Below are 72,089 nucleotides of genomic sequence, written 5' to 3' on the forward strand. Positions count from 1 at the left end.
AAGTAGGATAGAAAACCGAACTTAGGTGAACGATGCATGACAACATTAGGCTCGAGTCTCAGCTCCCTAGTGTCGTGTTTTCCCCTCGGTTTCTGGTTAGCAATTTAGTCCCTTTCAGGGGAACTACATCGCCCTGATCCTCGTGCCAGACGAGGTATGTAGGCAGGTGGTCGTGCGAGACCACTCCGGGCAACCTTTTTCTTTTTTGCGTGTGTTTACCTGTTATCTGATTGTGTTTGGGTTTAGATGCTGACGTAAGCCCATTGATTGGCAGTCGGGCTCCATGTTTGCCACCCTTGCTTGTTTGTATGTTTTGTGTTGTTTGGCGTGCGTAAGCCGAACTACAGTGGCTCTGATTCTTGTTCCAGACAAGATATGTAGGCATAAGGTGCGATGCCTTATCGAGCCCGTTTCTCTTAACCCCACCTGCGTTCCCCGTGTGTGTGTGTGATGTTTAGCAACCTTTTCTTTATTCTAGGACGTGGATCCCGTCGAGTACGACGGACGTGAGGGGTGCTAATACCTTCCCCTTGCGTAACCGACTCCCGAACCTTTTCTCTCTGGTCGCGAGACCATGTCTTTCCAGGTTTCTCTGAGCGTTTCCTTTCCCTATCTTGGGATAAATAACGTTTAGTGGCGGCTCTGTGTGTTTTTTATTTGAGTCTCGCCGGTTGATTTTTCGCAGGATGCGACACTAATCCAAGAGAAAATAATCATGTGAATGCGGTGACCACAAGGAATGGTAAGTCGAAAGAAGTACCTGAAAAGAGTTCTGAAGAAGAAGACTTATTGCTTGAAGTTGATCTAGAGATAAAAGAAAATGAGGTCGCGAATGAAGAGGTCACTAGTGATGAAAGAGTGGTCAAAGACAAAGTTATTGATCCAAAACCGACCGTCAAACTACCATACCCAACAAGAAATAAGAAGAAAGGGCAGCATGAGAAAAACTTTGAGAAGTTCCTGGAGATGTTTAAAAAGCTTGAGCTAAACATTCCGTTCTTGGAGGCGCTTGAGCAAATGCCTACCTACGCTAAGTTCATGAAAGACATCATCTCGAAGAAGCGGACCATAGAGACTAACCCGATCATTCTAACAGAAACTTGTAGTGCCATTTTGCAGGGTATGAAGGTTCCGGTGAAGAAGAAGGATTGAGGTTCTGTAACTATTCCTTGTACCATTGGAGATAGATCCTTCAAGAAAGCTCTAATTGATTTGGGAGCGAGTGTAAGCCTTATGCCGCTGTCCATTTATAAGAGGTTGGGGATAGGAAAAATTCAAGATACAAGAATGACACTCCAGTTTGCTGACCACTCTATGAAGAGACCTTATGGGATAGTAGAAGATGTGCTAGTAAAGATCGACAAGTTTGTGTTTCCGGTGGATTTTGTCATTTTGGAGATGCCGGAAGATGAAGAGATACCAATCATTTTGGGGAGACCATTTTTAGAGACCGGGAGATGTTTGATCGACATAGAAGAAGGAACAATGACTTTGAAAGTGTATGATGAAGAGATAAAAATTGATGTGCGAAACACCATGAAGTACAAGGATGATATTGCCACTAGTCAACATATTGAGATAATTGATCAAATATGTGAGAAGAAAAATTACTTGACAACACAAAAATTACCTTTGGAAAGAGTGTTGAGTTTATCAATTTTTAACGAAGAGGAAATAGTTGACGAGAAAGATATGGAAGTAGTAGCCATGATGGAAGCATCACCACCTTTCAAAGGTTATCGACACAACCGGTGGGAAGATTTAAGGCAGCCCTTAGTGGAAGAAAAGAAAGATGAACAAAAGAAGGGGACCGAATTGAAACAACTCCCGGAAAGCCTCAAATATGTATTCTTAGACACAGAGAGTAAGTGCCCGGCCATCATAAGTTCACATCTAGAAGTTCTTCAGGAAAATAAGCTTGTCAAAGTTTTAAAAAAACATAAGAGTGCTATTGGCTGGTCTATTGAGGATTTGAAGGGAATAAACCCTACAATATGCATGCACAAAATTCTCATGGAAGATGATCACAAGCCGGTTGTCCAACCTCAACGACGACTTAACCCAGCAATGAAGGAAGTGGTCAGAAAAGAGGTGGTTAAACTGTTAGATGCAGGGATGATTTATCCCATATCTGATAGTTCGTGGGTAAGTCCTGTTCATGTGGTGCCAAAGAAAGGTGGAACTACAGTGATAAAAAATGAGAAGAACGAGTTGATACCAACAAGGACAGTCACTGGTTGGCGGGTATGCATCGACTATAGAAGACTGAATCTTGCCACCAGGAAGGACCATTTTCCCTTACCATTCATTGATCAGATGTTGGAAAGGTTAGTCGGTCATGACTATTATTGCTTCCTCGATGGCTACTCGGGATACAATCAGATAGCTGTTGCACCAGAGGATCAGGAGAAGACCGCATTTACATGCCCTTTTGGTATTTTTGCCTACAGAAGAATGCCATTCGGGTTATGTAATGTACCAGCAACGTTTCAGAGATGCATGCAATCAATCTTTGCAGATATGCTTGAGAAGCATATGGAAGTCTTCATGGACGATTTCTCAGTTTTTGGTAAGTCTTTCGATAATTGCTTGACTAACCTTGCTCTGGTGTTAGAAAGGTGCCAACAAACAAATCTTATCCTGAACTGGGAGAAGTGTCACTTCATGGTACGTGAAGGGATAGTCTTGGGTCACAAAATTTCCTACAAAGGAATAGAAGTGGACAAAGCAAAGATTGAAGTCATCTCAAAGCTTCCCCCACCGATGAATGAAAAAGGTATTAGAAGTTTCTTAGGGCATGCGGGTTTTTACCATAGGTTCATAAGAGATTTCTCTAAAATAGCAAAACCCTTAACGACTCTTTTAGTTAAGGATAATACCTTTGTTTTTGATAAAGAGTGTGCTGTGGCGTTTGAAACACTAAAGCAAAAATTAGTATCAGCACCTATTGTTGTAGCCCCGGACTGGTCTCTTCCTTTTGAGATAATGTGTGATGCAAGTGATATTGCAGTGGGGGCAGTTCTTGGGCAGCGTCGAGAAAAATTGTTACATGTCATTTATTATGCTAGTCATGTGTTGAACCCCGCACAGATGAATTATGCGACAACTGAAAAGGAGTTGTTAGCCGTAGTGTACGCCTTTGATAAATTCAGGCAATATCTGCTGGGTTCTAGAGTCATTGTGTATACTGACCATGCTGCTTTGAAGTATCTTTTTTCTAAACAGGACTCTAAGCCAAGACTTCTTAGGTGGATCTTACTCCTTCAAGAGTTTGATGTGGAGATTCGTGACAAGAAAGGATGTGAAAACACTGTTGTCGATCACCTCTCCCGTATATCACCTATCGAAGAGACAGAAGACAAGCGTCCAATAAAGGACGAGTTCGTCGATGAACATATCCTCGCTTTCAACGGAGTGCCTTGGTTTGCCGATTATGCAAACTATCTGGTCGGTGGGATAATCCCCGATGATTTTGATGCTAACAAGAAGAAAAAGTTTGTGCATGATTGCAGGTTCTACTTGTGGGACGATCCTTTCTTGTATAAGAGAGGAGTGGATGGACTTATCAGGAGATGTGTTCTGTAACACCCCGAATTAAATAAGAGGATTATTTAATTAAGTTAATAGTATATTTAATAATTTAATTAAATAAATTGAATTACTGGATTATTATTGTTATTATTATTTGGAATAATAATTATAGTGGAAAATATATAAGTTGGAATATGGAAAAAAGGGTTCATTGTTGGTAAAGAGTTTTCACGTGAAACAGAGAAAGCGGCTGAAAGGTGAAAAGTGGAAAAAGAGCAAAGGTTGAAGAACGGAAAAGCTTGACGCTTAGAGATTGCCGAATTATCTCAGGTAAGGGGGGTTTATCGTCGCTTAATGGGTATTATAGATTAACATGTCATGGGTAGTGAGAAACCGTGGAATTGACCCTAATTGGGGTTGTTGAATGCTGAACAATTGTGATGAATAAACTGGGTTTAAGCTGTAATTGAGTCCGTAATTGTGTGAGTCGTGTTTCCCCGAACGAGTAGCTTTTTACGGAATTGGAATCGGAGGTCCGGAAGTCCTCCAACGGCGGAAAATGCGGAGAACTCTGCATTCTGCCTTGTGTTAGCGCAGGAACTGCTGTTTTGTCTGCGTTAACCGGTTAACCCAGGACGTTAACCGGTTAACACTGTTATATTTTGTGGAAATGTGCTGTTTTGCCTGCGTTAATCGGTTAACCCAGGGCGTTAACCGGTTAACACTGTTGCATTTTGCCAGAAAGTGTATTTTGCCTGCGTTAACCGGTTAACCCAGGGCGTTAACCGGTTAACACTGTTGGAAATTAGAAAAATTGGTATTTTAATGTTGTGAACATAATTGGTGATTGGCCTATTTTAGTTGATTGTGAGGAATAAGTTTGTTGGGTTTATGTTATGAAATGTTGATCCAATTATGTTGATCAGTTGTGTTAAAGTTGTTGAAAATACTGAGTTGTAGGCTTGATGAGCCAAAGTTGATTATAAGTTGATTTTTGTTGAATACGTTGTTGTGTTGATATTATTATTATGTTGTTGACAGTTTAAAGTCGTGTATGCCATGTACATTCATATGCATTAAGCCGGAGCTTTGCTCACACCACGTTGGCCTGGATTGGCAAATTTTAAGTTGAAAGTTGAAGGCTTATGCCTTGATGCCCACTAAAATGGCAATGATTTTAAGTTGGGAGTTTTACTCCGAATGGTACCACATGCATGACGAGTCGAGTCTCAGTTGAGTTGCATTTTATGTTATTCTTGAGTATGATATTGAGTTGATAACTGCCGTTGCTGTATGTGTAATCTGATTTGGGTGACGAAACGTGTTAAATTACTTAGCATTACATGATGAATTATAATGCTTATTATATTGATTGAGAGACTCACCCTTACAGTTATTTTTCAGGTAACGAGCAATGAGTTGAGTAGAAGCTAATGCTTGGAGTCTAGTGTAGTCGCTTTAGTGGGTCATGCTCTGATAGATGTAACATCGGGACAGGATGTTTTAATTATTTTGTTGTCGGTTGTTGAACCATTTTTCATGTAATACGTTATATGTTTTTGGAATGGTTGAGTTGATTTATATCCGCTGCGAATTGTGCAAAAAATGTTATTTTGATTAAATAATGAGCATGACAGTTATTATGGTGTGAAGTGTTGTGTGACACCCTTGGTGCATAATTACTCTGATATTTGTTGTTGTTATTTTAATTAAATATTTGGGGTATTTTAGAAGGGTGTTACATTAGTGGTATCAGAGCAGGTCGGTCTGTCCGGCCAATTGTCGTGTCGTTACTGTCTAACAATTGTGTATTGTTACCAATCTAACTTTTAAGTTGTGTTGTATTGATAAGTTGAAATGGCTGGAAGGAATGACGCTGCAATGGCTGCCGCAATGCAAGCGATGGCACAAGCTGTGCAGAACTTGCCAAATGCTGGTGGAGATGCTGGATCACGTAGCTTGGCGACTTTTCAGAGAGAGAATCCGCCGGTGTTTAAAGGGAAGCATGATCCAGATGCAGCCTTGGGATGGTTGAAAGAGATTGAGAGAATCTTCCGTGTTATGGATTGCACTCCAGCTCAGAAGGTTCGGTATGGTACTCACATGCTAGCAGTCGAAGCTGATGACTGGTGGCTAGAGACTCACGAGAGGTTGGCCGTGGCAGGTGAAGTCATTACTTGGGATGTATTCCGCAGGGAGTTCATGAGAAAGTATTATCCGGAAGATGTCCGTGGGAAGAAGGAAATCGAGTTCCTTGAGCTGAAGCAAGGAAACATGTCTGTCACTGATTATGCTGCGAAATTTGTGGAGCTGTCCAAATTTTATCCTCATTACACTGGTGCTGGTGCTGAATTTTCAAAGTGCATCAAGTTTGAAAATGGACTGCGCTCTGAAATTAAGAAGGCTGTTGGGTATCAGAAGATACGCATTTTTACTGAATTGGTTGATAGCTGCAGGATATTTGAAGAAGACAATAATGCTCATTACAAGATTGTCAGTGACCGCAGGGGCAAGCAACATCAAAATCGTGGCAAGCCGTATGATGCCCCTGTGGGAAAAGGGAAACAAGGAGCTGCTCCGGCTCAGAGGACTAGTAGGGGAGGTGCTCCTGCTGGTATAGTTTGCTTCAAATGTGGTCAGGCTGGTCACAAGAGTAATGTATGCACTGCTGAAGTAAAGAGGTGTTTTCGCTGTGGTAAGACTGGTCATGCAATAGCTGATTGCAAGCACAAGGAAATGATTTGTTTTAATTGTGGCGAAGAAGGGCATATTGGAAGTCAGTGTCAGAAGCCAAAGAAATCTCAGACTGGGAAGGTGTTCGCATTGACCGGAACTCAAACCTCCTGTGAGGACAGACTTATCCGAGGTACATGTCTTATAAATGGTACTCCTTTAATTACTATTATTGATACCGGTGCTACCCACTGTTTTATTTCTGCTAACTGTGCTCGAAGACTGGGTTTAAAATTGTCCGCTTTGGATGGTGAATTGATTGTTGAGACCCCAGCTAAGGGATCAGTAACTACTTCTTTGGTATGTTTAAAATGTCCTTTGTCGATCTTCGATAAAGATTTCTGTGTTGATTTAGTATGTTTGCAGTTGGATGGGATGGATGTAATTCTTGGTATGAACTGGTTAGAGTATAATTATGTTCATATAAATTGTCATCATAAGTCGGTGAGGTTTTCCACTCCTGAAGAGGAAGGAGTTGACTTATTACCTTTCAGAGAATTGCGAAAATTGATGAAAGAAGGAGCTCAGATGTTTTCCTTGATGGCGACGTTGTCGGTTGAAAGTAAAGCTAAGATAGAGGAACTGTTAGTGGTGAAAGAATTCCCTGAAGTTTTTCCTGATGAAATTCCTAGTGTGCCGCCAGAGAGGGAAGTTGAATTTACTATTGATCTGGTACCTGGTACTAGGCCTGTTTCGATGGCACCGTATAGAATGTTGGCATCTGAATTGTATGAATTAAAGAAGCAATTGGAAGACTTACTTGAGAAGAAGTTTATAAGGCCAAGTGTGTCGCCGTGGGGAGCTCCAGTGTTGCTAGTAAAGAAGAAAGAGGGTAGTATGAGGCTTTGTATTGATTATAGACAATTGAATAAAGTAACGATCAAGAATAAGTATCCACTACCGAGAATAGATGATTTGATGGATCAATTAGTGGGTGCTTGTGTGTTCAGTAAAATTGATTTGAGATCGGGCTATCATCAGATCAAAGTGAAAGATGAAGACATCCAGAAAACAGCGTTCAGAACTCGGTATGGACATTATGAGTATTCTGTGATGCCTTTCGGTGTGACTAATACGCCGGGAGTATTTATGGAATACATGAATCGTATTTTCCATACTTATCTGGATCATTTTGTGGTAGTATTTATTGATGATATTTTGATTTACTCTAAGTCCGAAGGAGAGCACAAGGAACATTTGAGATTAGTATTGGAGGTTTTGAAAGATAAGAAATTGTATGCGAAGTTGTCCAAGTGTGAGTTTTGGTTAAGAGAAGTCAGTTTTCTCGGCCATGTAATTTCAGGAAAAGGTATTGCTGTAGATCCTTCCAAGGTAGAAGCGGTATTGCAATGGGAAACTCCTAAGTCGGTTACCGAGATTAGAAGCTTTTTGGGATTAGCTGGATATTATAGAAGATTTATTGAAGGATTTTCTAAGTTAGCACTTCCGTTGACTAAATTAACTTGCAAAGGTAAAGCTTTCGTGTGGGATGTTCAGTGCAAAGAGAGTTTTAATGAATTAAAGAGGAGATTGACGTCGGCGCCGGTTTTGACTTTGCCAAATCCGGAGGAACCGTTTATAATTTACTGTGATGCTTCATTGATGGGTTTGGGAGGTGTGCTCATGCAGAATAATAAAGTAATTGCTTATGCGTCGCGACAGTTGAGAATTCATGAAAAGAACTACCCTACGCATGATCTTGAACTTGCTGCTGTAGTGTTTGCGCTAAAACTTTGGAGGCATTACCTTTATGGTTCCAGATTCGAAGTTTTTAGCGATCATAAAAGTTTAAAGTATCTATTTGATCAGAAAGAGCTGAACATGAGACAACGTAGGTGGTTCGAATTGCTTAAGGATTATGATTTCGGTTTGAATTATCATCCAGGAAAAGCAAATGTTGTGGCCGATGCTTTAAGTAGAAAGACCTTGCATGTGTCAGCAATGATGATTAAGGAGTTGGAATTAATTGAGCAATTTCGGGATATGAGTTTGGTTTGCGAAGTAACACCGCAGAGTGTGATGCTAGGAATGCTAAAGATTAATAATGATTTTATGGATAGTATCCGAGCGGCACAGAAATTGGATGTGAAATTAGTAGATATCCTTAATCGTTGTGGTCAATCAGAGAAAAGTGACTTTAAGGTTGATGCGAGAGGTGTGTTGAAATTAGGGGAAAGAATTTGTATTCCTGATGATGCGATTTTGAAGAGAAGTATTTTAGAGGAGGGTCATAGAAGCAGTTTGAGTATTCATCCAGGAGCTACTAAAATGTATCAGGATTTAAAGAAATTATTTTGGTGGCCCGGAATGAAAGAAGATGTGGCTCGTTTTGTGTATGCGTGCTTAACTTGTCAGAAGTCGAAGATTGAGCATCAGAAGCCTGCTGGGTTGATGCAACCGTTGGAAGTTCCAGAATGGAAATGGGATAGCATTTCTATGGACTTTGTAACGGGGCTGCCTGATACCTTGCGAGGGCATGATTCGATTTGGGTGATCGTTGATAGGCTCACGAAGTCAGCTCACTTCATACCTATTAACATCACTTACCCAATTGCGAAGTTGGCAGAGATTTACATCCGAGTAGTTGTAAAGTTGCATGGTGTTCCTCTGTGTATTGTGTCGGACAGAGATCCGAGGTTTACATCGGGATTTTGGAAAAGTTTGCAAGATTCGTTGGGATCTAAGTTGAGGTTGAGTTCGGCATATCATCCTCAAACTGATGGCCAAACTGAGAGAACTATTCAGTCATTGGAAGATTTACTGAGAGCTTGTGTTCTTGAACAAGGAGGTTCGTGGGACACTTATCTTCCATTGATCGAGTTCACATACAATAATAGTTACCATTCTAGTATCGGAATGGCGCCTTTTGAAGCATTATATGGTCGTAGATGTAGAACTCCGTTGTGTTGGCACGAATCTGGTGAGGGTGTAGTACTTGGACCAGAGTTAGTTCGAGAAACTACCGAGAAAGTGAAGTTTATCCGGGAGAAGATGAAAGCTTCTCAGAGTAGGCAGAAGAGTTACCATGACAAGCGGAAGAAGGATTTAGAATTTCAAGCTGGTGACCATGTGTTTTTGAGAGTCACGCCTGTGACCGGTGTTGGGAGGGCTTTGAAGTCTAAAAAGCTCACTCCTCGCTTCATTGGTCCGTATCAAATCTTAGAACGAGTTGGAAAAGTTGCTTATCGGATGGCATTACCACCTAATCTTTCAAATTTGCATGATGTATTCCATGTGTCGCAGCTACCAGAGGATCAGGAGAAGACCGCATTTACATGCCCTTTTGGTATTTTTGCCTACAGAAGAATGTCATTCGGGTTATGTAATGCACCAGCAACGTTTCAGAGATGCATGCAATCAATCTTTGCAGATATGCTTGAGAAGCATATGGAAGTCTTCATGGACGATTTCTCAGTTTTTGGTAAGTCTTTCGATAATTGCTTGACTAACCTTGCTCTGGTGTTAGAAAGGTGCCAACAAACAAATCTTATCCTGAACTGGGAGAAGTGTCACTTCATGGTACGTGAAGGGATAGTCTTGGGTCACAAAATTTCCTACAAAGGAATAGAAGTGGACAAAGCAAAGATTGAAGTCATCTCAAAGCTTCCCCCACCGATGAATGAAAAAGGTATTAGAAGTTTCTTAGGGCATGCGGGTTTTTACCGTAGGTTCATAAGAGATTTCTCTAAAATAGCAAAACCCTTAACGACTCTTTTAGTTAAGGATAATACCTTTGTTTTTGATAAAGAGTGTGCTGTGGCGTTTGAAACACTAAAGCAAAAATTAGTATCAGCACCTATTGTTGTAGCCCCGGACTGGTCTCTTCCTTTTGAGATAATGTGTGATGCAAGTGATATTGCAGTGGGGGCAGTTCTTGGGCAGCGTCGAGAAAAATTGTTACATGTCATTTATTATGCTAGTCATGTGTTGAACCCCGCACAGATGAATTATGCGACAACTGAAAAGGAGTTGTTAGCCGTAGTGTACGCCTTTGATAAATTCAGGCAATATCAGCTGGGTTCTAGAGTCATTGTGTATACTGACCATGCTGCTTTGAAGTATCTTTTTTCTAAACAGGACTCTAAGCCAAGACTTCTTAGATGGATCTTACTCCTTCAAGAGTTTGATGTGGAGATTCGTGACAAGAAAGGATGTGAAAACACTGTTGCCGATCACCTCTCCCGTATATCACCTATCGAAGAGACAGAAGACAAGCGTCCAATAAAGGACGAGTTCGTCGATGAACATATCCTCGCTTTCAACGGAGTGCCTTGGTTTGCCGATTATGCAAACTATCTGGTCGGTGGGATAATCCCCGATGATTTTGATGCTAACAAGAAGAAAAAGTTTGTGCATGATTGCAGGTTCTACTTGTGGGACGATCCTTTCTTGTATAAGAGAGGAGTGGATGGACTTATCAGGAGATGTGTTCTGTAACACCCCGAATTAAATAAGAGGATTATTTAATTAAGTTAATAGTATATTTAATAATTTAATTAAATAAATTGAATTACTGGATTATTATTGTTATTATTATTTGGAATAATAATTATAGTGGAAAATATATAAGTTGGAATATGGAAAAAAGGGTTCATTGTTGGTAAAGAGTTTTCACGTGAAACAGAGAAAGCGGCTGAAAGGTGAAAAGTGGAAAAAGAGCAAAGGTTGAAGAACGGAAAAGCTTGACGCTTAGAGATTGCCGAATTATCTCAGGTAAGGGGGGTTTATCGTCGCTTAATGGGTATTATAGATTAACATGTCATGGGTAGTGAGAAACCGTGGAATTGACCCTAATTGGGGTTGTTGAATGCTGAACAATTGTGATGAATAAACTGGGTTTAAGCTGTAATTGAGTCCGTAATTGTGTGAGTCGTGTTTCCCCGAACGAGTAGCTTTTTACGGAATTGGAATCGGAGGTCCGGAAGTCCTCCAACGGCGGAAAATGCGGAGAACTCTGCATTCTGCCTTGTGTTAGCGCAGGAACTGCTGTTTTGTCTGCGTTAACCGGTTAACCCAGGACGTTAACCGGTTAACACTGTTATATTTTGTGGAAATGTGCTGTTTTGCCTGCGTTAATCGGTTAACCCAGGGCGTTAACCGGTTAACACTGTTGCGTTTTGCCAGAAAGTGTATTTTGCCTGCGTTAACCGGTTAACCCAGGGCGTTAACCGGTTAACACTGTTGGAAATTAGAAAAATTGGTATTTTAATGTTGTGAACATAATTGGTGATTGGCCTATTTTAGTTGATTGTGAGGAATAAGTTTGTTGGGTTTATGTTATGAAATGTTGATCCAATTATGTTGATCAGTTGTGTTAAAGTTGTTGAAAATACTGAGTTGTAGGCTTGATGAGCCAAAGTTGATTATAAGTTGATTTTTGTTGAATACGTTGTTGTGTTGATATTATTATTATGTTGTTGACAGTTTAAAGTCGTGTATGCCATGTACATTCATATGCATTAAGCCGGAGCTTTGCTCACACCACGTTGGCCTGGATTGGCAAATTTTAAGTTGAAAGTTGAAGGCTTATGCCTTGATGCCCACTAAAATGGCAATGATTTTAAGTTGGGAGTTTTACTCCGAATGGTACCACATGCATGACGAGTCGAGTCTCAGTTGAGTTGCATTTTATGTTATTCTTGAGTATGATATTGAGTTGATAACTGCCGTTGCTGTATGTGTAATCTGATTTGGGTGACGAAACGTGTTAAATTACTTAGCATTACATGATGAATTATAATGCTTATTATATTGATTGAGAGACTCACCCTTACAGTTATTTTTCAGGTAACGAGCAATGAGTTGAGTAGAAGCTAATGCTTGGAGTCTAGTGTAGTCGCTTTAGTGGGTCATGCTCTGATAGATGTAACATCGGGACGGGATGTTTTAATTATTTTGTTGTCGGTTGTTGAACCATTTTTCATGTAATACGTTATATGTTTTTGGAATGGTTGAGTTGATTTATATCCGCTGCGAATTGTGCAAAAAATGTTATTTTGATTAAATAATGAGCATGACAGTTATTATGGTGTGAAGTGTTGTGTGACACCCTTGGTGCATAATTACTCTGATATTTGTTGTTGTTATTTTAATTAAATATTTGGGGTATTTTAGAAGGGTGTTACATGTTCCAGAGGAGGAACAAAGAGATGTGTTGAAAGCATGCCACGACTCCGACTATGGAGGACACTTTAGTGGTGACAGAACCGCCGCCAAAGTTCTCCAATCTGGGTTATACTGGCCAACTTTATTCAAAGATGCTCAACAAATAATTAAAGAGTGCGACAAATGCCAGAGAACGGGCAACATCTCAAAAAGAAATCAGATGCCCCAAAATGCCATGTTAGAAGTTGAACTCTTTGATGTGTGGGGTATCGATTTCATGGGTCCCTTCCCACCATCTTTTGGGAAGCAGTACATCTTAGTGGCGGTGGATTATGTCTCAAAGTGGGTGGAGGCCGTGGCCCTACCAACTAATGATGCTCGAGTGGTGATTAGGTTTCTAAAGGAGACTATCTTTGCTAGGTTCGGAGTACCAAGAGCTTTAATAAGTGATGAAGGAACACACTTTCTGAATCATCTAATGGAGAAGCTCCTCTTGAAGTATAATGTGAAGCATCAAATTACGACTCCGTACCACCCTCAAACTAGTGGGCAGGTGGAAGTGTCAAACAGGCAACTCAAACAAATCCTTGAAAAGACCGTAAACTCATCCCGCAAGGATTGGGCAAGCAAGTTGGATGATGCACTTTGGGCTTACCGAACGGCTTTCAAAACGCCAATTGGTATGTCACCGCACCAGTTAGTTTACGGCAAGGCATGCCATCTACCGCTTGAATTAGAACACAAGGCATTTTGGGCTTCAAAATTTTTGAATATGGATTTATCCAAGGCAGGAAGTTCTCGGATCCTTCAGCTCCATGAATTAGAAGAATTTCGGAATCGTGCTTATGAGAATGTTAAGGTCTATAAAGACCAAACTAAGAAATGGCATGATAAAAGGATAGTGAAAAAAGAGTTTTATGAAGGACAACTGGTCCTTTTGTATAATTCTCGATTAAAGTTATTCCCTGGGAAGTTGAAATCCAAATGGTCAGGCCCGTTTGTTGTTCACAAAGTTTTCCCTCATGGAGCGATTGAATTAAAGAATCAAGCAAACGGGGATACATTCAAAGTCAACGGTCAGAGGTTAAATCCGTATTACCAAGGACAAGAAATTGGTCAAATACATGTTGCTCGTCTCACAGGATGAGAGGAACAACCGTCGAGCCATGCGACGTTAAACGAAGCGCTTCGTGGGAGGCAACCCACGAGTTTTCAATTTTTCTCTCTAACGGTTTTTTGTGTGTTTTTAATTTTTGTTTGAATTTGAATGTTTGTAGGTAAGAGCAGTGTGCTACTGGTAAAGGTGAAAAAAAATTCTAATGGGGTAACAACTAAGGTGTTCAACTGTGGACGTGTAAAGAGAAAAATGCAAGACAAAACAAGGCAACACGGCCGACCGTGTGGGCTAGCACGGGCCGTGTTGCATGCTTACCTCTTGCCCATACATTTTCCAGAGGAGCAACACGGGCAGCCGTGTGTGCCAACACGGGCCGTGTTGCTTGGTTATTTTTTCCCCATACATTTTCCAGGGAGGCAACACGGTCGGCCGTGTGGTCCAGCACAGGCCGTGTTGCAGTGCGTAACTTAGAATTTTTTTTAAAATTCAGAGACGTTGGAGTGGGGCCCACACGTCTTTAAATACCTTCCACCTCTCCCCCACTCACTTTTCAGCCACTTCATCTCCTCCAACCCTATTTTTCCCTCATATCTCCTAAACTCCATAACTTCTTTCACCTTAAACCTCATATTTCTTCATCATCCAACCATTGTTTTTCAAAAGTTCCTTCACAAAAGCTGGGCCGTTTCTCGCACTCTACACCGTGACGGTATTATTTTTCTCTATCTCCACTATTTTTTTCTGCTAACTTTTTCAGGTGACCATTATGCCCCCGAAAAGAGCCGACCGAGGAAAGGCTGTGGTAGAGACCTCAAGACCGAGACAAAGGTCCCGGAGGATGCCAAATGCACACGGAATCATTTTTGAGGATGATGATCATGTTGAAAGGTACAAGACTCACCTTAAAAGGAAGCTTGTACCTACAAGGTATGTTTGTGATGATACTATGAGTGCTTTAGGAATTCTAGATGATGTATCCCAAATGTTCCACAATTTAGGTATTTTTGAATTTATGCATGCTGATGTGCCTACCTATGAGCGCATCACTCTAGAGTTCCTAAGCACTGTTAAATTTAAATTGGAAAAAAATTGGACTGGTCATGTCTATGAATATTTTGGTACTATGAGTTTCCGACTTTATAACGAAGATTACTCGATGTCGGTTATTCAGCTTGGGCAATGCCTCCGGTTACCATTGGTAGGATCCGGGGCAGTGCCAAATGACTTTTCTGCAGGTTCCTTTTGGTCCTCTATTACAGGTTTACCACAGTACGAACTCCGGAGTGCAAAGGCATCATGGATTCAAAACCCGTGCTTCCGATATGCTCAAAAGGGTTAGCATTCACCTTGTTTGGACGAGGAGATAGTACAGGTGTAGCGGCAAAGCGGGAGTTATATTTGATGCATGCCATGGTTAATGAGGAACCAGTGAATGTGGCGGCATTCGCCGCGGACCATTTAGGTACCATGGGGCGTGCCAGCTCAGGAGCCATTTCTGTGGGAGGTATGATAACACAAATTGCTGACTGGTGTGGGTGTAGGTCGGTGTTGGACGGAGAAACCCCGATGCAGGCGTTGGGTAAGCTTGACCTCAATGCCCTGTGCACGCAAGGCATGCTCGAACAAAGCCGTCATGGGTATGTGTTGGTAAGCCGAACACGCTGGCTGTTCCGCTTACCGAACACTGATAAAACTAATGTTGATAACAATGAGAATTGGTTGTATACCTCTGTTGACCCCGAAGAGGCGGGAGAAGATGATTTTCTTGCAGGTGATACGAGGGAGGAAGATGCACCGGCAAAGGAGAGGGGTGTTCCTCACCCTCACACCTCTCACCACAGAGGTATGGGAGCCTCCTCAGCTGAATGGACACCCATGGACATGGATCAGTTCCGTGTCGAGCAGGCTCGCCAGGGAGCGGAGATTGATCGGATCGTGACAGAGCAGCTCCGTCAAGGGGCTGCCATTGATGATATTCAAAGGATGATGCAACATATGATGTTGCAATTTCCATAGCACCCTCCTCCGCAGTAGGCACTGTAAGTCCCTCTTGCATTTGGGTTTAAACATTGGGGTCAATGTTTAGTTCAAGTGTGGGGGGGTTCCTTTCATTGTTTTAATTTATTTTCCGTTATGGTTTTTCATTTTTTTAAGTTAATGTTTCTTTGATTTCTTTTATTTTCAACTGTTTGGATGTTGGGTTACAGATTGATGGATAAAAACCAGAGGCGTGATGGAAGGATGGTTAGTGGATGAAAGACACAACCCGAACTTACGCTCCCGAGGCACCCTGGAAATTTATGCAGTCGAAGAAAAACTATTGTTGGACACAGTGGGATGAAAACTGGATTGAGATAGAAGTATGGTACACCTGAACCAAAAAGAAGCTACATTACACAGAGAGTGCTTTGGAACCTGCAAGTTTACCCACATGGTGAGATTACAAAAAAACCAAATACTAAGAGATCATCATGAGAGTTAATCCAGGTATGACTCTATCGCTCTGGTTTTGCGTACGTTCTACTGACATAGCACTGCATTATGACACACACTGAGGCACATTTTTGTTGTTTAACCTTGAGCCTTTCCAGCCACCCTTGTACGTTTTATCCGTTGCGAACCCCTTTGAGCCTTTTGAAGGAGAATTGCCATCCAAGGCGCAGCGGAATATAAAATTTTCTCCTTTAATGATCCTTACGAATGAGCATGATCAGTGATAGAATCGTTACCTCTTGTGGAGATTCAAACCTTTGGTGCAGATCTCTGACAATGATCAACCTTTGATACAGATCCACGGGGCGATCACGAACGTTGAACGATGATAACGTCTCTACTCAGTCCACACAAACGGATTCCTTCAATCGCAATGCTAGCTGTTTGTGAATGAAGGCTTTGAGTGAGAGAGAGAGAGATACGAAATTCCAACTCTTCAGTTGTGTTGTATTCCCTTACAAAGCTTCTGCACAAGAGCTCTATTTATAGAACCACTTGTGTGGGCTTCAAGCCAAAAAGCCCACTTAAGTGCATTTTGGCCTATATCTCATAATATGCCAAAATCACTTAAGTATTCAGCTTAAGTACACCGTACCTTACGATGTTCCTTAATTATTCTATCTCTCATCAATCCGTCCTTTGTGTGTGACCCTATAGGTTTTCGCGACGCTGGCAATTATATTAAATCACGCATTTAACATAATAAACAGTGAGCGGTATCTAGCAACACATCACTGCTACCCAAGTCACGAAAATGTCATGTGATCTGACAAAACCTCCTGTGATAATAATTATGTGTATAATTACCCCTTTGCCCTTATGTCTATATTGAACACAAGGTATAGACCGTGTCACCCTTGTCCAGTTCAATATTGGGCCCATAGACATTTATCCTGTTAAGCAGGATTGGCAAATTCCATCTAGGACACTCATGTCCCTCAGCATGCTTCGTGGAGTACCTATCAACTGCCTTTATGGTTATCCAGTTACGGACAACGTTGGATCAACAATAAAGCACTCGACTCTACATCTAGGATCCATAGTGGTTTCAGGTCGAAGAGTGGTATACACTATTATCACCATGAGAATAACTTATGACACTTTGCATAACTTTCTATATAGTATTCTCATAGCGGGTCAATCCAGTATGAATATTACTCTTAATATTCATACCTATGTTTAAGACTTGATAACTCTTTATCCATGATCCATGAGACGTGATCATCAGTCTACAAACATAATAGTCTCCATGCTTTAATGTTATCCCATTTCATAATAAAGCTTGACTACAGACACTTTAAGAATAGTGTCCTTATGTTTAATGTGATCTCATGATTAAGTCATACTTGATACATTAAATGGACTATCTATTCCAGGGACTTTATTAAACAAACATAATAAAGAAAAATGCCTTTTATTATTAATAAATAATTCGATACAAGTACCAAAAGTATTGGCCTCTAGGGCTTACACCAACACCTTTAACCATTTTGTTTGTTTGTAAACCGCTTATGTTACCCTATGGCCAGAAAAAGAAAAAATATATAATAATCTCTTCTACCCTTGCTCGGCATAAATGTTGTGGATTTTGGAAACTATGTGAATTCTAAGTTTGGGATGGTAAATCTAATACAAAAGGGACAAGTGTGCGAAAAATTGTTACAAGAAAAGAGAAAAGAAAAATTGGAGGCTCTTTGAATGCTCCGGAAAAAAAAAAAAGAGAAAAGAAAAATAGAACTCATCAAAACGCACTTGTCCCAATTAAACGACTTGATTACATTTGAAATACTCAATCAGTTGAGTAAAGTTAAATAATTAATGTCGAACCCCTGTATATCAAAATAAGCACAGGTACAAGAAACATAACAGGAGTGCCGAGCCCAAAAACCCCTTGTGTATCCGTTTGTTGTTTATCCCGCCTGTCCTAAGCCCCGTTACAACCCTAAGTCCTCCTAAAAGTGTGTGAATTATGTTTGTGCAATAGAAGTAGAATTTATTCAAAAACTAAGAGTCGATATTGCATATACTGAGTCTTTAGTGCTAACCCTCAGAGATTGTGTGAGATGTATGAAAAGCTTGCAGGTAAAGAGGTGCTGGACTGTGAGGTGTAGCGGATAGTTCGGATCGGGTGGCCAACGTCTTGGCCATGAAGGTAGGAAACTCGGTGCGAATAACATCGGCTGTATAGTGGTGAAAAGGAATTTTGGGGTGACCTCTGTTTGTTGTCTCTTGCATCACTTGAGGACAAGCAATGAGATAAGTTTGGGGTTGTGATCGGTCACCATTTTACTTGATTTTCATCATGTTCTCGGCCAAAATTCATCAATGTGGTAACCCTTTATTTTGAGTTTTAGTGTTTGAATTTTAAGTATTTCATAGTTGAGTAGTTTTATGCTTATTTTGCTTTTGGTGTTAATTTAAGTTTTTAGATGCGTTTGATGTCGTTTCCATGGTATTGTGCATGTTTCAGAAGTAGTTGAAGAGTCGGAAGTGCCAAGGCAACAATGGAAGAGTGAAAGAAAAAGAAATAAAAAATAGAATGAAAATCCTGGAGCCAAACACGGCCCGTGTCTCCTGACACGGCCCGTGCTGCAAGAAGAACTTCTTCCCATACAAAAACCAGGGGGCTGACATGGCCGGCCGTGTTGCTTGGCACGGTCCGTGTCAGCAAGTCTGAAGGAAAAACAAAAATTAAAATAATTGAAGAGCCAACACGGTCGGCCGTGTTGCCTGGCACGACCCGTGTTGGCAGGTGCGCTGAATCTTCTGATTTTTGTTTTCACTCATGTAAGTGATCCCGGAGGGCAATTTTAACTTTTTGGCTTGGCTGTAATGTGTACTACACTATTTAGACCTAATGGAAAGACAAAGAGAGGGACGGAACAAAGAGAACGAGAGAATCAAGCGCGGAAGCAATTGAAGATCGAAGCTATCTAATCTCTTGTAATGTCTAATCTTATATTTGTACTTTCTTTGAATATTATGATGAGCTAAACCCCCCAATGCTAGGGGGGTGTCCCTGAATTGCTTTTGTAATGAACCTTTTTCCTACAATTTTATGAATGTTTATGTTTTTATGAAATCAATTTGTTATAACACGGGTGTAATGCTTGCCGTATTGGAAAATTAGGTATTGAATTGGAGGTAAAGGAGGTCTGACAAATCCCTTTATCACTGTGTGTATAACAACATCGCTAATTTCTCTTAGGAATGAGGATCTAATAGTGATGATGGAAAATTCTTGATATTCATACATGGGATTAATATTCTTTTGAATGGCTAAGGAATTGGGATTTAAAATTGAATGTTAATGGTTTCTGGCTAAGGAATTAGGGGAAACTACTCTTGAGAATCATATTGAATCATTCTAACATAGATGTCATAAAATAAGGATTAAGTTTAATTCAGAGCAATTCATACACCCTGGATCTAGCATGTTTAACTTTTCTGCATTCAAAAATCTCTATTTTTCCTTTATATTTTACAGAGCAAATTCACTCTTCACTTACCAACCCAAGGTTATTTTGTTTAATTGAATCATTATCAACACTGATAGTTCCTACGCAGTCCTCGAGATCGATACTCAGGATAATTCCTTTTATTACTACATCGGTAAAATAGTGCACTTGCTATTTTCCCGATCACATGACACAAATCCTCACTATGCAGATTGTGACAACATAAAAGAGATTATGTTTCATGCTATTCGAGAGTGACCATCAGGAAGGCATATATGGTTAACATTAATGGATAATATGCACTGGAACAATTTCTTTGGCACAAATGCCCATAATTGGATCCACCTCATTCTTCATTAAAGCATAAACAATTATAAACGATGCAATTAACAAGCAACGTAGGCTACTCCATGTCATGTTATTTGGCATTAAAGAAATAAAAAACCCTGTGTAGATGATTATATCATGCCAACTGATATAATTCACTCAATCAAAGACAAAGTTCAACAGTATCAGACAAGTATGCAGATGATTCAGAAAGTGACTACAAATACCATAACAATTAGAGATAATCGGCAGACTCCCCCTAAAGACAAATAGGTGGCTCTTAATATAAATAGGGATATGCCTCATGATCAAAGGGCTAATTGTGGTGGAGTTATTAGGGACAACAAAGGCAAATGGATTCAAGGTTTCACTGAGTCGACAAGACGATGCACATTGATGGTTGCTGAACTGTGGGGAATTATCGAAGGCATCAAGCTGTTTAACAATAATAACCTGATGAAATTGATTATACAAATCGACTCGAAGGAAGCGCACGACGCAATCATGAAGGAGCATCAAAAAAGGACCAATGATATGTTGTTGGTGCGCCATATCACTAAAAAAACTAAGGAAAGTGAGGGAATATAAATGCATCCATGTCTTTAAAGAGTCGAACAAATGTGAGGGTAGATTGACAAAAGTAAGAACAAGACATAACTTATGCATCAAATTTTATGATTTATGTCTTAGATGCATGTTGAGGACCTGGGGAACATCTCTATATGGAGGAACACTCTTGTTTAATAATTTTTGGGCTTTTAGCCCTCTTCACGCATAATTTTTTTTTTTTATGAATTATCTAACATATTTTTGCGGAGAATATTATTATTTTTGTTGTATAAGATGCTATTTTGCATAATTTTGAAAAATTAAATCTACCTTTTGACAAATTCAAGCAAGCAAATGATTCTCTTTTAAAAGGCTTATCCCGTCCCTTGTGCGCAAGTATTGGGACATTTGATAGTAATTAAATTAAATAATAAAATAATTTAGTTATTTAAGTAAATAAATAAATAATAAATTCCACTTTAGGGTTCAAATTTTATATAGTTCTCTCCTTATTTTCCAGGGTTTAGTTTTTCTTTGTTCTGCGTTCTTGATTCCCAATTTTATCGCAAAGTTTAGGGTTTCTCTTTCGAAATCGATTTCAATTACAATTTTCCGATCCGCGACTAAAGTTAGGGTTTTTCTTTCTGTACGAAAATAATGCCTCCAAAGACGCCGAAGAGAGGGTCTGCATCCGGTGGTGCAAAGAGGGGTGGCAGACCATCGAGAGGGACTCCTAAGGCTGCACAGAATCAACCTGAAGCCGTGGAGGAGAAGATGGTGGTTGAGGAGGAGCCTAAGGTGGAAGAAAATCCCGCTGTTGAGGAAAAACCTGTGGTAGAAGAGAATCCTGTTGTTGAGGATAAAGCTATTGATGTGAATCAAACAACATCAGAGGCTGCTTCTGAAGAATCTATCAGGGTCTCTGCGATGAAAAGTAAGCCTTTTTTTATTAAAATTTTTGTTTTTGATTTGGATCAATTGAATGTGTGGAATTTCAAGTTTTGAATTTGATTATCCATATAGCATATGCTTATCTTTTTGATAGATCCAAGGTTTTAAATAATGCTACCATAAAGGCTTTCGCGATTTCGGTCGGTAGGGGTGAATTAACCACAATTTGTTCTTTGTCATAAAAACTGCGAAGGCGCCTATACCTTTTTGTCCTGGCCGTTTTTAAAAAAATCTTTGATAGATATATCTTGTCACCCTAGCATTTGTTGTTATTTTTCAGTTTGTTTTGGATTGATTGTTTTTCTCTTCATCTGTGTGTTTGTCTTATGTTTGGTTATATCGGTGTAATGCTTTAAATTGTTAAGTGTGCCAATTATTTGGCAAACCCTTGGAAATTTATGGCGGCTTCAGATGGTAGATTTTTCGGTCTGGCTGCCATCCGCCGTCCATGTACACTGATATACACTGATATGGATTCGTTATGGGATGATTTAATATGGATGGACAACCCTAATTTAACAAATACTTAGATAAGATGGTGGAAAGTTTAATCTGTTTTGAAAAGGACCAATTGAAACCTGTACTATTTTTTGACAGAAGATGAAGAGGAGGTTAAAGAGTCTATAGATGAATATGAGAAGGATGAACGTCTAGAGTTAGAGGATAATGAGCCTGAATATGAACCTGAGGAGTATGGTGGAGTTGATTATGATGAGAAGGAAATTGAACAGGAAGAAGGTCACGAGGTGGGAGATGAAGTTGAGGAAGAAGCTGAAGACAATGTTGGTGAAGAAGAAGGCGATTCAGGTGAGGAAGAAGTCGAAGATGGTCATGATGAAATGGAGGAGGGTGAAGAGGATGATGAGCATGCTGGTGTGGAGCATGAGCATGAGCAGGCAGAGTTGGGTGATGTGGAAGAAGAGGAACATCGCGAGGTTGTGAAGGAGAGGCGAAAGCGGAAAGAATTTGAAGTATTTGTTGGGGGCCTAGACAAGGACGCTACAGAAGATGACCTGAAGAAGGTTTTCGGTGAAGTTGGGGTTGTTACTGAGGTCAGGCTGATGATGAATCCTCAAACTAAAAAGAACAAGGGATTTGCATTCCTGCGTTTTGAAAATGTGGAGCAAGCAAAACGAGCTGTAGCAGAGCTTAGAAATCCAGTGGTAATCTTTGACTTCTCAATGAATGAGCAGACTTAAGACTTCTATTGTATTAAATCACATGTTTTCATGGCTGCAATTTCAGATTAATGGCAAACAATGTGGTGTTACTCCAAGTCAGGACAGTGATACCCTCTATTTAGGTAACATATGCAAGACATGGACAAAGGAAGCTGTAAGTATAATACCTTTGGGCCTGCCTTTTGCACTTTCTTTTGTTGGCTGGGTCGTGTTTGTAGTTATTTATCCTGAACTGTGCTGAATTTATGACGGTTAATTGAACTTGTGGTGTCAGTTAAAGGAGAAACTGAAGCATTACGGAGTTACTAATGTTGAGGATGTGACTTTGGTTGAAGATTCTAATGATAAAGGGACAAACCGTGGATTTGCGTTCTTGGAATTTTCCTCACGTTCAGATGCTATGGATGCCTTTAAGAGGCTGCAGAAGAGGGATGTTGTGTTCGGAGTTGATAAGCCTGCAAAGGTTTCATTCGCAGATTCTTTTATTGACCCTGGTGATGAAATTATGTCACAGGTATTTCTCTGAATAGAAACTCCTTTGTTATTGTCAAAGGATTTTTAAATTGAACAAGTATGGTTGTCTGATTGCACATGAGCATTTTGTTTTCTGAAATATCTCTCCCGAGTTCAAATGCCAATGTCAATGGTGGTTAAATTTGTTTGCTGTCTACATTTAATTATCTTAATTGTGTTCATTTACTTGATATATACAGATTAAATTTGTAACTGTAACATCAAATTACATGTTTAAAAAAAAATTGTTAGCTTTATGGTTGATTGTTAAATTGCATAGTTCAACATATTATATTGTGTTTACTTTTAAGGGTGGTCAGCACCACATCCCAGTATATTTAAGGATGAGGCACACTATCCTTGTAGTGGATTATATGCTATTATACCTCATTTTGCTGATCAAGTCTGGTCAATTTCAGGTTAAAACTGTATTTATCGATGCACTTCCTCCTTCATGGGATGAAGATTATGTCCGGAGTCTTCTCAAGAAATATGGCGAGGTTGAAAAGATTGAGCTTGCCAGGAACATGCCAGCTGCTCGTAGGAAGGACTATGGGTTTGTTACCTTTGGCTCACATGATGCGGCTATAAGATGCGCTGAAAGCATTACTGGTACCGAATTGGGTGAAGGGGAGAAGAAGGTGTGTATGGCATTTTAAAATAATATTTGCAGTGAAATTTGGCAGTTTATAATGCTTTCATCTTCTTTCAGGCAAAAGTGAGGGCTAGGTTATCAAGGCCACTTCAAAGAGGCCGCGGAAAACATGTTGGTCGTGGGGACTACCGCCCGGGCCGTGGATCTGCAATATTGTCAAGACCTTCTTGGAGCCGACCTGCACCCCGTAGTTTTTCTTCGCGTGGGGTAAGAGGAATTGGAAGTCGTGCGCTTCCAGTCAGGCCTATTAGTGCTAGAGATAGACGCCCTGTCATGTCTATACCGGTTAGAAGTAGGCCACTACCTCCTCCAGTTAGATCTTATGATAGAAGAGCAGCTGGTATGTAGTATACAATTTAGTTGTCAGTCAGACTTAATTTCTTTTATCATTTCTTTATGATTAATATATACAACCTTATTGTCTTCTTAGCCCCTGCATATTCAAAAAGTAGCTTGAAGCGAGATTATGGTCGGCGTGAGGATATACCACCTCCAAGAAGTAGAGTTGCTGCAGATTATGGATCAAGAGTGGCCTCTGAAAGACGCCCATCTTATAGGGATTATCCACCCCGTGGATCTGAGTACTCTGATCTCCCTAGAAGTTCATCTCGTACTGCACCAAGGAGAGGTTATGTGGATGATGGTTACAGCCAAAGGTTTGAGAGGCCCCCTCCTCCACCCCCTCCCCATTCAAGTTATCGTGAAGGGCGACCTCGTGATTATGATGCTCCTCTACCTGGCTCAAAACGTTCTTATGCTGCTGTGGTCAGTATTATTTCTGAAATTTTATTTTGACTATATTCTGCATTCTTATCGATATCATTTTTGTTCTATATTAGCATATTGTAGTAAATGAGATTCTGCTGTGGTCAGTATTATTTTTGCAATTTTATTTGAACTTTATTCTGCATTTATTCCTCACTTTTTATGTCTAATCAGGATGATGTTCCCCCGCGATACGCTGATACTGGTGCTCGTCAATCAAGAGCTCGAATGGAATATGATTATGGGGGCAGTGCTTCACAGTATGGTGATGCTTATGGTGATAGGTTAGTTTAATCTAATATTACAGTTTTGCAATTCTCCACACTAACCATATTGTTTGTTGTCCTGTAATTCATTCTTACATTTTGATTTGTAGAGTTGGAAGATCAAATCTTGGATATGGCAGTGGCAGCCGAAGTTCAATTTCTGGTCAAGAATCACACGGGATGTATAGCAGTCGGCAGGGAACAGGTTATGGTGGAGGTGAATTTCGTTGCAAATAGTCTGGTCTCTTTTCAACATTGAAGTTTTCTTTACTTACAATTCTATTATGTTTTGCCTATCAGGATCTTATGGTGGCAGTGATGTTGGAGGCATGTACTCGTCAAGTTATGGTGGTGATTACGTTTCTCGTGGAAGTGATGTAATTTTCCTGTCCTTTCCCAATGTCGATAGGAATTAGTTTTCTGTGTATGTTATGTTACATTCTTATGTATTGTTCATGCAATGTAGGTTGGCGGCAGCTCATATTCGTCAATGTATTCTGGCAGAGGTGCGGGCGGCGGTAGCAGTTACATGGGCAGCGGTGGATCTGGATCTTATTATTGAGGTAAGTAAAGCCGATAACTCTTTGGCATTGAACTTTGTGTATTACATTAGAATGCATAGGGTATAGATATATTTTTCTAGAGATTTCGCTATACCTATACTCGAAATGGTATCTCTTATCTTTTCGCAAGGGCTGGCGAAGGTTGGACATTATGGTCACCAGTGAATTTGTCTATTAACAGATCTATTATAATAAAGTGGCTGCCATAGGATGACGGCCTTTGAAGCTTATGGATGTTATGAAGCCTACAATTTGGAGACAAAGGAACATTGCTATTTATAGCAATATATTTGGGAATTTGTCGCAAAAAAGAGCGTCATGTCAATCCAAGCTATCTTGGGTCTTCTTTGGATGGGATGTAATATATCAGTTCTTGATTTTGTGCTGTATGGAGTCAAGTTAATGAGAGACGGAAAAAGAAATATTTAGCAGTGATGTGTAATCAAACCTTGATTTATGATACCATTTATGGGCAGATAATGTTAAAGATTTGTCACTGCTCTTCCTTTCATTTGGACAGAGACCAAGGCTAGGGATGCCTTCTTGTTTGGTTAAGGATTAATGGAATTTTTATCTGCTGAATTTATCAAAAAGTTGGTTCTCTATTTTGATTCTTTCAAGAGATGTTTAGTTGCTTTGGATTAATTGTTTTTTTACAGTGCTGCGATCAGGACAGAAGTGAACTAATCAGCACTATGTTTAACTAGTTAGTAGTAATAAGAACACTACTTACGGAATTAATAAAGTCAAAAGATGCTTTCTTGGGATGTGTATATCTGTTGTAGGATTTGTGATATGGTGTCATCCTAAGAAAGTAAAAAAGCACAATGAACTGGTAATATTTGCTGGTGGAGTTATTTGTTTCTTTGAGTGTTTTGTCCTGACAACTGCAAGATAAATGCTAAAGAAGCATTAATATCTTTACCACCTTAATATTTTCCCGATTTTGCATAATATTTATTTCCATTCAAGATGATGCTAAAGAAGCATTATATCTTTGCTGACATAGCCCACATAACCATTTGCCTCTCTGCATTGTTGGAAAATACATCACTCAAGTGAATGAGTATTAAGTAGCAGATAAGGATTGAATATACTGTATGCACATGGTTTTACCCCCCACCCAAAGCTCCTGAGCCTTAACATACCAACATAAATTGGTCACATTGTGGAGGAAATCACAAATGGATTTGATTATTGTTTTATCATATAGTCAAAGAGGGTAGTTTCCAACTCTTAAGTCGCATTGTTGGTTGTCTTGAATACCCTAAATAGGGTATTCACATATAGTGCATATCTTGAAGGAAGGAGGATTCTTCTAAGAAGATATTGGTCACTAGGATATTTGAGATATTTTCTCTACCTGACAACACTTTGTTTCTGAACAATGCTAGAGTTTTTTTTGGCATTTTCACATGCATTTGACATGATTTTCTGCATTTAATCTTTTAATTAATATTCACCGGGTGAGGGCTTATGAACATACTATACTGACTTGTTTGGTTGTAGTTTCTACTTTGTTCTGTTTGCTGTACTGCAGGGTCTAAGCTATATATCTCCTCAAGCTCTTGTTTATATGTTCTCGCTAGTTTATTATTGTTTTTTTTTCTTTCTTTCAGTTTGTTTTCATTGTTTTTGTTAATCAATGTTAAGCTGATTATTTCATGCGTGACATTGTAAACATTTGTGTTATGTGTTGCTCGTATTATACTGTTGCTTGTTTTGTGCTTGTTTGTTCATGAGTTCAAATTGGAATTGTGTCGATATTGACCTGAGTAAAAATAATCTAATAGCCTAATGGATGGAATTTTACCTACTAAAGGTGAATAAGTGGGACATAATTAATCGGCAATATTAATTAAAGAGATCCGTTTTAGAAAATGTAGATGATTGTTTAAATAATTTGGAATTGTGAAATATTATTTGGGTTTTGCTATCTTGTACCCCATGGCACATGTTAAAGTGCAATTAATGAACTGCAATTAATGATAATTTATTTCACCTGCTTTATTTTGAAATATAATAATTAACTATAGTAATTAAAATATTAAAATTTATATTTATTAAAAATGATTAGGACAAAATTACCCTTTCATACATATTCAGTTTTTTTCATTCTAAATTTAAATTTAATGAGAATGTTTAGAATCATCTATAAGACACTTTTATTTTATTTTATTTTTATTTTTAAATTAGTTTAAAATTGATTTGCTTTAAAATACAATAATGTTTAGAATCATCCATAAGACATTTTTATTTTATTTTATTTTTATTTTTAAATTAGTATAAAATTGATTTGTTTTAAATTTCAATAATATATTGCTGCAAGAGTTAAGAGTTATGCTGAAAGTTTTTTAATATAAAATAAAAATAAGTTTTAGTTAGAAGAACTGGATTTAAACTTGCATTTTGACAATTTTTTTTTTTCTGTTTTTAGTGAGTAGAAAATTGAATATTTCCTTTTAGAGGACATGTTGCAATATTATGTCCTACGTCTTTGCATAATCCACAAGTATTCATGGTATGCGAAAGCTCTTTTTCACTTTTAAGATGTCTTGGTTTAGGACGATCTTGTCTCGGAACACATTGAACAATATCATTCACATGAGCTTCATTGTTGTAACATATTATTTGGTCCTTAAACATAATATTGATTGGTTGGGGATTTACTTCATCATCCTTATGTGATACTTGAAGTCGCCATCGTGATGGCAAGTAATTAGAAGGGATTTCATGACAATCTTTATGAAGAAAAATACTGTGTAGACATAATATCCCTTAAAACTCAAAGTGCTTACAACTACATGTAACTATTTTACCATCTCAAAAGATCATGTATTTTCTACTATTAACATCTTTATAATACCGCAACACAAACACATTACCATTTTCATATGAATTGAATATTGGATGGACCTTTCAAACTCCTCTTGAAACTTATGAAAAGACTATGAGATTGCTCTTGCAAAGGTGATATCAACTTCATGTTCAATCTTTTGCATTTTTCTAACATTATGTCATGCTCTTCTTTTTGCTTAATATCATTGATCGTAAATCAATCTAAAATCAATTTAAATTAATCAAAACATAATTGTATAAATTATAACAATGATGATATTTTAGATATCAGAACATACCTGCTTTGTAAAATCACTTAAACTTGTATGGGAATTTATGAATATTTTGATAAATGCATTAATACTCTCTGATCTACCAGTGGTTGTCATTCCAATCAGAGAAATAGTTACGAAGATATGCGAGTGTCCAATAATTTTTAATTTCATACAACCCTTTCACGTGTTTATTTGATTGCAAGTTATACTTAACAACAACTTTTGGCCATTGATGTTCAAATTTTTCACGTGTCTCCAACTTATACAAGTCATAAAAATCAGAACAACATTTTGGATATTTGTCTCGAAGTATAACATTAAACCAACAACTAAACTTGAAAGTGATGTGCCATATGCAAAAACTGTGTTTTGTTGATGACAACTCTTTTGAAATTGCTTCTTTCATCCATGGATCTTGATATGTTAATATAGTCTTCGGTGGCTTCTTCATCAAAGATATAAAAGTCTACAAAAAAATTATGTAATTAAAAAAATGATACAATTGAAGGTGAGAAAAACAAGAAAGGGGGGGTTTGAATTGTTTGAAAAATAAGCGCTTTTCAAAATGAAAATCACACAAGGATTTTATACTGGTTCGCTTATAACACAAAGCTACTCCAGTCCACCCGGCCAAGGTGATTTCGCCTTCAACAAGGACTTAATCCACTAATCTTGGAAGATTACAAACAACGCCTAAGAGAAAAATCTCTTAGTCCTCTCAAGTTTACAGACTACACTAAGTCACTTGAGGAAATCAAACAAACAATAAATGAAAGATTTATGTAATCTAGAGTGCTTCTAAGAAAGCAAATATTACAGTATTAAGAACAAGAGTTTTTCACGTTATAAGCAAAAGCTTCGTGAAGATCTTAGAGAGAAGAGTGTTTTTCTTGACTTGGTGTTTCAGTATAATTTTGGCTTGTTGGCTTGCTGATTGTTCTCTCGTGTGTTGCTGAAAGTTGATTTGCAATCCTTTATATAGATCAGTTGAAGTAGTAGTTGAAACTGGTGGATATTGAGATGAAGTTACGCCATCACATATTTAGCTAAAGCAGGATGACTTTTTCTTCTGAAATGACTACTTACCACAAGTAGTATTTTCTTTATTGAGATTGGAGATTAACGTCTCTTTCTCAATTAGGAAATCCATTTGAAAATCTTTACTTGTCTTCAACGTTACTCTTTCATGATTAGCAAATCCATAATCAGAGTATTTGTGTTTCTGGAGAACCTTGGAATCTTGCTTCTGATGTTGATCTAAATAGATTCTTCAGATAGCGTTGTTCAGAGTCAGAGGTTCTAGGACTTACTTCTTGTTCAGATGCTTCTGATACTTGTTGTTTAGTTCAGAGTTAGACTTTCTTGAGCTTGTTTCTACTTCAGAGCTTCTGATCATTTGATAATATGCTTCTGATCTGGTATTGTATCTGATGATGTCATCAGAGTCCTGCACACTTAGAAACTTTTCGTTAGGGTGCCATTTTTGGTTTCATCCTTTGTTATCATCAAAATCAAGGAATCTGTTGTATCACAATTTTTGTTCTTACAATCTCCCCCTTTTTGATGATGACAAAACAACTTTAATTAGCAGATGAAACATGAATAAAATTAGATCAGATAGACAGAAGCTCCCCCTGAGATAGTGCTAGGGAGTTCAGAGGTTCTGAAGTTCTTACCAGAGGTTTCTGAGAATTTCTGCAATTTCTTAAGTCCAAGTTAGATAATTTTGTTTATATATAAAAAAAATGTTGCAGAATGCTTAATGGTTTTAGACAATATTTTCATCAGAGCTAATAATTACTTTCTCCCCCTTTTTGTCAGAATCAAAAAGACATAGTAAAAATAAGTAAAGAGAAAAAATAGATAAAGAGAAAAAAAAACTTAAAATTCATAGATAGAAGCACAAAGGCAACAAACGAAACATCAGAGTCAAAAGAACAAGAAAAACATCAGATCCAAAAGAAGACAGAAGCAAAAACAATAGGCAAGCAAAAACAAATAACTCCTAAGTGCCTAAGGGTTCGGAGGCGGAGGCATTCTCTGAAGCAGCATAGCAAGCATATTCTGGATGTTTTCGTCGACAGTATCTTGCTTGTCCATTCTGGCCCGGAGTTCATTCTGATCTTGCTTGAGTTCTTTCAGAGTCTGAAGAACCGTAGGAATCACAGAAGAGGACTCCCCCAGAGTTAGAGCCTGCTGAGCTTCAGCTTCTGCAGCAGCTTGTGCTTCTGCATCTGCCAGAGCCTTGGCTTCAGCTTCCTTTTGCCTTAGGAGTCCAGCTTCCTTAGCAAGTCTTTCTTCCTCTAGCCTTTTTGCTTCTTCTTCAGCTTCCTTGGCCAACCTCTCTTCCTCTAGCCTTCTGGCTTCAGTTTCTCTGGCAAGTCTCTCCTGGAGTCTTGCCTCAGCATCTCTGATGTAGCCATTTCTGACTTGTTCAGAGATACTCTTCAGCCTAAAGGACTCAGATTCATCCAGCCAATGACTCTGTTCCAGTGTGTCCTTACAGATGTAGGATCATCACTGATTTCAGAGTTTGTGACTAGAGAATCAACCTTTTGAACTGAAGCCTCTGCAATCATTAAGATGGCTTCCTTAAGGGTAGGTTTAGAAAGTTCAGGTTGAGGTTCTGGTTCAGAGGTATGAGGTGGAAAGTTTGGAGGGCTGAGATTTAAGGTTTGAGGTGCAGAGTCTGATTCAGGTTGAGGTTCAGATTCTGCTTCTGGTGAAGGTTCAGATGTTTGGGAAGAAGCATAAAGAGGGTTTAGGTCTAAATGATTAGAGTCTTCTTCAGGTACAACGGGAATGTTTGGTGGGGTGATATCAGAAGTGGGATGGTCAGAGGGTTGGTTTTCAGAAAGTATGGTGGTTGTTTGTTGTAGTGGTGAAGTTATTTCAGGTTCTGTGGTTTGTGTTTGTTGTGAAGCAAGTCTATGGGCATAAAGTGTAGCTATGGTTGGAGAATTAGGGTCAGAAAATTCAGGATCAGAAGAGAGGGAAACATATGGAGGTGACTCAGGTTCAGAGGATGAAGAAGAAGAAGTGCTTAGGTGGGTTTGAGCAGGGTTAGAGGGAGGTATGAATGTTCTTGCTATGTTTAGAACTGGTGTTGGTTGGGAGGTTCTGGTGATTGAGGGTGTAATGTCAGAGGTGGTATAAATGGGTTGTGAAGAGAGAGGGTTAGAGGAAGCCATCAAAAATTCAGAGGTAGCAGGAGGAACAGACTTACCAGTAGAAAATTGCAGAGGAGCTGAAGATCCGCTTCCAGAAGCTCCTTCAAGTCTGGCCTTCTTTGCTGGTGGTGCTATCTTCTTTTCAGAAATACCTCTCTTGTATCTGACTAAATCTTCTTCAGAGTCCAGACAGTCATCGAGGCTGAAATCAGAGACATCAACACCTTCTTCTAGCAGACGATGAAGATAGAGGGCAACAGCGTCTCTGGGTTCGTTCTTGAAGAATCTGGCAAGGCCATGAGGCATCTTCCTCTGATCTTTCAAACTATCCCAAGATGTATCCAGAGTTGGCTTGACTTGTATTTTCTTGATTATCCCCATACTCTTGAGGTTTCTGGCATTCAGAGGCTTCCCCACATCAATTGCCAGATCATCCATCAACTTGGTCTTTTCCAGCTCATCTACCAGTCCATGCTCAATGAAGACGTCAGATAGCAATCTTCCCAGAGGAATATAGGATCTGGGCTTCATGTTATTCCTGGTTTCTCTGACTGAATCTCTCAGATATCTGAAGAGGAGAGCAGGGAGGTTGATCTTCACACCTTTCTGGATGCAGTACAAAATGCATTTCTGGTCTGCATTAATGTAATCAGAAGAGTTGGAGGCTGGACGGTGGTGGATAGTTCCCAGAATAATCTTCAGCCACACTCTGAGGTTCTGGTGTAGCTCCTTGTTCTTAGAGGGGTTTCCTTCAACATTGGGTTTGAAGATTGTTGGGTTTATCACATCTGTTATGCGTTTTGACCTAGGAGGAATGTTGTAAATCCTTTTTCCTCCACTTCTTTTCATATTCAACAGAGAGGCAATGGACCCTTCTGTGATAACTATCTTCACTCCCAGAACAAATGAGACGATGAAGTTGTCATCTGCATCTGCATGTCTCCAGAACTCCTTGACCAGAAGAGGGTAGATTGGACCATAGAGTCTTTGGAAATAGTTCTCCCACCCTTGTTGACGCAGTTCTCCAGTTAGATCAACGCCATTTCTTCTTAGGTTGTCGAAATCAACCAATGATTCACACAACACGTCCAAACCTTCAAAGGGGGTTGAAAGGTTAATGTGGCGTTCACGGTCAAGAACGTGAGGTTCTTTGTAAACAGGGGTTATGGTGACGCCTGTAACGGTTGGTGTTTGAGTGTTTGAGGTTTGGGGATTAGAACTAGATTCCATCTGTTGAGAGAAGTTAAAAACTTCTTGTTGTTGAGCATCCATGAAGAAGAAGAAGATGAAGATTGAAGAACTTTTCAGAGAATGCTGAGAGAAGGGTTTAGGGTTTTAGAGTGAGTGAGAGTGATAAGTGTGTGAAATGTGAGAAAAGTGTTTATATACCTAAGTTCAAACACATGCAAAACGACACACATTCCAGCGTTAGCACAAAAATCAAAATAGCACGCTTGGGGGGAAAAATGATTACAGCTAATAAATGAATGTCTAATCCCAACAGTACGCACACTGCTCTAGGAGATTTCAAACGTTCTGACCTTTGATTTCTTTTGACAGCTGTCTAGAAGTTCTAGGGTTAGACGTTTAGTGCTCCACGTGTTGATGTATCTGATCTTCAGGAATACCAAAGGATTGGTTTCTGAAGATTTCTAACTCAGATATCTTCTTAACTTGGTAGAAGTATCAGAGTCAGAGGCAGAAGTACATTTGTTTACATCAGATTCACATTTTACATTTTCAGAGCCATTTTTCACTCATGGCAATTTTTAATGTTCAGATTTTCTAAGATAAAAAGAAATCTATCTTCAGCTAGAGGCTTAGTAAAGATATCTGCCCATTGATGTTCTGTATCAATGAACTTCAATGTTACTATCCCTTTCTGAACATAGTCTCTGATAAAATGATGTTTTATTTCTATGTGTTTGGCTCTGGAATGTAGAATGGGATTCTTACTTAAACAAATAGCAGCAGTATTATCACAAAAGATAGGAATGTTACTCTCAAAGATTTGTAGATCTTCTAGCTGATGTTTCATCCAGAGCATCTGAGTTGTGCACAGTGATGCTGAGATATATTCTGCTTCTGCAGTTGATAGAGCAATTGTTGACTGTCTTTTGCTAGCCCAGGAGATTAGATTGTTTCCCAGAAGCTGGCAATTTCCAGATGTGCTTTTTCGTTCTATTCTATCTCCTGCATAATCTGCATCACAATAACCCGAGAGTCTATACTCTGATGTTTTCTCATACATCAGACCCAGGTTAGGAGTTCCTTTCAGATACTTAAGAATTCTCTTAACAGCTGTTAAATGAGATTCTCTAGGATCTGATTGGAATCTGGCACAAAGACAGACACTAAAGAGAATATCAGGACGAGTAGCAGTCAGATAGAGAAGAGAGCCTATCATACCTCGATAGAGCTTCTGACAAACCTTGTTGCTTACCTCTTCCTTTTCCAGAATGCAAGTTGGGTGCATGGGAGTTTTTGCAGAATTGCATTCAGTCATGTCAAACTTCTTCAGAACGTCTTTAATGTACTTGCTTTGATGAATGTACGTGACTTCTGGAGTTTGATTAATTTGAATTCCCAGAAAGAACTTTAGTTCTTGCATTAAACTCATTTCAAATTCTGCCTGCATTAACTTAGAAAATTCTTGGCAAACAGAGATATTAGCAGAACCAAAAATAATATCATCAACATAAATCTGGCATATCATGAGATCATTATTAAGGTTTTTACAGAAGAGTGTAGAATCAACTTTCCCTCTGATAAAATTTTGTTCCAGAAGAAAATTGCTTAATCGTTCATACCAAGCTCTGGGAGCTTGTTTAAGTCCATATAAAGATTTCTTAAGTTTAAAAACATGTTCTGGAAAATTTGAGTTTTCAAAACCTGGAGGTTGATTGACATACACTTCTTCTGAAATATAACCATTAAGAAATGCACTCTTGACATCCATTTGGTATAATTTGATAGAATGATTAATAGCAAAAGATACAAGAAGACGAATAGATTCTAACCTCGCGACTGGAGCAAAAGTTTCATTATAATCAATACCTTCTTGTTGACTATAACCTTGAGCTACCAGTCGTGCTTTGTTTCTGACAACTTCTCCTTTCTCGTTCAGCTTGTTTCTGAAAACCCATCTGGTTCCAATGACATGAGTGCCTATGGGTTTAGGAACGAGATCCCAGACATCATTCTTGGAGAATTGATCTAATTCTTCTTGCATAGCTGCCACCCAATCGTTATCTTGAAGAGCTTCATCACAGGACGTAGGCTCAATCAGAGACACTAGTCCCAGAGGAATATCTTCAGAAGTTCTGAAAGTAGATCTGGTTCTAACAGGTTCATCTTTGTTTCCCAAAATCAAATCTTCAGATACGTTAATGCGACTTTTGACCTTCCTCGGAATTTCTGGAGATTTAATTTCTTCAGAGTCTTGAGTGACAGTTGCTTCTGGAGTTTTCTCAGATTCTACCAGAGTGATCTCCAAATCTGCAAACTTTTCAACTAGCTTTGACTTTTCAGGGTCAAGCTTATCATCAAATCTGACATGAATTGATTCCTCCACAATTTTGGTTTCTGTGTTGTATACTCTGTAGCCTTTAGAGCGTTCTGAGTATCCTAAAATAATACCTTTCTGTGCTTTGGAATCAAACTTGTTCAGATGTTCTTTAGTATTTAATATAAAACAAGAGCATCCAAAAGGATGAAAATATGAGATGTTGGGTTTTCTTCCTTTACACAGTTCATAGGGAGTCTTTTCTAGAATAGGTCTTATAGAGATTCTATTCTGAATGTAACACGCTGTATTTACAGCTTCTGCCCAAAAGTGCTTTGCTACATTAGTTTCATTGATCATGGTTCTGGCCATCTCTTGGAGTGTCCTATTCTTCCTCTCTACAACTCCATTTTGTTGTGGAGTTCTAGGGCAGGAGAAATCATGGGATATTCCATTAGAATCAAATAATTCTTCAAAATCTTTGTTTTCAAATTCCCCACCATGATCACTTCTGACTCTAATAATTTTAGAGTCAAATTCTTTTTGCACTTTGGAACAGAAACTTGTGAATACAGAGTGAGACTCACTCTTGTGCTTTAGGAATTTTACCCATGTCCAGCGACTGTAATCATCAACAATGACTAGTCCATACTTCTTTCCATTAACTGATGCTGTTTTCACAGGACCAAATAAGTCAATGTGAAGAAGTTCCAGAGGCTTAGAGGTAGAAACAACATTTTTCTTTTTAAAAGATGTTTTTGAAAATTTTCCTTTCTGACAAGCTTCACACAGAGCATCTGAAGAAAACTTCAGTTTAGGTAGGCCTCTGACTAACTCGAGTTTAGTTAGCTGAGAAAGTTTCCTCATGCTAATGTGGCCTAAGCGTCTATGCCATACCCATTGCTCTTCATGAACTGACATTAGACATTTAACATTTTGATCTTTTAACTCAGAAAGATTTATTTTGTAAATGTTGTTTTTCCTCTTGCCTGTGAAAAGGACAGAGCCATCGTTCTGATTAATGGCTTTACATGTTTTTTGATTGAAGATTACATCATAACCGTTATCACTTAATTGACTTATGGATAACAAGTTATGCATTAATCCTTCTACATAAAGAACATCAGATATAGAGGGAAGAGTACCATTACCAATAGTTCCGGAGCCTCTGATCCTTCCTTTCTGATCTCCTCCGAAGCCTACAAATCCAGCGTCTTTAAGTTCCAGACTTTGGAACATAGACTTTCTTCCCGTCATGTGTCGCGAGCATCCAGAGTCCAGGTACCATGACTGGTGTCTGAACTTTGCTGCATAGGATATCTGCAACATAGATAATCTTATCTTTCGGTACCCAGAATCTCTTGGGTCCTTTTAGATTAGTTTTCCCAGAGTTTCTTACAACTTTGGGTCTTCTAGCATTTTTAAATTTGTGTTCTTGTGTGTGTGTGTAGTGATATGAAAAAGGAGATTTAATTTTATCACTTGCAGAAGTTTTATTTTCATTAGGATCATACCCAATTCCCCTTTTATTGTTTTGACTTACTCCATAAATCATGGATGCCATAATATTCCTATCTATCCCATTCTTCAGAAATTCTTGAAAGGCTTCTTCATATTTGTAAATAATTTTATTTGAAATTTGTGGTGCTTGAGATAACGTTTCTTCTAATTTTATTTTTGCTTCATCTCTTTCTAACATTAAAGATTTGATTGTATCTTCTTGTGATAGAATTGTTATCTCAAGTTCACTACACTCTTCAAATTTTGCTTTAAGACAGCCTTTAACGTTTTTAAACTTTTGTTTTAATTTCTGATAAGAAGTAAGAGTTTCTGACAAACATGATTCTAAGTCAGATCTAGAAAGTTTAGAAAATACCTCTTCAGATTCTTCGTCTGAACAGCTGGATGTGGTAGCCATAAGTGCTACGTTGGCTTGTTCATCAGAGTCAGATTCTGATGATCCAGATTCACTGTCATCCCAGGTAGCCATCAGTCCTTTCTTTGTTCTGAAGGTGTTTTTCTTGAAGCTTTCTTTTCTAGGGTTGTCTTTCTTCAACTTGGGGCATTCATTTCTGTAATGACCTGTTTCTTTACATTCATAACAGGTAATATCTTTGTTAGCTTTACCTTTTGAAGTTGACTCTGATCGATCCCCTCTGGGTCTTGGTCTTCTGAAGTTGTTGTTCCTCTTTTTCCAGAGTTGCTTGACTCTTCTGGTTAGTAGGGACAACTCTTCTTCATCATCAGAGTCTTCTGGTTCAGAATCGTCAGTATCTTCAGCTTCTGCCTGGAGAGCTTTGGTTCTGTCAGGCTTCCGTCTTTCAGATCTGGACTTAAGCGCTACGGACTTGTTCCTTTTCTGAGGCTCATCCTCCTCTAGTTCTATCTCATGGCTTCTGAGAGAACTAACAAGTTCTTCAAGGCTGATATTGTTCAGATCCTTTGACAGCTTTAGAGCAGTAACCATAGGTCTCCATTTCTTTGGCAGACTTCTGACTATCTTCTTAACATGATCTGCAGTCGTGTATCCTTTGTCTAACACTTTAAGACCTGCAATAAGAGTTTGAAATCTAGAAAACATAGCCTCTATAGCTTCGTCATCTTCCATTTTGAAGGCTTCATATTTCTGGATAAGCGCCAGAGCCTTCGTCTCCTTGACTTGTGAGTTTCCTTCATGGGTCATCTTCAGAGAGTCAAGTATATCTTTGGCTGTCTCTCTGTTGGTGATTTTTTCATATTCGTTGTATGATATAGCATTTAGAAGTATTGTTCTGGCCTTGTGGTGATTTTTGAAGACACGTTTCTGATCTTCTGACATTTTGCTTCTGGGAACTTCAGCTCCATTTAAGACTGGAGGTGTGTATCCATCTGTGACAATGTCCCAGAGGTCAGCGTCATAACCCAGAAAGAAACTTTCGATTCTATCTTTCCAGTAATCAAATTTTTCTCCATCAAAAACAGGAGGCTTGGCATTGTAGGAATCTCTTTCATTTGAGTGGGTCATTGTTTTTCTCGTACTGGATCTCTCTACACGGTTAAGTGTTTGATTAGAAAATCAATAACAGAGCCGGAGCTCTGATACCAATTGAAGGTGAGAAAAACAAGAAAGGGGGGGTTTGAATTGTTTGAAAAATAAGCGCTTTTCAAAATGAAAATCACACAAGGATTTTATACTGGTTCGATTATAACACAAAGCTACTCCAGTCCACCCGGCCAAGGTGATTTCGCCTTCAACAAGGACTTAATCCACTAATCTTGAAAGATTACAAACAACGCCTAAGAGAAAAATCTCTTAGTCCTCTCAAGTTTACAGACTACACTAAGTCACTTGAGGAAATCAAACAAACAATAAATGAAAGATTTATGTAATCTAGAGTGCTTCTAAGAAAGCAAATATTACAGTATTAAGAACAAGAGTTTTTCACGTTATAAGCAAAAGCTTCGTGAAGATCTTAGAGAGAAGAGTGTTTTTCTTGACTTGGTGTTTCAGTATAATTTTGGCTTGTTGGCTTGCTGATTGTTCTCTCGTGTGTTGCTGAAAGTTGATTTGCAATCCTTTATATAGATCAGTTGAAGTAGTAGTTGAAACTGGTGGATATTGAGATGAAGTTACGCCATCACATATTTAGCTAAAGCAGGATGACTTTTTCTTCTGAAATGACTACTTACCACAAGTAGTATTTTCTTTATTGAGATTGGAGATTAACGTCTCTTTCTCAATTAGGAAATCCATTTGAAAATCTTTACTTGTCTTCAACGTTACTCTTTCATGATTAGCAAATCCATAATCAGAGTATTTGTGTTTCTGGAGAACCTTGGAATCTTGCTTCTGATGTTGATCTAAATAGATTCTTCAGATAGCGTTGTTCAGAGTCAGAGGTTCTAGGACTTACTTCTTGTTCAGATGCTTCTGATACTTGTTGTTTAGTTCAGAGTTAGACTTTCTTGAGCTTGTTTCTACTTCAGAGCTTCTGATCATTTGATAATATGCTTCTGATCTGGTATTGTATCTGATGATGTCATCAGAGTCCTGCACACTTAGAAACTTTTCGTTAGGGTGCCATTTTTGGTTTCATCCTTTGTTATCATCAAAATCAAGGAATCTGTTGTATCACAGTTTTTGTTCTTACAACAATAACAAATGATGTAAGAAAAATTATGAAATTAAGCTTAAAAGTTACCTTCATCAACCAACGAAATGCATAAGTTTTTTCATTTTGTAAGAGTGCACATCCAAAAAGTATAGTCTTTCCATGACTATTCACACCCACAAAAATTCCAAATGACATTTCATAATAATTAACCTTGTATGTAGTATCAAACACAACAATATCGCCATATTCTTGGTACCAATCAAAACAATAAGTATGAGACCAAAATATATGCTTTAACCTTCTTTCTTCATCAAGTGTATATGCATACTGAAGTTTAGAGCAACTCTTTTTTGCATCCTCACAATACTTAAGAAGATCAACAACATCGGTTATTTCAACTTTTTTCTTGACTTTCAAAAACATATTGCGAACATCCTTTTTCAATAAATGGAAGATAACCATGCTCCACATTTTTTTCTAGCTCTATGACACACATTAATTGTCTAACTGAAAACCCACCTTCCTTTAACAAGAAAATTCGTTCAGAATAATCATCTGAGATAATTCGGTTAGCCGGTAAGAACCGCACTTCTGATTGAGTTAGCAAAGTATGATTATATTCAACAATAAAGGTTGTAACTTGCCAATCACTTAGAAACATATCATGAGTTTTTTTGCAAATAAATTCACAAATGAGCTTTATATTCGCATCTAGTTGATTATATATTTCTTTGTTCTTTCAATGGTTCTATGATTTTCAAGGAAGTTCTACCTTCATGATGGCAAAAGAAATCACGCCTACTCACAATTCCATTTTTTTTGATGAATCTACCTTTTCGAACTGAGAACCCGTGTTGATATGCATATCTCTTATAAAAAAACAAACGCTTCTTCCTCACAAAAAAAAATTTGACCAACAAAAAGAACAATATTTGACTCCTTAACAGTGTCACCCTCACCACTTTCTTGTAAAACTCCATTTATCTCAATATTTTGACTAGAAATCACAATATTTTCTTTCTCAGAAATTTCAATTTCTTCAACTCCGTCTATAATATTACGACTAGGGGTGGCAAAGCGGGCGACCTGTCCCGTTTAGTCCCGCCCCATTTAAGCCTGTCCAAAAGTGGGACGGAGCGGGGCGGACCAACTTATGTTTACAATTCAATTTACTACATAATTTACAAAATTATTAATCATTACCAAAGAGGCTGAATTTTTTTAAAACCAAATGTATTATTTTGGGATTTTAGTGTGTTTGTCTTAATGTAAATGTCATATTTTTCAACATAAATAAAACAACATAACTAAAATACCATAAATTTAAAACAAACACACTAAAATCCCAAAATAATCCATTTGATTTAAAAAATCAACAAGCACAACGTAATTAAGGACATATATGGACAAAAATCAAGAAAACAAACTAGCACAATCTAAACAAAGACAACCAATAAGTATAAAAGTGTTACTATTTTTGCAATAACTTTGCAAAAGTGTCACTAAGATTTTGAAAAATATAAGACTACCAATTTCATAGAATTCATCGTCTTGAATCATTAAAACTGCGAGATCTATTGAATCAGTAAGATATAACCTATAACATAAAATGATGGATGAAACAAATAAAAAAAATACATTATCACCATTAGAAAACCTTTCAATAACATCAATTTTGTTCAAAGTTTTTGTGTATAGTTATAAATCTCTTGATCCTACCGATCCTACCGATTTTTTGGGCAGTGATATTGTTTAAAGATCCGAGAAGAACTCCATCTTATCTGTAGCCTTTCACTCAGTTACTACTAAGACAATGGTATAGAGAAGAACCTGTTTCTATTCAATGGAATTTATCACCAACATTGACAATCCCCTTTTTTACTAACAACCTGAAAACTCAACAAGATCTCAAAGAACTGCTAGTTTCAAGTACGCGTCTCATTCAATCAATCTCATAACTTTACTTATCAAGATCTGAACTCAATTGAAGTTGAAGATGTGAGAAATTCGTAACAAAACTTTGAACACTCAAAATAGAAGAAATTGATTTTCACACAAAATGACACTGAAAAATCTTAACAAAATTATGTATATTATGTTTGAGTGATGACAATAAATGATTTATATATTCTACAAAATGGTTGAAAAAATATAGTTAGATTCGAATCAAGAAAAATATGATTTGAATCATATGAGCAAATATGAGGTGAAATGAAAGAAATACCTAAATTTTGAAAAAAGTGCAAATTAATTTGAAACAAGGAATATGTGATTCAATTCACAAGCCTTCTGATTCGAATCAAGAATAAAAAGTGTTTTGAATCAAATTGCCCATAACTGACAAGATTTTTAGGCAAAATAATTTGATTCGGATCACGTTGAAAATTTGATTTGAATCAAATCAAACAAAATTAACCATGATTTGTGAAAATTGAAATTGACTCGAATCATGTATAAATTTTGATTCAAGTAAAAACTTTGATCAATATCAAATTCCTGAGTTGAGCTATTATCCAATTTGATAAGAATAACGAATTCAATGTAAAACTGTCTGATTCAAATCAATCTTGTATAATCTCAAATTTTCAAAAGCTTTTACAGATTTTACCTTGAATTAAATTTTGTCCAAAAATACAAGGTGGTTTCATTTCACTATCGTATGTCATTGATCAAAGAGCATTTAAATCAAAATCAAATTTAATCAAAACTTTATGCACGCAAAATATGAAAAATGCAATCATGAAAGAGACTCAACGAATCGAAATAAAAACACATATGAAAATGATAAGACAAACAATAAAATATCAGGATAATAGAGACATGCAACTACAACATTTTGTTATAAGCCTTGAGAATCACCCAGATCAGAGGGATTAAAATTCAAAATCGATATATTTAGAAAGATTAAAATCATATTTAACATTTGAATAATGCATTTATTTTTAACCAAAACAATAAGTGACTAATAGACTGTCTAAAAAAAGTATTGTCTTAAAAGTCTTCAAATTTCTATCCATATTTTTTTCTTCTCAAAATATCATTAAAGGTAAGGATGACAATTTGACTCATCCCCAATGGGCACCTGCAAATTTACCCACAATGGATAGAGTGAAAATCCGTAAAAATGGATACGTGCATGAGCTCGGGTTTACCCACAAAAATAAGTGGGTATGAGCACCTTGGTACCCATCCCGCCCATATACCTGCATATTATATATTTATGTATTTATATTTATATTATATGTTTTAATTTATATTATTATATAAAAATATATGTCTATCAATTATAAAACGTATATAATGTTAAACCATTACATATTTAATATAAGTGTTCGTTTATTTCAACAATAAATTGTTTGAAAACTTTTTAATATTTTTTAAAACTTAAATTATATGATAGCTTATAATTGATCTATTTATTTTTAATAGGAATGCGGGTCACATGTACGGGTATGGGTACTTACATACCCATAAGACACGAGTACAAACCCTATCCATTGTCATCCCTACTTAAATGCACTTTTGACCCCCTCCATTTAGGGTCTCTCTTAAAATACTTAATACATGTTTAATTATGTGGTAGCTTATGAACTGCAGTTACACGACATGATTAAATGCATTTATTATTTATGCAAATTATTCACAAGAAGATATGCCATTATGAAAACATAACTAAGCCTAAGTGCCCTAGCATTGATCTGGTCTTCCAGAGCAGAATTTGCAGAAGATGCTGCTGCATCGACAACAGCTGTGTTGATAGCTGCTGCAGCTGCGGCAGAGGCTGCATCCACGACGTCTTCGACATTTGCATCTGGTTCCCCAATTTCACATGGGTTTTGTTTCCTCTATAATAAGCCCCTTGGGGGCACAATATGGGACAGTTAATGCCGCTTTTGCTGAGCTCACTTCTCACAGGTATACCATTTGTTGAGAATGTGCCAACCAATAACTTTAACTCTACGGTGACCTTTTAATTTATAGTGAAGGTGAGAAAAACAAGAAAGGGGGGGTTTGAATTGTTTGAAAAATAAGCGCTTTTCCAAAAAGAAAATCACACAATGATTTTATACTGGTTCGCTTATAACACAAAGCTACTCCAGTCCACCCGGCCAAGGTGATTTCGCCTTCAACAAGGACTTAATCCACTAATCTTGAAAGATTACAAACAACACCTAAGAGAGAAGAAAATCTCTTAGTCTTCTCAAGTCTACAGACTACACAGAGTCACTTGAGGAAATCAAACAAATAAAAGATACAAGATATGTAATCTAGAGTGCTTCTAAGAAAGCAAGTATTACAAACTTAAGAACAGATTTTTCACTTAATAAGCAAAAGCTTAGTGAAATTCTTTGAGAGCAAAGATGATTTTCTTGAGCGTGAAATAATTCAGTATAGTTTTGACTAGTTGATTTCTTGTTACTGAATGTTGATTGCAGCTCTATTTATATATGAGTTGAAGTAGTGGTTGAATCTGGTGGATATTAAACTGAGTTTACTCCATCACTTAAATAGCTTCTGCAGTTTAACTTTTCATCTTTGAAGTGACTACTTACCACAAGTAGTATCTTTTCTCTTGGAAGTGGAGATTAACGTCTCTTTCTCTGTTTAGGAAATCTATTTAAAAATCTTTACTTGACTTGAACGTTACTTCTTCATGATTAGCAAATCCATAATCAGAGTATTTGTGTAACTGGAGAAACTAGGAATCTTGCTTCTGATGTTGATCTAAATAGATTCTTCAGAGGGCGTTGTTCAGAGTTAGAGCTTCTAGACTTTACTTCATGTTCAGATGCTTCTGATACTTTGTAGTTTTGTCCAGAGTCAGACTTTCTTGAACGAGATTCCACTTCAGATGCTTCTGATACTTGAGAATTTGTATCTGATCTTGTTGTGCATCTGATGACATCATCAGATTTATTACTTCTTTCTTTAGAACCCTGCACACTTAGAAACTTTTCGTTAGGGTGCCATTTTTGGTTTCATCCTTTGTTATCATCAAAATCAAGGAATCTGTTGTAGAACAATTTTGTTCTTACAATCTCCCCCTTTTTGATGATGACAAAACAACTTAAAATAGCAGATGAAACATGAATAAAATAAGATCAGATAGACAAAAGCTCCCCCTGAGTTAGTGCTAGGGAGTTCAGAAGTTCTTACCAGAGCTTTCCAAGTAATGAGATTTCTGAAAACTTTCTGCAATTTCTTAAATTTAATGTTAGAGCTATTTAATCAGAGTTATTTTTATCAGAGCCATTTCTATAATTGTTGCAGAGTGCTTAAGGTTTTTAGACAATTTTCATCAGAGCTATTTAATGATTTCTCCCCCTTTTTGTCAGAATCAAAAAGACATAGCAAATAAATAATTGAAGAGAAAAACAAAACATTGTATTAAAATATAGCAGAAACGAAAACCAAGAGAACACAAGACATCAGAGTCAACAAAACAAGAAAGCAAAAACAAGAAGGCAAGCAAAACATAAAATCCTAAGTGCCTAAGGGTTCTGAGGCAATTTCTGCAAGATCATGGCAAGCATCTTCTGAATGTTCTCATTGACCGTATCTTGCTTGTCCATTCTGTCTCGGAGGATATTCTGATCTTCCTTAAGGTCCTTCAAAGTCTGAAGAATCATGGGAACAGCAGTTGAAGACTCCCCCTGAGTCAGAGCCTGCTGGGCTTCAGCTTCTGCAGCAGCTTGAGCTTCTGCATCTGCCAGAGCCTTAGCTTCAGCTTCTTGTTGCCTTAGGATTTCTGCTTCTTTTGCCAGTCTTTCTTCCTCTAGTCTTTTTGCTTCTTCTTCAGCTTCCTTAGCCAACCTCTCCTCCTCTAGCCTTCTGGCTTCAGCCTCTCTGGCAAGTCTCTCCTGGAGTCTTGTCTCAGCATCTCTGATGTAGTCATTTCTGACTTGTTCAGATATGCTCTTCAGCCTAAAGGATTCAGATGTCATCCAGCCAATGACTCTGTTCCAGTGTGTCCTTACAGAATCAGGATCATCACTGATTTCAGAGTTAAGGACCAGAGAATCAACCTTTTGAGCTGAAGCCTCTGCAATCATAAAGATGGCTTCCTTAAGGGTAGGTTTAGAAAGCTCAGGTTCAGGTTCTGGTTCAGAGGTATGAGGTGGAGGGCTGAGATTCAAGGTTTGAGGTTCAGATTCTGACTCAAGTTGGGGTTCAGATTCTGCTTCTGGTTGAAGACTGGGGGATGAAGCATAAAGTGGGTTTAAATCTAAAGGTTCAGATTCTGGTTCTGGGACAGCGGGAAGGATTGGTGGGATGATATCAGAGGTGTGGGGATCAGATGGTTGAATGTCAGAGGGTATGGTGGTTGTTTGTTGTTGTGGAAGTGAAGTTGTTTGTTGTGGTTGTTGTGAAGCAAGTCTATGAGCAAATAGAGTGGCTATTGTTGGGGAGTCAGGATCAGAGGGTTCATGGTCAGAGGAAACAGTAACGTAGGGAGGTGATTCAGGTTCAGAGGATGAAGAAGAAGAAGAAGTGCTTTGGTGAGTTTGTGCAGGTATAGAGGGAGGAATGAAGGTTCTGGCTATGTTTAGAACTGGTGTAGGTTGGGAGGTTCTGATGATTGAGGGTGTTATGTCAGAGGTGGTGAAAATGGGTTGAGAGGAGAGAAGGTTAGAGGAAGCCATCTGAAGATTAGAGGTGACAGGAGGAACAGACTTACCAGTTGAGATTTGCAGAGGAGCTGAAGATCCGCTTCCAGAAGCTCCGTCAAGTCTGGCCTTCTTTGCTGGTGGTGCTATCTTCCTCTCAGAAACACCTCTCTTGTATCTGACTAAATCTTCTTCAGAGTCCAGACAGTCATCGAGGCTGAAATCAGAGACATCAAAACCTTCTTCCAACAGACGATGAAGATAGAGGGCAACAGCGTCTCTGGGCTCATTCTTGAAGAATCTGGCCAGGCCATGAGGCATCTTCCTCTGATCTTTTAGAGATTCCCAGGATGTATCCAGAGTGGGCTTGACTCTAATCTCTTTGATGATTCCCATGCTTTTGAGGTTTTTGGCATTCAGAGGCTTCCCAACGTCAATTGCCAGATCATCCATACATCTGGTCTTTTCCAGTTGGTCAACCAATCCATGCTCAATGAAGACATCAGAAAGCAATCTTCCCAGAGGGATGTAAGATCTTGGCTTCATATTGTTTCTGGTTTCTTTGACAGAATCCCTCAGATATCTGAAGAGAAGAACAGGGAGGTTGATCTGGATAACCTTCTGAATACAATATAAAATGCATTTTTGATCAGCATTTATGTAATCAGAGGAGTTGGAGGCTGGGCGATGGTGAATAGTACCCAGAATGATCTTTAGCCACACTCGGAGGTTCTGGTGTAGCTCTTTGTTCTTAGAGGGGTTTCCTTCAACATTAGGTTTGAAGATAGTTGGGTTGATGACTTCAGTGATGCGCTTAGACCTGGGAGGAATGTTGTAAATCCTTTTTCCTCCACTTTCCTCCATATTCAACAAGGAGGCAATTGATGCTTCAGTGATAACAATCTTTACCCCTAGAACAAAAGAGACAATGAATTGGTCATCTGCATCAGCATGTCTCCAGAATTCCTTGACCAGAAGAGGGTAGATAGGACCATAAAGCCTGTTGAAGTAGGTTTCCCAACCTTGTTGACGAAGTTCCTTAGTAAGATCAACGCCATTTCTTCTTAGGTTGTCAAAATCAACCAAAGATTCACACAAAACATCCAAACCTTCAAAGGGAGTTGAAAGGTTTATGTGGCGTTCTCGGTCAAGAATGTGGGGTTCTTGAAAAACAGGGGTTATAGAAACACCGGTGACGGTTGGAGTTGGAACAGTAGAGGTTTGAGCGGTGGAACTAGACTCCATTTGCTGTGAGTAGTTGAACAGTTGTTGTTGTTGAGCATCCATTGTAAAGAAGAAGATGAAGATTGATGAAGATGAAGAAACTTGCAGAGAATGCTCGAGAGAGGGTTTAGGGTTTTAGAGTGAGTGAGAGTGATAAGTGTGAAATGTGAGAGAAATTGTTTATATACTCTAAGTAAAACACATGCAAAACGACACCTCAGAATGCGTTAGACACAACACTCAAAATAGCACGCTTGGGGGGAAAAATGATTACAGCTAATAAATGAATGTCTAATCCCAACAGTACGCACACTGCTCTAGGAGATTTCAAACGTTCTGACCTTTGATTTCTATTGACAGCTGTCTAGAAGTTCTAGGGTTAGACATTTAATGCTCCACGTGTTGATGTATCTGATCTTCAGGAATATCAAAGGATTGGTTTCTGAAGATTTCTAACTCAGATATCTTCTTAACTTGTAGAAGTATCAGAGTCAGAGGCAGAAGTGTATTTGTTTTTATCAGAGTCTCATTTTACATGTTCAGAGCCAAATTTTACTCAGGGCAATTTTTAATGTTCAGATTTTCTAATATAAAAAGAAATCTATCTTCAGCTAGAGGCTTAGTAAAGATATCTGCCCATTGATGTTCTGTATCAATGAACTTTAATGTTACTATCCCTTTCTGAACATAGTCTCTGATAAAATGATGTTTTATTTCTATGTGTTTGGCTCTGGAATGTAGAATAGGATTCTTACTTAAACAAATAGCAGCAGTATTATCACAAAAGATAGGAATGTTACTCTCAAATATCTGAAGATCTTCTAGCTGATGCTTCATCCAGAGCATCTGAGTTGTGCACAGTGATGCTGAGATGTATTCTGCTTCTGCAGTTGATAGAGCAATAGTTGACTGTCTTTTGCTAGCCCAGGAGATTAGATTGTTTCCCAGAAGCTGGCAATTCCCAGATGTGCTTTTTCGTTCTATTCTATCTCCTGCATAATCTGCATCACAATAACCCGAGAGTCTATACTCTGATGTTTTCTCATACATCAGGCCCAGGTTAGGAGTTCCTTTCAGATACTTAAGAATTCTCTTAACAGCTGTTAAATGAGATTCTCTAGGATCTGATTGGAATCTGGCACAAAGACAGACGCTAAAGAGAATATCAGGACGAGTAGCAGTCAGATAGAGAAGAGAGCCTATCATACCTCGATAGAGCTTCTGACAAACCTTGTTGCTTACCTCTTCCTTCTCCAGAATGCAAGTTGGGTGCATGGGAGTCTTTGCAGAGTTGCATTCAGTCATGTCAAACTTCTTCAGAACGTCTTTAATGTATTTACTTTGATGGACGTACGTGACTTCTGGAGTTTGATTAATTTGAATTCCCAGAAAGAACTTTAGTTCTTGCATTAGACTCATTTCAAATTCTGCCTGCATTAACTTAGAAAATTCTTGGCAAACAGAGATATTAGCAGAACCAAAAATAATATCATCAACATAAATTTGGCATATCATGAGATCATTATTAAGGTTTTTACAGAAGAGTGTAGAATCAACTTTCCCTCTGATAAAATTTTGTTCCAGAAGAAAATTGCTTAAGCGTTCATACCAAGCTCTGGGAGCTTGTTTAAGTCCATATAAGGATTTCTTAAGTTTAAAAACATGTTCTGGAAAATTTAAGTTTTCAAAGCCTGGAGGTTGATTGACATACACTTCTTCTGAAATATAACCATTAAGAAATGCACTCTTGACATCCATTTGGTATAATTTGATAGAATGATTAATAGCAAAAGATACAAGAAGACGAATAGATTCTAACCTCGCGACTGGAGCAAAAGTTTCATTATAATCAATACCTTCTTGTTGACTATAACCTTGAGCTACCAGTCGAGCTTTGTTTCTGACAACTTCTCCTTTCTCGTTCAGTTTGTTTCTGAAAACCCATCTGGTTCCAATGACATGAGTGCCTCTAGGTTTAGGAACGAGATCCCAGACATCATTCTTGGAGAATTGATCTAACTCTTCTTGCATAGCTGCCACCCAATCGTTATCTTGAAGAGCTTCATCACAGGACGTAGGCTCAATCAGAGACACTAGTCCCAGAGGAATATCTTCAGAAGTTCTGAAAGTAGATCTGGTTCTAACAGGTTCATCTTTGTTTCCCAAAATCAAATCTTCAGATACGTTAATGCGACTTTTGACCTTCCTCGGAATTTCTGGAGATTTAATTTCTTCAGAGTCTTGAGTGACAGTTGCTTCTGGAGTTTTCTCAGATTCTACCAGAGTGATCTCCAAATCTGCAAACTTTTCAACTAGCTTTGACTTTTCAGGGTCAAGCTTATCATCAAATCTGACATGAATTGATTCCTCCACAATTTTGGTTTCTGTGTTGTATACTCTGTAGCCTTTAGAGCGTTCTGAGTATCCTAACATAATACCTTTCTGTGCTTTGGAATCAAACTTGTTCAGATGTTCTTTAGTATTTAATATAAAACAAGAGCATCCAAAAGGATGAAAATATGAGATGTTGGGTTTTCTTCCTTTACACAGTTCATAGGGAGTCTTTTCTAGAATAGGTCTTATAGAGATTCTATTCTGAATGTAACACGCTGTATTTACAGCTTCTGCCCAAAAGTGCTTTGCTACATTAGTTTCATTGATCATGGTTCTGGCCATCTCTTGGAGTGTCCTATTCTTCCTCTCTACAACTCCATTTTGTTGTGGAGTTCTAGGGCAGGAGAAATCATGGGATATTCCATTAGAATCAAATAATTCTTCAAAATCTTTGTTTTCAAATTCCCCACCATGATCACTTCTGACTCTAATAATTTTAGAGTCAAATTCTTTTTGCACTTTGGAACAGAAACTTGTGAATACAGAGTGAGACTCACTCTTGTGCTTTAGGAATTTTACCCATGTCCAGCGACTGTAATCATCAACAATGACTAGTCCATACTTCTTTCCATTAACTGATGCTGTTTTCACAGGACCAAATAAGTCAATGTGAAGAAGTTCCAGAGGCTTAGAGGTAGAAACAACATTTTTCTTTTTAAAAGATGTTTTTGAAAATTTTCCTTTCTGACAAGCTTCACACAGAGCATCTGAAGAAAACTTCAGTTTAGGTAGGCCTCTGACTAACTCGAGTTTAGTTAGCTGAGAAAGTTTCCTCATGCTAATGTGGCCTAAGCGTCTATGCCATACCCATTGCTCTTCATGAACTGACATTAGACATTTAACATTTTGATCTTTTAACTCAGAAAGATTTATTTTGTAAATGTTGTTTTTCCTCTTGCCTGTGAAAAGGACAGAGCCATCGTTCTGATTAATGGCTTTACATGTTTTTTGATTGAAGATTACATCATAACCATTATCACTTAATTGACTTATGGATAACAAGTTATGCATTAATCCTTCTACATAAAGAACATCAGATATAGAGGGAAGAGTACCATTACCAATAGTTCCGGAGCCTCTGATCCTTCCTTTCTGATCTCCTCCGAAGCCTACAAATCTAGCGTCTTTAAGTTCCAGACTTTGGAACATAGACTTTCTTCCCGTCATGTGTCGCGAGCATCCAGAGTCCAGGTACCATGACTGGTGTCTGAACTTTGCTGCATAGGATATCTGCAACATAGATAATCTTATCTTTCGGTACCCAGAATCTCTTGGGTCCTTTTAGATTAGTTTTCCCAGAGTTTCTTACAACTTTGGGTCTTCTAGCATTTTTAAATTTGTGTTCTTGTGTGTGTGTGTAGTGATATGAAAAAGGAGATTTAATTTTATCACTTGCAGAAGTTTTATTTTCATTAGGATCATACCCAATTCCCCTTTTATTGTTTTGACTTACTCCATAAATCATGGATGCCATAATATTCCTATCTATCCCATTCTTCAGAAATTCTTGAAAGGCTTCTTCATATTTGTAAATAATTTTATTTGAAATTTGTGGTGCTTGAGATAACGTTTCTTCTAATTTTATTTTTGCTTCATCTCTTTCTAACATTAAAGATTTGATTGTATCTTCTTGTGATAGAATTGTTATCTCAAGTTCACTACACTCTTCAAATTTTGCTTTAAGACAGCCTTTAACGTTTTTAAACTTTTGTTTTAATTTCTGATAAGAAGTAAGAGTTTCTGACAAACATGATTCTAAGTCAGATCTAGAAAGTTCAGAAAATACCTCTTCAGATTCTTCGTCTGAACAGCTGGATGTGGTAGCCATAAGTGCTACGTTGGCTTGTTCATCAGAGTCAGATTCTGATGATCCAGATTCACTGTCATCCCAGGTAGCCATCAGTCCTTTCTTTGTTCTGAAGGTGTTTTTCTTGAAGCTTTCTTTTCTAGGGTTGTCTTTCTTCAACTTGGGGCATTCATTTCTGTAATGACCTGTTTCTTTACATTCATAACAGGTAATATCTTTGTTAGCTTTACCTTTTGAAGTTGACTCTGATCGATCCCCTCTGGGTCTTGGTCTTCTGAAGTTGTTGTTCCTCTTTTTCCAGAGTTGCTTGACTCTTCTGGTTAGTAGGGACAACTCTTCTTCATCATCAGAGTCTTCTGGTTCAGAATCGTCAGTATCTTCAGCTTCTGCCTGGAGAGCTTTGGTTCTGTCAGGCTTCCGTCTTTCAGATCTGGACTTAAGCGCTACGGACTTGTTCCTTTTCTGAGGCTCATCCTCCTCTAGTTCTATCTCATGGCTTCTGAGAGAACTAACAAGTTCTTCAAGGCTGATATTGTTCAGATCCTTTGACAGCTTTAGAGCAGTAACCATAGGTCTCCATTTCTTTGGCAGACTTCTGACTATCTTCTTAACATGATCTGCAGTCGTGTATCCTTTGTCTAACACTTTAAGACCTGCAATAAGAGTTTGAAATCTAGAAAACATAGCCTCTATAGCTTCGTCATCTTCCATTTTGAAGGCTTCATATTTCTGGATAAGCGCCAGAGCCTTCGTCTCCTTGACTTGTGAGTTTCCTTCATGGGTCATCTTCAGAGAGTCAAGTATATCTTTGGCTGTCTCTCTGTTGGTGATTTTTTCATATTCGTTGTATGATATAGCATTTAGAAGTATTGTTCTGGCCTTGTGGTGATTTTTGAAGACACGTTTCTGATCTTCTGACATTTTGCTTCTGGGAACTTCAGCTCCATTTAAGACTGGAGGTGTGTATCCATCTGTGACAATGTCCCAGAGGTCAGCGTCATAACCCAGAAAGAAACTTTCGATTCTATCTTTCCAGTAATCAAATTTTTCTCCATCAAAAACAGGAGGCTTGGCATTGTAGGAATCTCTTTCATTTGAGTGGGTCATTGTTTTTCTCGTACTGGATCTCTCTACACGGTTAAGTGTTTGATTAGAAAATCAATAACAGAGCCGGAGCTCTGATACCAATTGAAGGTGAGAAAAACAAGAAAGGGGGGGTTTGAATTGTTTGAAAAATAAGCGCTTTTCAAAATGAAAATCACACAAGGATTTTATACTGGTTCGATTATAACACAAAGCTACTCCAGTCCACCCGGCCAAGGTGATTTCGCCTTCAACAAGGACTTAATCCACTAATCTTGAAAGATTACAAACAACGCCTAAGAGAAAAATCTCTTAGTCCTCTCAAGTTTACAGACTACACTAAGTCACTTGAGGAAATCAAACAAACAATAAATGAAAGATTTATGTAATCTAGAGTGCTTCTAAGAAAGCAAATATTACAGTATTAAGAACAAGAGTTTTTCACGTTATAAGCAAAAGCTTCGTGAAGATCTTAGAGAGAAGAGTGTTTTTCTTGACTTGGTGTTTCAGTATAATTTTGGCTTGTTGGCTTGCTGATTGTTCTCTCGTGTGTTGCTGAAAGTTGATTTGCAATCCTTTATATAGATCAGTTGAAGTAGTAGTTGAAACTGGTGGATATTGAGATGAAGTTACGCCATCACATATTTAGCTAAAGCAGGATGACTTTTTCTTCTGAAATGACTACTTACCACAAGTAGTATTTTCTTTATTGAGATTGGAGATTAACGTCTCTTTCTCAATTAGGAAATCCATTTGAAAATCTTTACTTGTCTTCAACGTTACTCTTTCATGATTAGCAAATCCATAATCAGAGTATTTGTGTTTCTGGAGAACCTTGGAATCTTGCTTCTGATGTTGATCTAAATAGATTCTTCAGATAGCGTTGTTCAGAGTCAGAGGTTCTAGGACTTACTTCTTGTTCAGATGCTTCTGATACTTGTTGTTTAGTTCAGAGTTAGACTTTCTTGAGCTTGTTTCTACTTCAGAGCTTCTGATCATTTGATAATATGCTTCTGATCTGGTATTGTATCTGATGATGTCATCAGAGTCCTGCACACTTAGAAACTTTTCGTTAGGGTGCCATTTTTGGTTTCATCCTTTGTTATCATCAAAATCAAGGAATCTGTTGTATCACAGTTTTTGTTCTTACAACAATAACAAATGATGTAAGAAAAATTATGAAATTAAGCTTAAAAGTTACCTTCATCAACCAACGAAATGCATAAGTTTTTTCATTTTGTAAGAGTGCACATCCAAAAAGTATAGTCTTTCCATGACTATTCACACCCACAAAAATTCCAAATGACATTTCATAATAATTAACCTTGTATGTAGTATCAAACACAACAATATCGCCATATTCTTGGTACCAATCAAAACAATAAGTATGAGACCAAAATATATGCTTTAACCTTCTTTCTTCATCAAGTGTATATGCATACTGAAGTTTAGAGCAACTCTTTTTTGCATCCTCACAATACTTAAGAAGATCAACAACATCGGTTATTTCAACTTTTTTCTTGACTTTCAAAAACATATTGCGAACATCCTTTTTCAATAAATGGAAGATAACCATGCTCCACATTTTTTTCTAGCTCTATGACACACATTAATTGTCTAACTGAAAACCCACCTTCCTTTAACAAGAAAATTCGTTCAGAATAATCATCTGAGATAATTCGGTTAGCCGGTAAGAACCGCACTTCTGATTGAGTTAGCAAAGTATGATTATATTCAACAATAAAGGTTGTAACTTGCCAATCACTTAGAAACATATCATGAGTTTTTTTGCAAATAAATTCACAAATGAGCTTTATATTCGCATCTAGTTGATTATATATTTCTTTGTTCTTTCAATGGTTCTATGATTTTCAAGGAAGTTCTACCTTCATGATGGCAAAAGAAATCACGCCTACTCACAATTCCATTTTTTTTGATGAATCTACCTTTTCGAACTGAGAACCCGTGTTGATATGCATATCTCTTATAAAAAAACAAACGCTTCTTCCTCACAAAAAAAAATTTGACCAACAAAAAGAACAATATTTGACTCCTTAACAGTGTCACCCTCACCACTTTCTTGTAAAACTCCATTTATCTCAATATTTTGACTAGAAATCACAATATTTTCTTTCTCAGAAATTTCAATTTCTTCAACTCCGTCTATAATATTACGACTAGGGGTGGCAAAGCGGGCGACCTGTCCCGTTTAGTCCCGCCCCATTTAAGCCTGTCCAAAAGTGGGACGGAGCGGGGCGGACCAACTTATGTTTACAATTCAATTTACTACATAATTTACAAAATTATTAATCATTACCAAAGAGGCTGAATTTTTTTAAAACCAAATGTATTATTTTGGGATTTTAGTGTGTTTGTCTTAATGTAAATGTCATATTTTTCAACATAAATAAAACAACATAACTAAAATACCATAAATTTAAAACAAACACACTAAAATCCCAAAATAATCCATTTGATTTAAAAAATCAACAAGCACAACGTAATTAAGGACATATATGGACAAAAATCAAGAAAACAAACTAGCACAATCTAAACAAAGACAACCAATAAGTATAAAAGTGTTACTATTTTTGCAATAACTTTGCAAAAGTGTCACTAAGATTTTGAAAAATATAAGACTACCAATTTCATAGAATTCATCGTCTTGAATCATTAAAACTGCGAGATCTATTGAATCAGTAAGATATAACCTATAACATAAAATGATGGATGAAACAAATAAAAAAAATACATTATCACCATTAGAAAACCTTTCAATAACATCAATTTTGTTCAAAGTTTTTGTGTATAGTTATAAATCTCTTGATCCTACCGATCCTACCGATTTTTTGGGCAGTGATATTGTTTAAAGATCCGAGAAGAACTCCATCTTATCTGTAGCCTTTCACTCAGTTACTACTAAGACAATGGTATAGAGAAGAACCTGTTTCTATTCAATGGAATTTATCACCAACATTGACAATCCCCTTTTTTACTAACAACCTGAAAACTCAACAAGATCTCAAAGAACTGCTAGTTTCAAGTACGCGTCTCATTCAATCAATCTCATAACTTTACTTATCAAGATCTGAACTCAATTGAAGTTGAAGATGTGAGAAATTCGTAACAAAACTTTGAACACTCAAAATAGAAGAAATTGATTTTCACACAAAATGACACTGAAAAATCTTAACAAAATTATGTATATTATGTTTGAGTGATGACAATAAATGATTTATATATTCTACAAAATGGTTGAAAAAATATAGTTAGATTCGAATCAAGAAAAATATGATTTGAATCATATGAGCAAATATGAGGTGAAATGAAAGAAATACCTAAATTTTGAAAAAAGTGCAAATTAATTTGAAACAAGGAATATGTGATTCAATTCACAAGCCTTCTGATTCGAATCAAGAATAAAAAGTGTTTTGAATCAAATTGCCCATAACTGACAAGATTTTTAGGCAAAATAATTTGATTCGGATCACGTTGAAAATTTGATTTGAATCAAATCAAACAAAATTAACCATGATTTGTGAAAATTGAAATTGACTCGAATCATGTATAAATTTTGATTCAAGTAAAAACTTTGATCAATATCAAATTCCTGAGTTGAGCTATTATCCAATTTGATAAGAATAACGAATTCAATGTAAAACTGTCTGATTCAAATCAATCTTGTATAATCTCAAATTTTCAAAAGCTTTTACAGATTTTACCTTGAATTAAATTTTGTCCAAAAATACAAGGTGGTTTCATTTCACTATCGTATGTCATTGATCAAAGAGCATTTAAATCAAAATCAAATTTAATCAAAACTTTATGCACGCAAAATATGAAAAATGCAATCATGAAAGAGACTCAACGAATCGAAATAAAAACACATATGAAAATGATAAGACAAACAATAAAATATCAGGATAATAGAGACATGCAACTACAACATTTTGTTATAAGCCTTGAGAATCACCCAGATCAGAGGGATTAAAATTCAAAATCGATATATTTAGAAAGATTAAAATCATATTTAACATTTGAATAATGCATTTATTTTTAACCAAAACAATAAGTGACTAATAGACTGTCTAAAAAAAGTATTGTCTTAAAAGTCTTCAAATTTCTATCCATATTTTTTTCTTCTCAAAATATCATTAAAGGTAAGGATGACAATTTGACTCATCCCCAATGGGCACCTGCAAATTTACCCACAATGGATAGAGTGAAAATCCGTAAAAATGGATACGTGCATGAGCTCGGGTTTACCCACAAAAATAAGTGGGTATGAGCACCTTGGTACCCATCCCGCCCATATACCTGCATATTATATATTTATGTATTTATATTTATATTATATGTTTTAATTTATATTATTATATAAAAATATATGTCTATCAATTATAAAACGTATATAATGTTAAACCATTACATATTTAATATAAGTGTTCGTTTATTTCAACAATAAATTGTTTGAAAACTTTTTAATATTTTTAAAACTTAAATTATATGATAGCTTATAATTGATCTATTTATTTTTAATAGGAATGCGGGTCACATGTACGGGTATGGGTACTTACATACCCATAAGACACGAGTACAAACCCTATCCATTGTCATCCCTACTTAAATGCACTTTTGACCCCCTCCATTTAGGGTCTCTCTTAAAATACTTAATACATGTTTAATTATGTGGTAGCTTATGAACTGCAGTTACACGACATGATTAAATGCATTTATTATTTATGCAAATTATTCACAAGAAGATATGCCATTATGAAAACATAACTAAGCCTAAGTGCCCTAGCATTGATCTGGTCTTCCAGAGCAGAATTTGCAGAAGATGCTGCTGCATCGACAACAGCTGTGTTGATAGCTGCTGCAGCTGCGGCAGAGGCTGCATCCACGACGTCTTCGACATTTGCATCTGGTTCCCCAATTTCACATGGGTTTTGTTTCCTCTATAATAAGCCCCTTGGGGGCACAATATGGGACAGTTAATGCCGCTTTTGCTGAGCTCACTTCTCACAGGTATACCATTTGTTGAGAATGTGCCAACCAATAACTTTAACTCTACGGTGACCTTTTAATTTATAGTGAAGGTGAGAAAAACAAGAAAGGGGGGGTTTGAATTGTTTGAAAAATAAGCGCTTTTCCAAAAAGAAAATCACACAATGATTTTATACTGGTTCGCTTATAACACAAAGCTACTCCAGTCCACCCGGCCAAGGTGATTTCGCCTTCAACAAGGACTTAATCCACTAATCTTGAAATATTACAAACAACACCTAAGAGAGAAGAAAATCTCTTAGTCTTCTCAAGTCTACAGACTACACAGAGTCACTTGAGGAAATCAAACAAATAAAAGATACAAGATATGTAATCTAGAGTGCTTCTAAGAAAGCAAGTATTACAAACTTAAGAACAGATTTTTCACTTAATAAGCAAAAGCTTAGTGAAATTCTTTGAGAGCAAAGATGATTTTCTTGAGCGTGAAATAATTCAGTATAGTTTTGACTAGTTGATTTCTTGTTACTGAATGTTGATTGCAGCTCTATTTATATATGAGTTGAAGTAGTGGTTGAATCTGGTGGATATTAAACTGAGTTTACTCCATCACTTAAATAGCTTCTGCAGTTTAACTTTTCATCTTTGAAGTGACTACTTACCACAAGTAGTATCTTTTCTCTTGGAAGTGGAGATTAACGTCTCTTTCTCTGTTTAGGAAATCTATTTAAAAATCTTTACTTGACTTGAACGTTACTTCTTCATGATTAGCAAATCCATAATCAGAGTATTTGTGTAACTGGAGAAACTAGGAATCTTGCTTCTGATGTTGATCTAAATAGATTCTTCAGAGGGCGTTGTTCAGAGTTAGAGCTTCTAGACTTTACTTCATGTTCAGATGCTTCTGATACTTTGTAGTTTTGTCCAGAGTCAGACTTTCTTGAACGAGATTCCACTTCAGATGCTTCTGATACTTGAGAATTTGTATCTGATCTTGTTGTGCATCTGATGACATCATCAGATTTATTACTTCTTTCTTTAGAACCCTGCACACTTAGAAACTTTTCGTTAGGGTGCCATTTTTGGTTTCATCCTTTGTTATCATCAAAATCAAGGAATCTGTTGTAGAACAATTTTGTTCTTACATATAGAACCTCTTCCTTATTGTTGCATTGCCCTGATAGTTGTAGGGACCAGGGGTATTGAGAGAGTGAAGGTTATGGTTTATGGAACCATTGATAACCAGATTTAAACCAGAGTAGTCATTAGCGGGTCCTATCTCGCTAAAGCGAAGCGGAGGACACCGCTACGGGAAGAGCCTTAGTTTTGCCGAACACTTTAGCGGCCTCTATAGGGTAAATAGCAGGATATCGTGTTTCCCGCCCCAGAACAGTTTATGGCCCGCTATTCATGAATTACTACTCTATTATAAACACTGATGTGGGTTCATTATGTAATGATTGAATATGGACAACCCTAATTTTATAAATACTTACATAAGATGGTGGAAAATTAAACAAAAATGAATAGGAGTATAATTTACAGCAGAAGATTGAATGCATTATTAATTATGTGGTAGCTTATGAACTGCAGTTACAAGACATGATTAAATGCATTTATTATCTATGCAAATTATTCATAATAAGATATGCCACTGTGAAAACATAACTAAGCCTAAGTGCCCTAGCATTGATCTGGTCTTCCAGAGCAGAATTTGCAGAAGATGTTGCTGCGTCGACAGCTGCGTCGACAGCTGAGTCGACATCTGCGTCGACAGCTACGTCGACAGCTGCGTCGGCAGCAGCCCCTGCTGAGTTGACTGCAACTGCAGCTGCGGCAGAGGCTGCAGCCACGACGTCTTCGACATTTGCATCTGGTTCCCCAATTTCACCTGGGTTTTGTTTCTTTTTGAAGAACTCGAGCCTCTTCTTTAACAATTCTGTGAGTGTATGACTCTGAGTTACAATCTTTTCTATGGACAACACAACCACAAATGTAGTCAACAAGAGCCATATGAGCGCCGTAAAAACGGTCAACCATACTGAAACGAACCATATCGTGAAGAAGGAAGATATGCACACCACCATCATCATTATTACTGAAGGAATAGCCGCACTGTTAGATGATTTAATAGCAGCTCCGGTAATAGAATGAAGGAAAGAAACATGGAATGAAAGTGCCAAAATCATTAATTAGACTATGGAAATGTTGTCTTGATTTGGTGTCTTCAATTATTGTTTGGAGAAAGATAACTGATAGTGTGCCATTATCTACAAGTAGAAGGTATGTAAAGTTCATTATTGATGAAATTGAATTTTCCATGTTTGACAGAGCATGATAAAAAAAGTAGAGAAATGGAAGAAAAAATAGTAACAAATGTAGCGGGTGGGATGAAGTCTTGAACGTAGGTGAGATGAATTATATAACTGAGTCTTGAATGTATTTTATATCTTTACACCTACACCATATAGTTTCAATTTTTTATTATTAATTTCTTTCTCCTATTATTTGAATATATATATATATATATATATATATATATATATATATATATATATATATATATATATATATATATATATATATATATATATATATATATATATATATATTCAAATAATAGGAGAAAGAAATTAATAATAAAAAATTGAAACTATATGAAAAATTGAAACTATATAACGTAGGTGTAAAGATATAAAGTAGTTTGAAAAATTTGTTAGGTTTGAGGAGTTAGTTGCAAGTGATTAACTACTCTAACTTCCTAACGATTTTTTCAAAATTAACACAACTAATGTTGGTTATAACTTCCTTAATAATCTATCACAATTTAAAATTATAATTAAAGTATTTAACTTTATAATACATTTTAGCATATTGAAAAAAATTGTTCATTTGTATGGAGAAATTACTATTAAAGTATTCATTCTGCAATAAATTATAAGTAAATTTTAACTAATTTATTTGTAATAAAAAGATAAACAAAAACTGGTTTAAATTTTTCTATATATTAGTTATATTGAAAATACTTTTTATTGAGTTCCTCAAAAAATATCTTGCAAATATTTTTAGTTTGTGATATTATGTCAATTTAACAACAATTTAGAATTATTAAAAAAAGTAAATATAAATACTGAAACACCATAAATTTAACGTCAAAGTAACAAAAATAAAAAATTAAAAATCAGAAACTAAAATTTAAAATAAAAGAAAACAAAGGAAAGAATCGTTATATAATCTAAAGAAACTTAAAACCTCTTCAAGACAAATTAATGTCTTCAAAATAAGGTGTTTGTGGTTAAATGAAAAATGAATGTTAGGATTTGAAGACATGAGTTTTTTTTTAAAAGTAGGTCTACTACATATCACATTAATATTGTTTTAATTCCAACTATTTTATTATAACAAAAAGCCTGCGGAAAAAACCCGCCTCGCCCTCAGCCCATTTTAAAAGAGGGTTAGGCGAGGTGGGCCAACTTAAGATACTGAGCCGAAAACCATGCCCCGACCCGCCAAGAATGGTGTATTAAACGGGCGAGCTCGACGGGCCCAATCCGTTTTGCCACCCCTAATTACGAGCAACAATAATTTCAGAAGAACCATTTTTTTTTGAAGAAACTTCTTCTACTAAATATTCAATATTCAAACCCAAATTCAAATTTATTCCGTTGTTGTTCACACTTTCCATTTTGTATTTATCTTCCAAAAATAACAAAATAAAAAAAAGTTATTCACTTAACTATGGAAAGTTATTTTAAAAAAAGTTGAAATCATAAAATAACATAAAAAAATAAAAAGATATATGACATACGTGAGTAAGAAAAGTTCTTAATTTGCAATACTTGAGAAGATTTCAGTTTTAACAAAGTGTTTTTAAGGAAGCGTGAAATTTTTTCTATGAAAAGAAAAAGAATGCAGGAATGCAGACGTGAAGTATTTGAGAAGATAAAAAGCTTAGATGAGATATTAGATGTGAGGGTACTTTTGTCATATTTTTTAGTAAATATGTTTAACCTGTAATAATTACTGTATTTAATTATTATATGTTCCAAAATAAAGTAAGTGAGACCATTAATCATTTATTCAAATAACAATTATCGTTAATATTAGATCAAATACTATAATTTGAATTTGAATTCAAAACTTTAAAATTGTATGTGTGAGTTTCTTACAGATATTGTCATTTTGAAAATATATTAATTTGAATTTGAATTCAAAACTTTAAAATTGTATGTGTGAGTTTCTTACAGTTATTGTCATTTTGAAAATATATTAAAAAATTGTAAATATTGTTGTTGCATATTTTTTATGGAAAAATCTATAATTTATTTTCATTATCATTTTGTGTATGGTGTTTATTGTTTTTTTTTTTAACTTTTAAACTTTAAATTAGGCTTTGATACCATGTGTGCTAAGTTAATAGTCTCTTTGACTCTTAGCATTGAAAATAAAAACGAAAAACGAAATAAAATCTATCATTACTCTTAAAAATCTTAGAGGATTTTTTAATGCATCCTATATGCTTCTTACGCATCACACAAAAATACTAAAATATCCCAAATTTTTGGAGATGCATCTCCGGAACATTTTATGAGTGACACCCTATAAATTGAGTAATTTTTATTCCGGAGATGCATCTCCAGAATATTTTAAGAAATATATTGATAATTGATCAGTTCAGTAGAAATTACAGAGCCGAAAGTTTGAGCGGATTTTGGAAATATTCTGTCACATTTACATATCAGATATTTTTGGAGTTGCATCTCCAGAATAGTCTGATGAAAGAAACAACTGCATGATCATGCAACCATTATTGCCAGTGTTGTTTTCCAACACAAACCCTCACAAAACCCCCCTCAATTCTCAATCCATTTTTTCACTCTAAATCTCTAATCTTGTATTTCATCACATCGAAGAGAGTAAAATAAGATATAATTTTAGGTAAAAATCATTTATTTCACACTGTATTGCTCACACTAATCATGCATTTTAGCTGAAAGAACGAGCGTTGTGTCCTGAAATGTATCTCCAGAACGAGTATGAACTTTTTCGGAGATGCACTCTCGGAACTAGTCTGTGTTCATTTTTTCAGTTCTGTTTTCAACAGTAGCACTTATTTACTGTATTCTTGTAATTGTTTTCATTAGATATGATGCACCCCGATATTTTCCCAAAATAAGTTGTTTCTTCGAATGTCCAAAGTGTTGTTGTGAAGGCAGTAAATGTTGGCGACCAATTTAAAAATGAGCAAGAGTTTGAATATCGTGATCAAATGCTTCAATGGAATCGTATGAAGGCCTATAAACTTGAATTTGGTGTAGTTATTGGAAGGTCCGATAATGGTTCAGATAAAAGATGTGCTTTTGTGAGAATGACGTGCGAAAGAAGTGGGAAATATAGAACTCCTCTTTGGATTTTTAAAAGAGACGACACTGGTTCAAGAAAATGTGAGTGACCGTTTAAGGTGCGTGGTTACATGTTGACAAATAAAAGCTGGAGATTCAATGTCACATGTGGTTTTCATAACCATGATTTGTGTGAAAAATTAGTCGGTCATCCTAGTGTGTGTTGGCTCATGCCGTAAGAGAAGGAATGCGTTGCTGACATGACATTGAATTTGGTTCAACCGAAAAATATACTTGCAACATTGAAAGGAAAAAGACTAAAAAATATATCAAATATCAAGCAAGTGTATAATATTCAATACCAAACTAACAATATCTTAGGGGGATAGAACTGAAATTCAACAACTCTTGAAACTGTTGGATGATAATAGTTACGTGTCTAGGTACCGAACATGCGAGGATGGAGTTAATGTTAGAGATATATTTTGGACTCAACCTGATTCCATAAAGTTGTTTAACACGTTTTCTACTGTGCCCATACTTGATTCAAACTACAAGGCTAACAAGTATATAATTCCATTATTGGAGATGGTTGGCGTTAACTCAACTGAGAAGACATTCTGTTGGGTTTGCATTTCTTAAGTGTCAAAAATAGGACAATTTTACTTGGGCCTTTGAGGTGTGTCAAACACCGTTGAAATACCAAGTGAAGATTCCTAAAGTGATTGTTACCGACCATGATCCGACACCGGAGGTAAAATGGATGCGCTTCTCGGACATGGTTCATCTAATAGCATATGCGTATGATAGAGCGTTGTTGATATGACATGATACGGTTTTTCATAAACCTTTTTTCCACTGTGCACCACCCCACCTCAAAATCCAAATGATCGTATTATGTGTATTGAGTTACTTTCAAAATCAAGTCAATTTATTCAAGTTTACTTGAAACCAGGATGCCCTATACCACTTATATCACTAGAGTGGACGACTCATTCAACAACAAAATCCGAGACTTGGCCGGATCATTTTATGGAAAGGATGCAAGACTTCGAGAAATGGAGCAACATTGAAAAATAATCAATTGCATAAAAATACAATGGGGTACCACCTATAGATTTAGCTGGCAACATATATTTTGATTCATTTTAATTTCTTGTTTATCCAGACAAATAAGTGTATGTAGTTATGTATATATATATATATATATATATATATATATATATATATATATATATATATATATATATATATATATATATATATATATATATATATATATATATATATATATATATATATATATATATATATATATATATATATATATATATATATATATATATATATATATATATATATATATATATATAAATGAAGTGTAATATATTTAACATTTGTTTATATTGTGTCTTAATGCATTCTTGATCATCCCCATAACAACATTTGTTCTTTTGTAAAAAAAGGTTCTGTTTTATAGGTTCAGTTTTGTAACTGGTTCAGGAGAAGCTCCAGAGATACATCACGGAATAAGATAATAGGGTGCGGAAGTGGAGATATATCTCAGGAATCAACATGTCAGTTATTGAGTGATCCATATTGATATATGACTTCTATAAATTAAGGTGCTCTTATATTATATTTGAAACAAACTGAAAATGTCTCAAATGTCCTAAATAAACATTGACTGGTATGTCACAAATGTCTCATTCTCCAGCTCTACACCCAGGCGAACGTTTAAGCTCAACGACTTCATCTCCCTCAAAGATGTTAAATACGAAATCCATCATATCATACCTTACAGAGACAATTGAAGGATTGTGACGCTCGAGTATCGTTCATCGTCGATTGACAACAAAGAGAAGATTGAGTTCAACAAATTTGAGCTCAAGACACAAACAGATGTAAGGGCTATGTGGAATATATTTTTTTCCGTTTTAAAACAAAAGCTCCACTCGAGTTGGAAGCGACAATTTCAAGACCGGTCAAAGATATTGTGAAGATGTTGAAGTGTCCACCTGAATATTGAAGTAATGTTGCATTTTATATTAAAATGATCTATGTAATCCTAATTTTATTTTATGAATGTTAATTTCATTTTGAAAAATTACATGTTTTTGATTCTGTTAGTGATGTGTCTGTGTTACGGAAATGTAATTAAGAAAACATTTTAGAGATGTATCTCTGGAATAAAAAAACCAAATAAAAGGGCATCATTCAAAATAAAATGTATTGAGTGTGTGTTGGGGTGCATTCGGAGATGTATCTCCAAAAATTAGGGATATTTTTAGACTTTCGCGTGATACCTAAAAAATATATAGGATGTATTAAGAAATTCTCAAAATTTTATAATTCATAAGTTAGTAACTAAAAATCTAAAATATCTCTAGCTAAGAAACTAACCAATAATGAGCCAAAAGAATAAACTTAAAAAGAGGCCTAGTAAACACCATACCCAGAATAGTATAATAAGCTGTTTGAACCATACATAAGGAATTGTATTTAAGTTATTTCCTTTTATTAATCAATCTGGAATCTGAAAATATGCGTGATTTTTTTAATTAATGACACGTTTAGTTTTTTTAAAATAGTAGTACTATTTAGTATTATTATTTAGTAGTGAAGACTTTAGTCTTTAAGAGCTATGCTCTCGTATAAAGGTTTCAAATTCGAATTCTGTTATGTGTAAATTGCTTATTAAAACAAAGAGTTTTTTTTGTTATTTTTTAATGGACAATTAATAATTTTAAAACTATTTTTTAATTAATGGCACATAGTGCATTTTTTTAATATGTCGAATTTTTTATTTAATTAAATTTAATTAATAAAAGTTATAGATAGAAGTGTGAAGTTTAGTTAATGGAGTAATAGTGTGAAGTGTGAAGTTTAATTAATAAAACATGTAAATAGGTGAGTGGGTTTTTAATTAATTAATTATTTAAATTTATTTAATATTTATTAATTAATACTATATTTTTTATTCAATTAATTTATTATGTTTTATAGATTTTGGCGGAATATTTTGGTGGAAAGAGTTATAAGGTTATTATTTAGTACATATAATTAAGGAGTGTTTATGGATATTGGTCGACCTACGAATTCGTTGATTCAAAGCGAACCAACATATGAATTGCTCGAACTCATTCATTTACAGGTATATTCAACTCAACCCATGATAATCCCGTATAATTTTGATTCAGGTATCGAACTTTAGTTTTGCAATCCGTAAACCAGTTCACCCAATCCATTGATGTGTCTCTAGTAATTTCTTCTTATTTTTATTATTATTATAAATAAAAATATAAAATTAATATCTCACTAATAATCATAATTTTTCTAAAAAAAATTATTCTCCACGACTAATACTACTAGACCAATAAGTTTACATACTTCTAAGATTAAATGTTGTTTCTTATTTTCTTTTGTATAATTTCCAACTTATTTATTATACTTCTAAGATAAAATGTTGTTTCTTATTTTCTTTTGTATAATTTCTAACTTATTTATTTTACGGTAATAATATGTCCGGTTGAATTTTATATCATTATCAAGTGTTATGTCGTTTTGATGAATTTTATATTATTATCAAGTGTTATGTCGTTTTGATGAATTTTATTAGATAATATACGACATGTTTCATCGAATTTGAGTGCTATAAATGAATATGATTGTATTGAGTTGTGTTACATTTTTTAACCCATAAACAAAATCATACAAAATATATTTTTTATTTGAAACATAATCCGCAAACTCAATCCCACTCAATTTATAAACGATCCGGTCGATTCAAGTCAATTTTAACAATGAAGTTACGGCGACGAAACCAACCCATTGAAGTTTGAACGGATTGAGTAACAAATTAGATTAAACCCGGTCAAATCCAACCTGTAAACACCCCAACATATAATACTTCTACACAAACAAACAAAAATTAATATTAAAAATAAAAATATTTGTCTTCTATAACATGAATAAATACACAAATTAATTCAATATAAATATTTAAATGAGAATAATTATTAGGCATTATCACGGTAAAATATTTCATAGGTGATCAAAAGTTTTATGCATTATTATGCATAATTAATTTTAATATAAAAAGTTTTACTCATCATCATCATTTATTTATATTATTTTATAAGTGATCAAAACAAAAATTAAACACATTCCAACCTTCAACACCTTCTAAATGTATTTCAATTAAATTCTACTTAAATTTGATTTTAAATGTGAAAAAACATTAAACCTTAAATTTAAACTTTAAACAAAATTTGATGTTAAACGAAAATAAACAATTAAATCCTATATTCTAAACCCTAAAACTAACTTCCTTAAAACAATTTCGTACTGATTTATATAGAGTCATCGAAAATAGCGGAAAATCAAGTCATAGTTATGAAATTTCTATGAATTAGAAACACAGCTCTAAAATACTAACAATGACACAAAACACTACATTCAGTGTATTTTATTTATTAACCAACCAATGTTGTCTCTGCAAATTTCCAAACTGGTTCATATAAGAGAAGAAAATAAAACTATGAACGCTTGATGTATTTCATGCATTTAACACTACAAACTAGGAATAAGATCCAAAAAAGTGCTAACCATCTCTGTATTTTTCTTGAAAACACTATATTACAAATGATCACGGGCCTGTTAAGGAGAAAAAGAAGGAAAATGAATACGCTCCAACAGATCAAAATAAAGTTCGAAATGTTGGACGAACCAAAAGTCACTTGTATAATTGATATTGCACTTGTGACGTAGAAAAGACTTTTGTTAAAGGACTCTATTGCCACCATGATAAATAATGTCATCACAAAAGCAAAAACAGGAGGTAGGATCAATTCAAACACAGTTTTCATGTCGAGACCATATGATTGGAAGAAGACCAACGCCCAACATAACACGTTTGAGATCATAGCTATTTGTGCCAATTTCCGTTCGTAGTTGTGCCTGCGTATTCATGGGTTGATGAAACTAAATACATACACATTCATTCATTTATGATTTATTATTATATTTGAAATCCCTAAAAAATTACCTTGCTGGTTTAATTGGAGCAGACTGTTGAGTTGGTTTTTGTATCACTATCTCCATGTTTTTATTAGCAACCCTAGAAAAATGTGTAGAGATTTCTAGAACTATGAGAAATTAAAAGAAAAAACGAATAGCGTGAGGATATAAATTAAAGCTATATTACCTTTGATTATATTGTTCTGTTACAATCATTCGTTTTTGCTTGCAACCCTAGTTTGAGAGGAGAGTTTTAAATAAATATAAGCAAATTTTAGGGAAGTTTGTTATTCATCATCAATTTAGGGAAGTTTGTTATTCATCATCAATTTAAATTTACATTTAAAACGATGATTCGTTTGACTTAGTTTAAGTAATTTGAATATATATATACTTTGGTGAAGTTATTTTAATTGGCTAATGAAATTCTCGGAATATTTAATTTTCGTCTTTATTTATTTATTTATTATAAATAAATTAAATTATGTGGTGGTCCAAAAATACTATCTTAGTGTGAGAGTGGCATGTTCAAAGATATAAAAGCATTCACGAGACGTGTGTTTTACATTTAAAAGTTTCAAATTTTGAAAGCTACTTCAATTAATTTTATTTACATCGTGATTTAATCAATTTTTAGATTTGAAAATTTATTGGCTCGAGGTCTGTTCAATTTTAAAGTATTTTAAAGGACTACCTAATTGATTGAATTAAATTCATTTAATTAAATTTATGGATGGATATTCAATTCATCAGATATATTTTTATGGTATGTTTTAAATACGTTAAATCAACTTTAGAATAATAATATTTTTTACTTTTTAATAATAAATTTATTTTAAAAATAATAATTAAAAACCATACAAAAATGGTGATTCGTTTGACTTAGTTTAGGTAATTTGAATATATATATATATATATATATATATATATATATATATATATATATATATATATATATATATATATATATATATATATATATATATATATATATATATATATATATATATATATATATATATATATATATATATATATATATATATATATATATATATATATATATATATATATATATATATATATATATATATATATATATATATATATATATATATATATATATATATATAAAAGCAAATTTTAGGGAAGTTTGTTATTCATCATCAATTTAAATTTATGACTTTGATAATTTATTTTATATATGTTGTAAATGTCAAATATTTCCTTCCCGGACTGATGTTTTGGCATGGGCGCAATCTGTTGGTAAACAACATGATATTATTGTTGTTATTATTCGTTCTGATATCGCAAATGAGATCTGTGCCAAGTGGAAGCGGTTGGAAAGTTACAATTAGGTGTGTGTTTCATAATCATATACTATTTAAGGACTTAGATGGGAATGACATATTAGTCAAATTAAAATATCATGAAAGATAGTTTACGAATGACATGACCAAATACAATATGTCTCTGAGTTACATAGTTGCTGCTTTGAAAGATAAAGATCCAGAAAACCTAATGAGCATTACCCAGGTCTACATACAAGACGAAGAAGAGAGGTCGATTGACTGAAATGCAACATCTGTTGAGTATTATTCATGAAGATAAATACATGTACTGGACAAGAAATATGGACTCTTCCAATATTGTTGTTGATATATTTTGGGCGCACCCTAATTCGGTGGTGTTGTTGAACATGTTTCATCTTGTGTTGATTTTTGATTTCACATATAAAACAAACATGTACTTCTTATGTTAATTACTTCTATTTTGGTTTATTTGATTTGGAAATTGTTGCGGGCTGTTGTTGATTTAATGTACATACAAAACAAACAGGTACCAAGCACCACTACTTGAGATTTTTGGTGTTACATCAACGAAGTTGACATTTTTGGTTGGATTTGCATATATGGAATATGAAAGGGAGGAAAACTTCATGTGGGCACTAGAGAGGATAAAATAGTTGTTCGCTTTCGAGAAGTTGCTATCGAATGTTTTGGTTACTGAATGTGAGTTGACGTTGATGAATGTTGTGGAAATTGTGTTTCCGGATTTAACTCATTTGTTGTGTTTGCTCCATATTTCAAAAAATGTTTGTATGAAGTGTAAGAAGTATGTTAAATCACATAGACATGAGCATGTTATGGATATGTGGAACAACATCATATAATAAAATATGGAGGCTAGTTTTTAGGTACACCTAAAACATTTTGAAGTTGTATGTGTTGATATTCCAAAATTTGTTTAGTATGTATACGGAACTTGGCTGACACCCTATAAATAAATATTTGTTACTGCTTGGACTAATATAATCTCTCATACAGGGAACACAACAGCGAACAAACACATCAATGTGAATATGAATATGAATATAGTTATATTACTAATGATAAAATAGTTACATCTTGTTCTATTTATGTTTTTTTAGGGTTGAGTCTGCTCGGTGGAGACTAAACAATATGTTGACAAGTAATATGGGATATTTATGTAGAAGTTTGGATGTTGTTAACACCATGTTAAAGTTGCAATTAGCTTCAATTAAAGTATCGTTTCCAAAAGTGTTGCTACAAACATCAGTATAACACTCCATTTTACTCTAGATTGCACGACTTTATTTTAAGACAGTGTAAACAACACATTGGAAATGAGCTAGAAAGGATAAAATATGTTGGTTGTAACAAAATAACATGTGGTTGCTTCATTAGAATAACACATGGATTATCTTGTGTGTGTGAACTTGTAAGTCATCAAATACAAGGAGAGTCTATTCTGTTAGAATCGATACATGTGTTTTGGAAGAAATTATTCATTAATGAGCACGAGGTTACTTGAGAAGACAATGGGACATAATTGAATTTAGAAGAAGAGTGTTAAGAGCTGAAGAAGTATTTCGGTACACTGGATATTATAGGCCAAAGGGCGACGAAGAAAAAGTTTGGGAACTAACATATCCATTCACAGCTTCCATGTGTCCACCACCAGTGAAGTACAAACCAAATAGATGGTGTATACCGAGGGCTCGCAAGGAAGTCAGAGTACGAAGAAATCATGTACAAAACCAATTGAAAGGCAATCGTGTAGTGTGTCTTCGAAACTAAAATATTTGTCCTAGTTTCCTGTTTTCTTACATCAGTACATTGATGATATTGTTGATGTGGGTGGCGATGAAAATTGTTGTTCTATTGCAACTTTACTTGGATGGGGCGAATAGTCCTGACCTTTGGTTCAGACGCAGTTAAATACTGAAGTTTATCAACACCATTCATTGTATTCCAATTTGTTCTATGACACGGTAACGAAAGTTAGGAGAGCGTTGTAGGTAGCTAGCTTGGGTGTGCAAGGTCATGATAAATGGATGGCCAACCTTGCTATGAGTTACCCTATTGGTTCTAGATAAATTGTTATATTGGTCTCGTTGTTCAGGAACCTTAACATCACTATTCACATTAGTGATAATTCCATGCATAACTTTAAGTAGACATAAAATAATTGCAGTTGATTTTCTTAACAACAATCATTGAGTTCAGGTGATGTTGAAATCCAAATGTTCTTTGCCTCCGGTCAAAAACCGATGGAGACAAAACTGTAGTGAAATTGCAAGAGAATGAAAATCAGCATATGTAGAATGTATTAGGCATCAGGACGAAGAAGCTAAGAAGTCGACATTATTTATTTTATAATAATATTATAGCACTTTAGCATTATAGGTACATCTTTTATTTGGTATAGTTTGTTAAAAATGTCCAAAAAAATATGTTTTATTTTTATTAATTGCATTACCGCCAAATATCAAAAAATTTGACGTGTATCGAATTTTTCAAAAAATCCGATAAATTTTATATGTTACCCGTTCTTTTCAAATATCTGATAATTTAGTCCCAAATTTTTTAAATATTTGATATTTCTTCATCGTTTTCCAAAATTCCTTGAATTCTTATCGGCAACTTATAAAATATTCAATAATTCTACATACTTTTTCGAAATATCCGATACACTTATAAAAAAAATAAAAAACTCTTCTTCCAAATGATAAAAAAAGAAGAAGTTAATGGGCCCGTTTGTTTTGGCTTTTTTTAAAAATGATTTTTATAGTGTTATATATTTTAGTGTAAAAAAAATTTACAAACAAACTTTTCATAAAAGCTTCAAATGAAAATTTTGTTTGAATAGTTATTCTTAAAATATTATTTTAGGTACTTTATCATTTTATTGAAAAAAAATTGGATATCAAAATTTCAAAAAATCACTTAATTTTGAAGCTATTTCAAATAGCTTTTTCTAAAAATCATTTTTGAGATACAATTTTTTAAAAAAATTGTGATTTTGACTATGTTTTGATCTTCAATAATGTATATTTATGTTATACAATGAACAATTCAATCTTTTAATATATAAAAAATAAATTTAAAAAAACTTGTAATATTTTGAAAAACATTTTTGTAAAATCCATTTTCAAAAATACAAAGAAAAAATCTATTTTTTTAAAGCTAAAACAAACTGGCCCATATCTACATCA

At 35.9% G+C, this 72,089-nt stretch overlaps 1 protein-coding gene and 1 pseudogene across 3 annotated transcripts; one reads left to right on the top strand and one right to left on the bottom strand.

Annotated features, from left to right (window-relative positions):
- The first annotated feature begins 20,794 nt into the window (after positions 1-20,794).
- LOC127076692 (protein gar2) lies at positions 20,795-25,812 on the top strand. 3 transcript variants are annotated; one of them, XM_051018409.1, is made up of 12 exons: positions 20,795-21,247; positions 21,862-22,427; positions 22,510-22,599; positions 22,720-22,959; positions 23,378-23,599; positions 23,671-23,953; positions 24,044-24,378; positions 24,553-24,662; positions 24,755-24,861; positions 24,945-25,021; positions 25,111-25,207; positions 25,338-25,812. In XM_051018409.1, exons 1-11 carry the CDS (start codon positions 20,971-20,973, stop codon positions 25,204-25,206), a joined length of 2,403 nt encoding a protein of 800 aa, XP_050874366.1. In that variant the 5' UTR covers positions 20,795-20,970; the 3' UTR covers position 25,207; positions 25,338-25,812. The 3 variants fall into 3 exon arrangements, with proteins under 3 accessions (XP_050874366.1, XP_050874365.1, XP_050874368.1); XM_051018408.1 differs by having other exon boundaries at positions 25,389-25,812; XM_051018411.1 differs by having other exon boundaries at positions 21,865-22,427; positions 25,389-25,812.
- A 1,828-nt stretch (positions 25,813-27,640) lies between these two features.
- Positions 27,641-39,560, bottom strand: LOC127138193 (protein FAR1-RELATED SEQUENCE 11-like; annotated as a pseudogene).
- Between the last annotated feature and the right edge of the window lie 32,529 nt (positions 39,561-72,089).

This window comes from Lathyrus oleraceus, chromosome 4, assembly GCF_024323335.1.
Source record: "Lathyrus oleraceus cultivar Zhongwan6 chromosome 4, CAAS_Psat_ZW6_1.0, whole genome shotgun sequence".
Classification (NCBI taxonomy): Eukaryota; Viridiplantae; Streptophyta; class Magnoliopsida; order Fabales; family Fabaceae; genus Lathyrus; species Lathyrus oleraceus.

Bases quoted from the DNA above. Each gene is read 5' to 3' on its own strand.
- LOC127076692 (XM_051018409.1), top strand. From the start codon at position 20,971: ATGCCTCCAAAGACGCCGAAGAGAGGGTCTGCATCCGGTGGTGCAAAG. The intron at 21,248-21,861 runs GTAAGCCTTTTT...ATTTTTTGACAG, and splicing joins CAGGGTCTCTGCGATGAAAA to AAGATGAAGAGGAGGTTAAA. The intron at 22,600-22,719 runs GTAAGTATAATA...TTGTGGTGTCAG, and splicing joins AGACATGGACAAAGGAAGCT to TTAAAGGAGAAACTGAAGCA.